Below are 69,599 nucleotides of genomic sequence, written 5' to 3'. Positions count from 1 at the left end.
CAGGACCTTGTTCATGTGGCATTTGAACATCTCCAAGCAGGGAGACCACAACCTCTCTGGGCAGCCTGTCCCAATGCTTGGTCACCCTCACAGTGAAAAAGCATCTGCTGATGTCCAAGCAGAACCTCCTGTGTTCAGCTTGTGTCCACTGCCTCTGGTCCTGTCACTGGGCACCGCTGCTAAGAGCCTGGCCCTGCTGCCTTTACACCCTCCCTTCAGGTATTTATATACAAGATCCCCTCCTGAGCCTTCTCCAGCCTGATCAGTCCCAGCTCTCAGCTTTTCCTCATGTGACAGATGCTCTAGTCCCTTAATCATCTGCAGGAACAAAGCCCAATATTAGCAAAAGCTTTTGGTAACTCTGTGAGAGCTGTTTGCAAATGAAACCATAGGTTATTCTGATTCACATCTTCCCTCTGAGTATCTAGGAGCCAGGCTGAGCACCATGCTAGGGTGTGAGAATGTCAGCAACTGAGTAATGTTGTTGCCCATTTCAAAGAGATTTTAAAATGAGCCAGTAGTATAAACCTCAGCAAAGTCTATCTAGCCATGAAATGATTTCAGCTGTTATACTTTAATAACCCCCACTGGCATTTGTGCATATAGCTCTGCTAACTTCAACACATTTGTTACACTGATGATCTGACCCTAAGGCTTTATTAATAATAGAAGCAAGATTCTCTTTAATTGTGTCATGGATATTTAAGTGAAACTCCCTCTAGATTGTAATCTGCTTGAAACACATGGCAAGCTCCAGCCTGCAGTGTTTAACCCAGCTCTGCTCAGTGTAACTTCTTTTAGCTCTATGGCGTTCCTTAATGCCATTAAAATACAGGACTGACACAGGATAGCTGCTGCTTGCTCTAAGAGCTTCCTCAGACAAGCTGAGTCTGCTGGCAGTCCTCACAGCAATATTGCTTTTAGAGCAAGTGACTGATTAGGAGTCAGCTACCTAGGAGTGAGTTCTTGCTGCACACAAGCAGCAAGAGCCATTGCGAACAGGGAGCAGCGGGGTTTGGTTTCATTGTTTTCCTCAGGTTAAACACTCCCATGCAAGGTATTGGGATGGTACACCTTGCACCTAGCACTGTTGTATTGTTTGCATCTAAAAGCATAAGCTAGGTTCTCCCAGCCTTTCAACACAGTCCTCTCCAATCTGCCAGGGCCTTCATTTGCAGCTATTTGTTTTCCATATAACCTGCTAGCTTTAGCCTTTCCAGAATGTACAAGGCAAGGAAAGGAAAGGAAGCATTTCTGACCTGCAGTGCTTTGTGGTAGTGCAGGAGAAAGACAGACCTCAGCAGCTGGATCTTGCCAAGTATTATGAAACTATAATTTCATTTAAATAAATAGTGACAGGTGGGTGATTGAAAGACCAGCACATGGGAAGCAGCAGTCTGATGGAAAGAAGTGTTTATATAGTTGATGAGACCCAATAAAGAAGGAAAAAAAACTCTGTCAGCATCTGTTATGAATCTTCAAAGCCCTTGTCTAAATCAATTCTGTTATTCCAAATTATGTAGCTGAAAATATGGCTCTGAGTCTTCCAAGAGCCTTACCCAGAAGAGATAAAGGAATATGAGGAATATGTGAGTTAGTGATTTGAGGTGAACATACAGCAGTGTGCTGATGAGAAGGAAACCTTTGAAATGCAGTTTAATGTGTATGCCCAGTTTTAACCTTTTGCCATGACCTCATGAAGTTTCCCATTGGAGCAGAGTCCCTGTGCTCTAAGGTCACTGCAGCTTTGATAGCTCCATCAGTACAAGTGTTCAGTGTCTCTGCTGCTCTGAACTTGCATTTCTATATCACAATCCCACAACTCCTTCCTTACGTAATTGACTCCAAAATTTTCTGACCAGGGCAGTCAAAGACTTTTCTTGCAGTCCCCTGTGAGAAGAGTTGGCTATTGTAGGATACTCTGCATGTGCTGAGCTGAATGCCAAGGCTGAAATACTTTGAAGAGGAAACCCAAGTGCTTTATGTGGGTCAATGTCGCATGGACACTCTAAGAAAGTTACATAAGTACCAAGGCAGGAGCACAGATTATTGTGCAGCCTTTCATGGGTGTTTAACAGCTCTCTCTCCTCTGTGATGTGTACATCTCAAATTCCATGTTTGTTGCTGGAGGTGGTGGAAGATGCTACAACAGTCCCCAGACAGTTTGGAAGCAGCATTTGCAGTCAGATCCAGCCCCTCTCAAACCACTGGCAATTTTTCTCCTTACAAACAGTTGTGGTAGACGTTGTCACAGTCCTGCAGTTCTCCGTGCCTGTCATGTCAGTCACAGTGCTGGCAAGGGGAATGATGTGAGCAGGCACAGATCTTCAAATGAAATCTGCCAGTTCAGTTGAAACAGTTGAAGACAAGAGCAGCTTGTCTTTGTTTGTAAGAGGTGTTTGTACATAGAATCCTAGAATCAATAAGGTTGGAAGAGACCTCAAAGATCATCAAGTCCAACCTGGCACCCAACACCTCATGACTTATAAGTCATGGCACCAAGTGCCACATCCAATCCCCTCTTGAACACCTCCAGGGATGGGGACTCCACCACCTCCCTGGGCAGCACATCCCAGTGGCTAACAACTCTCTCTGGGAAGAACTTTCTCCTCACCTCCAGCCTAAACCTCCCCTGGCACAGCTTGAGACTGTGCCCTCTTGTTCTGATGCTGGTTGCCTGGGAGAAGAGACCAACCCCCACCTGGCTACAACCTCTCTTCAGGGAGTTGTAGACAGCAAGAAGGTCTCCCCTGAGCCTCCTCTTCTCCAGGCTAAGTAACCCCAGCTCCCTCAGCCTCTCCTCACAGGGCTGTGCTCCAGACCCCTCCCCAGCCTCATTGCCCTTCTCTGGACACATTCAAGAGTCTCAAGGTCCTTCTTAAATTGATGGGCCCAGAACTGGACACAGTACCCAAGGTGTGGCCTAACCTTCTATTAGCAGTGCTTTTCATATTTCTCAGCCCCAATGGCACTTTCACAGCACTGAAGATGTTCAATCTGCTTTCAGCTGTGGGATTCTTACTGTTTTCCTGTCACATTTGACAATAAAACAGCCTTCAGCCTTCTTGAGCTCAGCTGTTCCATAGTGGTGCTGGGAGCTGTCACAGCTGCTGTGTCCTGCTACCCAGATAGCTGCATTTCAGCAGCCACAGATGCATTTTCTGTAGTATACAAAGTGTCTTGGTTTCCCCTCATGCTTTCTTTACATTTCTGAAGAGAAAACCTTTAAGCAGTGTTGCTTATGTCTCAGGAAGAGGCTGCACTTTTGCCTGAAATAAGTTTTGATGTAAGGGGAAATGTCTGACAAGGTTTCCCTCCCTCTATGGAGTATTTTTCCACTAAATTGCCCATAGAGCTGATCGTACTGGAAGTGGTCTCTGGTGCAAGGGAAGTCAGTGTCTTCCATTTTCTGTTCTTTTTCTGCTTGTAACATGGCCAAGTGTCAAAAGGTCCTTGTTCTCTTTACCTAGAGCTATGAATGACATTGGAGATTACATAGGTTCCAACATCGAAATCTCCTGGTTACCCAACCTGGATGATTTAATGAAGGGCTATGCACGGAACTTCAGGCCTGGGATTGGAGGTGAGACTTGCAGAACAATCTCTCTTTTCTTTAGAATCATGGAATCAGTAAGGTTGGAAAAGACCTCAGAGATCATCAAGTCCAACCTATCACCCAACACCTGATGACTAACTAAACCATGGCTTCAAGTGCCATGTCCAATCCTTTCTTGAACACCTCCTTACAATCTTCAGCCCTCTGATGTGAACCTCATCCTCTACATGGTTATAAGGTTATCATCATCTATCAGTTGGATAGTGGAAATAAGGACAGTCAACAATTTGCTTGGTTCTGAAAAAGAATGAGCAATGCAGCTCTCTTGCTGGTCCAATTCTCACATCACTGACACCTAAGGAGCAGGAGTTTTGAATTAGATTACATTAAATGGTGATCATTTCTGCAGCTGCTCCAAGTCCTGCTGCCTGATGTGGTTTCCAGAAAGGATTCCATAATTTTCAGTAGTTGTGATTAGATCTCATTATCACTCAAAGGAGGTGTTCTGTTGGGAGTTGAGGGGATGATCTGTGAAAGATGTAAATCTCTTGCTTTAAGGCAGATTTGACTTGCAAAGTGTGCTTTAGCACAGAAAACACTTAGGAGTTCCCTCTGAATGGAGCAGTCTTGGGCCATCTATCTTTTTATAGGTGCTATGATGATGCACATCATCCCATTCAAACGTTTTTTCCCCTCAGGTCCTCCTGTTAATGTTGCTCTGGCAATTGAAGTAGCCAGCATTGACCACATCTCAGAAGTGAACATGGTAAGCTATGAGTTAAATCTACCAAGCTGTGAACCTACATACTGCAATGATAGCAAGTGTAGAAAAGCAACTAGAGAGACAGCTGATCCCCCACACATTTAGAGTGGAGAAACTGCCACAAGAAGAGCCTTTAAACCCCAAAGTTGTACTTGTGAAGATACATAAACTGATTCTGCTCCTGAAATCAAATGCAATTCCTGCAGCACATTCCATGTAGCCCATCTGGGTAGCTTGGCTTTATCCATGGCAGAAGCATGTGGCAGGAATGAAACCGTCAGGGGCAGCTCTGGGACTGACTGGGTATAACAATTCCTGTTTGCACTGGAAGCACTTAGTACACTTTGAGAGTAATGCAGTGATTTTTTCACCAAGTCCCAAGGTTTGATCATTGTGTTTGCCTGGCATCACCTTTTAATTGGGATTCTGCTTGTCCCAGGAGTACACCATGACAGTGTTTTTGCACCAGAGCTGGCGAGATGATCGTCTCTCCTACAACCACACCAATGAAACCCTGGGCTTAGACAGCCGCTTTGTGGACAAGCTCTGGTTGCCAGATACTTTCATAGTGAATGCCAAGTCTGCCTGGTTCCATGATGTGACTGTGGAAAACAAACTGATCAGGCTCCAGCCAGATGGAGTCATTTTATACAGCATCAGGTGAGTGAGAAAGCGAAAGCCTGCTCCAGCATGAATGAACTTTTGGAACAGATTACTATAGAGCAATCACTCAGTTTTCCTAGGACCATGTCCTCAAATAATTATTGCTTTTAAATGGAAGGACTGGTGAGCCCTTAACCAGGATTACACTGCCAGGAAGGTGTCTTTGGCACAGCTAACACGTTTTCCGCTGCATGATCACCGGTAACTTTCACAATGCCCTTAACGGGAGAGAAGCTTCTCCTAACGCTTTGGTCACCAGGCAAGGAGATGCTAACACAGAGCAAAGATTCTGTTCTCCACTCCCTCACTATTTGCCCAGGGAACTGTGAGCCTGACTTAGAAGCAAGTTCCCCATCTTTCAGACAGTGAGAGCAGTATTTCCTCACTTGGGAGGAGTGTTCTTGCTAGCACTCAGTAACTCTATTTAAAGCTAATGGAGTGTGGACCTTTGATATTTTAAGTGACTCTTAAGGCTTTGGTCGTGGTCCGAGGGACAGTGGAAGTGAGCAGATTTGATTCAGAAAGGTCCTCGTTACCCTCAGAAGTATCTGAAGCATCCTCTGGTATCAGACAAGTCCTTTGGCCTTTCTTCTACTTCCCCTCCCTGTGGGCTTCCCCCAGTAAAGGCAGTAGCCATAAGGATTCTGAAAACAGTTTCCTGCGTTAGGATTTATTATGGTTTGAAAGTTTTCCACTTAGTCTTTTGAGTTCTGAAGAAAAGGCTCAATCTGTGCAGCTAACTGGTGTTCCCATTGCTTGGAACAGGATTACCTCAACAGTGGCCTGTGACATGGACCTTTCCAAGTACCCAATGGATGAGCAGGAGTGCATGTTGGATCTGGAGAGCTGTAAGGGCTGAGTACAGTGTTTCACAGAACCTCTGTTTTGTTTCAAGCCTGCATATATGGTACTGGTTTGCTGGGGTGACTCTGCTTCAGTCAGTGAAATGTTAAGGGATGCCCTGGGATTTAGAAGCCACAAATGTGTGTGTGGGACATCAGACTGTGGACTTTTCCAGAGCAGTTCAGCTCTGATCCCATTCAACTCTGTAGGATTTAGTTTAGTGGAGATGAACAACCTACAGTCCTGCTGACCAGTGCCTGGAACTTGGTGTGTGATGCAAAACCCAATGCAGCTGTGACAGCTGTGACAGTCACTAACATTTACTGGGCTCTACATCACATCCAGTGAGAGTAAGTAGAGAAGTCCATGGGCAAAATCTGATGTTAATGAGAAAACAGGGAAAAGAAAGATTTCCCTGCTTTTGGTGAATGCCACTGTGCCTAACCCTGACATGGCTGTTCAGCTTGCCTTGTATTCCCATACCTGTTAGACACAAACCAGCCAGAATCCTGCTTGGATTGGCTTTGATTCATCTGTACTCACATAGGAGGGTGAAGAATGAATCCATATTTTGCCCAATCTGTATTTTCTCTACAATCTGTGTGTAATTCCCACAAGCATTAATACTGCTGAATGAAATTCACCACCAACCCAAGCAGGGGCCACCCAATCAGTGCCAAGGAACTGCCTTTTGTAGGTGGTATATCAAAGAGCCTTCAGGTCCTGAGGGATCCTGAGGCTGTGAGGAGCAGCTTCTGAGCAGAGCCACTGGCCTTTTGATGCAAGTGTCTCTTTTTGCTTTTTAGCACTGACTTTGTTTTCTAGGCAATTAACCACAATACCATTTTATCCTGTCAGAAATAGCAAGCTCCAGTTCTACTTATGTAATCACCAAATGCAGAGACAGCAGACGGAACCAGCAATCAGTTCTCCCTCCCAGCAAGTTCTGCAGGGAGTTCTGGTGGTGGTTTTAATTGAATTGGAGGGGTTTGATTTCAGTGAAACAAACACGTAGGGAAAAAAATTAGCCTCTTTAAACAAATGAATGGTGCAGAGGCAAGATGTCCATTAACAGCAAAACTAGCAAAGATTTCCTATGGATCTGCTTATTACAGAAACCCCTCATGCATATCCCTCCTCTCTCATGTCCCTGGTGCCCTGAGCCTCTCCCCAGCAGTTATCTTCCAGTTGCCACCCATGGAATCAACCTGGATTATTCTCCTTGTAGGAAAGCTCCCCTGATGTGACACTGGCAGTGTTGATGTTGCCAGGACAGTGAATTATCCAGACTGAATCACAGCCTGTTTGCAATGGGGCTCCACTATGAGTCCTCTAAGTTCTTAATTTCCTCCTCAAACTTTGTGTTTATTCAGCTCTCTTTTGGCAGATGGCTACTCTTCAGAGGACATCGTCTACCACTGGTCAGAAAACCAGGATGAGATCCATGGGCTGGACAAGCTGCAGCTCGCTCAGTTCACAATTACCAATTACCAGTTCACAACAGAAATGATGAACTTCAAATCTGGTAACAGGATCTGTCTTCAGTTCAGGGGCAGTATCTGAGCTATTCCTGCACAGGGAAACTTCCTCTATCTGTAATAGAAAATCCTTCTTCTTAAGTACCTGATTTAAGAAGCTGTCAGATAAGACAGAGAGAGAACTCTCTGCTAAGTGTTCCCCAGCTTACACTGGTAACATGCCAACCTAGGTCTTCAGTAGCTGCTGTAGCTTATGATGTCCTTTAGCTCTGTATGTTGGACAAAATTCTGCATGGAGTAGCCAGCCAGCCCTTGATAAAAACTTGAGGTACAGCTCACATTTTCTTGACCTAATTTGTAACTTTGGGTAAAGAAAAATTTCCATTAGCCCTGATGTTGTGAGGCCTGTGACGTGCAGTCAGATCATTCTAATTCTACCCAGTAGAAGTCAGTGGTGTGTGTGCCTATCAGTGGGTTTATTGCAATGTTTGTGAAAGATTGGAGTCATTTCTTTCCTGCTGATTTTTCATCCTCTTTCATGTATTCATATTCTCATTTATGCTGCACATCTCCTCTAAGCTCTTTTTTGAGTTTGAAATTAACTTGGCCTTTTAAAAAATCTATATTTAGTATCTGGAGGACTTTCTACAGCAGATGATAAGACAGTACACATTTTGAAGCAATACTGTTATTCAAGAAGACTCATGGTTTTATTTTCAGATCTGGCATTGATATGACCTGAGACAAATCATTTGACCTATTCTTAGCTGACAGTGCTGAGGAGAACTGCAGCACCTCGTGCAGGGCTCCTGAAGACTAATTGAGTGACATTCAGAAAAGCTTTTTGTGATCCCTGTCTGGAAGATGAGAATGTGGATCTCTGTCATTATAGGAGCTGTTAGTTTGATTACCAGTTTAACTGTGATTCACACAGTTGGAATCTTTCTTTCTCTGCTCTTTCTTTCCAGCAGGTCAGTTTCCCAGGCTCAGTCTCCACTTCCACCTTCGGCGCAACCGAGGAGTGTACATCATTCAGTCTTACGTCCCCTCGATCTTACTGGTGGCCATGTCCTGGGTGTCCTTCTGGATCAGCCAGTCAGCTGTGCCTGCCAGGGTGTCATTAGGTAAAGCACTCTGGGGAGCTAACAGGGAAGGGCATGCTGACTCGCAGTGATCCTCTCCATGAAGCTGTGCTTATGAACCCCATGCCTCCACTGGCAGAAGAGAGGGTCTGCTGAAAGATTTTCCTCCTGTTTTAATTTCAGAGCAGCTGCTTCAGTAGAGAACAGACAATGACCATCTAAAGATGGTTAAAAGCAGCAGTGAGTGTGAGGCAGATGTGTGAAAGAACTGATTTGAAGGAACTGGGACAGTGACACAAAAATGTTCCTAGAGCTTGTGGGTCTGTTTGCCTGAGCTGCAAGTCCAGAACCGAAAGTTTCTGGGGGTGAATTCTTCTGGCGTTGTCCTGCTCTAGAGCAAACCCAAAGATAACATGTTCAAAGCTGCCTCAGTCACACAACTGCCCTGCTTTTAACAAGCCCCCCTCTTTGGAAAACCAGAAGCCACTCCCTTAAGGGGCTTCTGCATGAAAACATTCCTCAGCTTCAGCTTAGCAAATGCACCTTCTAAAGTAAATTCTCTCCCGCTGCACTGCAGGTATCACCACTGTTCTTACCATGACTACCCTGATGGTCAGTGCCCGATCGTCGCTGCCACGAGCATCTGCCATCAAGGCTCTTGATGTCTACTTCTGGATCTGCTATGTGTTTGTCTTTGCTGCACTGGTAGAATATGCATTTGCACATTTCAATGCTGACTACATGAAAAAGCAGAAGAACAAGATCAAGGCGAGAAGGCAGAGTGCAGAGGTCAGTAAGTGTAATACTGTGAATAACTTTGCAAATCACCCTGCATTAGGACCTTCTGCTGCTGTGGAAGTGTAAGATAAGGTAACCCTGAGTTGCTCCTGTAGGGTCAGAACAAAGTCATGATGACAGTATTAGATGAAATGGGGAAAAAAGGCCAACTCTCAGAGCTTCTGCTAAGACTCTTTTACCTCTGCTACAACATAAAAGAACAGTATCAGCAAAAGAAAAACTAGGCCATAGTCCTGAATGTGGTGCCCTGGAGATGCCATATTTTACACCTGAACTGAACAGGGTAAATTCAGATGAGCATGGCTATAAGTTATGTGGATATGAAACCCAGTGAAACTGAACAAAGGAGTCCATTAGGTGAAACTTCTTCCAGGAACTCCAGATGGTTTTGCTCCTTTCCTGTCCCACCTCCACATTCCATTAGATTTGACAAGAGCCTCACAACTGCTTACTGGCTTTGACCACACAGTGGGCTAGCCCTCTCCTTAAAGCCAGTCAGTTGTTTTCAGTGGGGAGGGCCTAGGCCTGCTGTCTCAGTGGTGCCTTGGTGATTCAGAGCCTCTAAAAGGATAACCACAGTTTAGAGCTGGTAGCTCAGTCTTCCAGTCATGCTTCTGCCAAGGCAAGTGATAAATACCATTGAGCACTTAGGGCTCCCAGAGGTATTTCAGCTTGTCAGTGCCATGGCTAGCCTGGATGAGTACACCCCCTTTGTCCTGTAGGTGGCTGTCACAGGTTCTCCTCTTTGCCTTGCAGATCAACGTGAAGAACGCCATTGTTCTGTTTTCCCTTTCCATAGCTGGTGTGAACCAGGGACTGGTCATTTCCAACAGGCAGCACCGAATTCCCAGGAGCCTGCCTGGATCCTATGGCACAATAGAAATAGAAACTGGAGAGAGAAAGCAGCATCACATCATGAAACTGGATAAAAAGGGTGGTCTGAAGTCCCTGTTCAAGCCTATCGATGCCGACACCATCGATATTTATGCCAGAGCTGTGTTCCCAGCAGCCTTTGCAGCAGTCAATGTTATCTACTGGGTTGCATACACAATGTGAACACCAAACCATCCAGAACGCTCCTGGAAAGAGCTGCAAACTGAGCCCTTGCTGAAACTGTGTGGATCCAGCTCTTCTCAAAGTATTTTCCAAGGAGCTTGAGACATTGCTAAAGCCAAGGAAGTCCTGCAGTCAGTTCCTCCTCAAAGCAGCCATTTCTGACCAGTCTTGATCTGAGCTCTGCCAAACGATCCTGGCTCCTTACTCCTTCTGTTACCATCAGACAGTTTTTGAAGTGTACATATTTGCAGCAGAAGTTTAAATCTCAAATTGCCATGGGTTTCCTCCACTTCAAGGGCTGATCAGTAACAAAGATTTGGCTTTTCACTCTCAGATCATTTCCTTTTTTGTAATGGAAGAGCTAATTCCTCACTTCCCCCTAGGAGTGACTTTCTGCATCTGGCCTCCTCTGGGATGGTTTAGGTTTAACAGCAGTGGCAAAGCTGGAATTTTTCATCATAAAAATCTGCTGAACAAAGTAAAAGGGAACAGAGGGGAGTGGAGGCTTTTCCTTAAGTTATTCTTTGTCTTGGCTGAAGTATTCAGAACATTTCAATGCTCCTAGTCACAGCATGAAATAAAATATACTACAGAAAATTCTACTGATTTGTTAATGATGATTGCATTACTCTCAGAACTAAGCTAATGAAAGTTTAAACACTTGAATACAGAAATATTTATTAGTTTAATAGGCCCCAGAATAGACAAAAGTGATTTAGAAACTCAGGGAAAGCTCAGGCTTTCTGTGGAGGGTAGGGAAAAAATGTCAAGGTGCTTGCTAAGGAAGAAACTCAGGCTCGGAATTCATGTCTTTGATTTTCAGTGGGAGTCTACTGTGTGCACCTCTGAAAACTTCCTTGTTTTGCCTCTGTCCCTTAACAGCTGAGTGAAGTTAAAAAGAAGAAAGTCATAAATGACTGTAAGTTTCTCACTGATTTGGACATTTCCCCCATTTTCATTCAGAGGCTGAAGGAATCTGTTAGACTCCTTCGCTTCCACTGTTTGCCAGTGACATTTCTGGGTACTCACTCACACTCCTGAATTCAGGATTAGATCCTCTTACCCAATTCATGCAAAACAATCCACTGTGTTCTGGAACTAATTCCAGTGAAGCCAGCAAATGAACAAGGTATTCACAGCAAATGCAGGTTTCACAATTAACCTCTCAAAATCTCCACAGTAAATACATTGGGATAGGGATTTAAACTACTGAACTATTGCTAGGGTAGGAAACCCAAGGAAGACACTGCTAAAGGCACAGATTAAGTTGTTGAGGATTTTGGTGAGAGGTTGTTTTAAATATAGAGAGTGAGACAAAAGATAGTATGAAATGAGAGAGAGGGACCAAAGGAAGCAAAGCAAGGGGCTGAAAGCTACGCTTGAAGGGAGCATGGGGAGGTGCAAGATTAAACAGCCAGAAGATGTAGATAAGAGGAGAGCTTTGCTGGGCTTTGAAGATGGGAATCTTGAGCAGAGTGGTTGATGATTGATAGTTGCAGTAAGGATGAAACAAGCACTTGATCAGAGCGCACACAGTCCTCCTGCCTTACTTATCTGTGACATATGGGTTGATTTCCTATGACCAGCACTGAAAGACACAGTGTTTTAACACAGATTTAGAACTTCAGATTTGTTCAGTATCACTGGATGCTTTGAAGAAAAAGTACTGATACTGAACTGAGCTCCAACAGAAACTATGCTCCCATCAGCAGTCAGGATTAGGTTCAGCTCAAGCTTTAGTTCTTGTTATAATGGAAACGTTCCCCACCAACAGTGTGCTGGAAAGAGCAAACTGACAACATGCTATAATGGTTCCACAAAGTTCTCACCAGTCCAGCCCTGGGCTGAGGCACCCTGATCCTGCTCCAAGATTTTGCATTGGCTTACTGGGGAATCTTAGTTGGGTCATTTCACTGCATCATCAGCAAAACTGGGATAATGATCCTGGTTTCTTTCCTGTATTGTTGAGGTTACAGAAGAAAAACCCTTCAGGAGAGACAGAAGCTCTTACCCTCCAGCTGGGTAAGTACATCCTACCAGTGCTCACATGGTGCTATTTTCCATAGTTTCTGAGCCTCACATAAGCTTTACACATCACCCAGAAAGCTAATGAAACTCTGCCTCTCCTTCAGTATATGCAGGTAATCAGGCTTCTCCTTTTTATTCTGCTTCTCTCTGTTTTATTGTCCTTGGTGTTTGCTCCTGCTGTTGATGAAATGCTGCACTACAGAAACACATCCTTTCTTTTTCTAAGTGTGGGTTTGGTCATAACCACTTTATCCCCAAGGAAATTCAACTCCTCCTCTTCTCTTCTGAATCATTCTTAATGTTTTATATAATGATTGAGTGCAGAGTGGAATAAAACCAACAGAAGCATGACTTCACACTGCCTTCTCCTTACTAAGGTATTCCTTTTTCCATGATCCTGGGTCAGCAATGTATCTTAAGTCTCCTTTCTTCCCCCAGTGTGCAGTGGGTGGTTGTTTAGAGCACTTAGTAAGAAGGTGGCTGAAGATATTCTAAAGGCCATGTCTAATCTAATTACTTCAGCAGCTAGAGTTTATAACTGTGCACCTGACACAACTCCTTACACTGAAGCCAGCTGAGTAATCACATGGTGGTTTGGACAAAATGAGTTGCTTCTCCATCTGGGAGGCAGCCACAGGCAGTGTGTCCTGCTGACTTCTTGAAAAGATTTAGGCAGAGAATTTTTTACATAGTTTGACTTCAAGGTGCACAGCTCAGGTGGGATTGATCCAAGTAAAAGGTGGCAGCAATCTTTTCCTCAAAGCCCCCCAAAGCCAGAATGCCAGACTATCACAATGGTGTAGACAGGAGCATAAAGGGGGGGGGGGGAATGTCTCCAAACATTGCAGGCAGTCAGGAGTGTGCACTGTGAGCACATATGGCAATTGTGTCCCTTCCAGGAACAAGGTGACTCAGAGGAGAGAACAGGCGTTTCAGCTACTGGTGCTGCACTTGCATGAGTAGAAGAAGACAAAACACCTCCAACATAAGAGTGGGATTTTCTTAAATCTGTTTCCAGAGACAGAAATAGAAAAGTCAGATGCCATTCAAACTCCTCTGAGGAGAAATTTCAGCACAGGAGTGTGGTGTAATGACTGGAGAGATGCATAAATTTGAATCTTCTGTGCTTTTGCATGTGCTTTCCCTTCTTCTCCTGTAAAATTACCATACCTACAAATCATCAGACATGAACGCTTTAGACATAACAGGATCTAAAGACAAAGCCTCATCCAACTTGAATTTCATGATGCTCTTGATAAAGAGAAATAAGCTCTTGATAAAGAGAAATAAGCTGCATTTGATATCAATTGAATGGCAACTTTGGATGAGTTGTGTCCAGAGAGGGGAAGGGAAAAAACCCCGATGGACAGAAGGCAATTTGTTTGTGCTGTACCTGAAAGCATTTGTATTCTCTGCAGCAATTTCGAGTGCTGCTCTATGGAGTGGTGTGTCTGTGAGAAAAAGAGTGGGATGTGTGTGAATGTAACCATTCTAAATGTGAAGTGTTAATAAAATGTAGATACAGAGAAATTGGAGTTTCTATAAAGGGACAGAATAGACATTGCAACGATTGAACTGAAAGAGAAAATGCATTAGAAAGAAAATCAGAACAACCTCAGAGATTTCATCCCATAATGAAAACCTGCCTATTCAGTGCCCAAGGGCTTGTAGGAGTCTACTTTGGCCTTGACAGCAGAAGAGAAAGTACCATTCTGTACTCATAAATGCTTTCTGTGGGGCACTTATGCAGACTACTGTACTTGTGTTAACAAATAGCTGTTACTGCCTCAAGAGGCTGAGGAGAATTAGAAAGCACAAGATGAAGAAGAGCAAGGTATTGAATGATTTGTTGGAGAGCAATGCTGGCAGGGCCAGCACTGTGAAGAGGTTAATGTACAGAAATGCCTGTCCTGTTTGTGGGTAAAAAGGAAAGCATTTATCCAAGTTCAAGTAAAAGCTCTCCCATCAGTTCCTAGCTGGTTTGCTAATCCAACAGATAATGTAGCGAAACCAATAGAACTCAATGAGCCTTCCACTGTTGGCACAACAAACCACTTACAGAGATTGCTCTGATTTCAAATGTTCAGTCATTAACCTAAGAAAGCTCTTCACATCAGGAGGAAAACAGCACCCCTGCACATCCGTCTGTGAGGCAGAATAGATAACAAAAAGCTTACAGAAAGTTTCTGGGAATAATTGAAATTAAAATAAATCAATACTCTGCAGCAGCTCCCTGGGGCCCACTTCATGGCAGCAGCTCCCTCAAGCCCACTTCATGGCAGCAGCTAAACACACTGGCAGTGGCTGGAAGGGAGTTTGATGTTCTAATGCTGTGTGCAATATGTTACAGGCACATAGAGCTGATTCTTCTTAATGCAAACTGAGTAACAAATTGGCCACTAACGTGTCTGTGTGGAGGGGTTTGGTAGCTGAGAGGAGGAAGGCACTGTCTCCTTCTGCCTTTCCAGCTCCTGTCTTACATGAAATGAATGGGAGGAGCTAAGCCCATCGTTACATAATGCATTAGGGATCTGTTCTCTCCTCACACCAGCTTTGTGTCACAGCTATTCCTTTAACTAAGTCCTGCAAAGTAAAGCCAAATCTGAGAAGACAGTCAAGCCCAGGCTGTCAGAAAATATAGCACCAAGAGGACTCATCAGATGTTATTGGGAGTTCACTGTTCTGCAAAGAGATTAGTCTAAGACAGGAAAGAAAAAACCAACAATGAAAACCCCCACTAAATATCCCTTCTTTCTGAGCCATCTGAAGCTTCCTTAGATCCCTCTGGATTTAGGAACAAGCAATGCATAATTCCATGGAAGGAAAGATCCCTCTATCCCAGTGTCCACCTCCACCTTTTGGGATGAAGTCTCTCATGGAGTGGCCAAACCTGTGCATCTTTAGGTGTGTGGAACTGGCATAACTGGGAGTAGCAAAGCAATATATAGGCCATTGAGCTATTCTAGTATCGTAATTACTACAGCCTTAAGATTAAATAAAGACTGAGTGATGAGATAGAGAGTAACCTGTAAAACATCTGCTGTCATAGACCATCTAGACTCTTCTTCCTCTAGTGAAACACTTCTTTCAGAGTTAGACACAGAAGATCTATTTCTGAAGACCCTAAACTTAGCATGTTTTGATGATCTATTTAAGATTACCCTCATCTCTCCAGGTTGTGTGTAGCTTTTATCTACACAGGCTCATAAGAGACAGGAGGTTGTTTGTAATTACAGTGCATCCAGTGTTTTACAACTGAACCTGTACTTTTAAAAGAAGAAACATTTAATACATCAGCTGTGACACTTCCCAGACTGCCTGCAGTGGTGTTTCTCTGTGTGCCTATTGAAGGATCCCTCAGGCACTTCCTGGAGCCAAGGACAACTGTCCTTCCATCAGGCTGAACCCTGGCAGGACTAATAATAAGAATTTAGGATGGAGCAGTTAAATCAGGACCAGGGAAAGCAAGGCAGAGGATTCTTGAGGAACCAAGGTGGAAATATGACCCTCAGGGTGAAGACTTCTTTTGTTTAAAATGGTCACCCTTCTCTTCCATCCTCTCAAATGACAGCTGCAGGTCTTTGATGGCAGGAGCAGGGAGAAGCATGCGTTTTCTTTCTTCCCTAGTTCCTTTCACTGTTACCTTTCAGAAATGGCATAAAGGATCAGGACCAGGTTATGCAGCATGGAGAAAGGAGCCCCTGTGAGTTACAGTACATTGTGTGCTGGGTCATCACCTACAGAGGGGGCAAAAATTGTGCTTTTACAGAGATGGGTTTGTTTAAATACCCAAACCAAATAAACACAGAAGCCTAGGGGGTGGAGTTTATTTGCTTTTAAACCTATGCAGCTTGGGCTACCCATAGGATTCTTTATCCTCCTGGCTAATGTGTTGTCAACAAAAGTAAGTTAGATTCTGGGTGCTTCTCTCTTACATAAGAAAGACCAGTAAGGGAGGTGTTGACTTAAAATAGTCTGGAGACATTATTCATTTTGTCTATTTTAGCATGGGCTAGAAAAACACTAATATTCAATCCAGCCAGAGACTCTGCAAAGAATTGCCATGGTGATTTCTGATGTTGTGTAGGGTATATGCTTTACTCCACTTTATGTTCAAACATATTGAGGCTTTGCCATGTAATTTTTACCCAAACTTAGTGGCATTTGGCCCACGTTAGTTCTCACTGGATTCAGTTATGTCACTGTCATAGAAGCGTAGAGTGGCTCGGGTTAGAAGAGACCTTAAAGATCACCTAGTTCCACTAGGATCAACAGCTTGGCAAAGGTAAAGTAGGCTGAAGAAGCAGCCAGCAGATGTTGCTGGTTTGATCTGTGGGGATGCACTTGCATTCTAGAGTGACCCAGAACTGGTTACTGCCCTTTCACATCTGTTTGAAGATAGCAGCCATCTCTCTCCATCTATCTGCTGTTCAGTCATAGTCCCAAGTCACTGAAGCAATGAAGGTCCTTAGCTGGGCCACTTGCTAATTAATTTCACAACTTTATGTGCTCATTGAACTATCACAATTAAACCAGAGAGCTTTTTCTTACACCAGTGGAAAGGGAAGAGCTTTTTCTTACACCAGTGGAAAGGAGAGAAGTAAACATCAATATGGCAACAACAGCTCCCAACCTCCAAGGGCAGAGCTGGTGGCTGCTGAATCCCCCCCGTGTGAAATAAAATGAACCACAACAGATCTGCACCCTTTGATCTTTCTTTCTGAAGGGATATATTTATTTGAAATTGAAGGCTGTGGTGAGCCAGAGACAGTGCTCTGGAGATGAGAGGCATCACCTGGCAGTGACAGTGAGCTGAGAAGCTCCTAGCTATGAATAATGCTCTCATTAATCCCAAATCATTCCCCCTGCTTTAAACTCATATTTAAAGAACAGTTCTCAACAGCCTGTAGCGTTAAACTACGGAATGCACTTCCAGGCCTTGTGTATACAACCGTGTCTGCCAGAGAGTTGCCTAGGAATCTCTTGCCATCTGCTGGAAACGTGCAGATATACATGCTCAGATAATGCAGGCTCCACAGCCACCGCCAGGGGAAACGGTGACTGAGAGAGGGAGTTTGGAAACCAAGGTGTGTGATGCCAGATGATCACCATGGCCATACCTGTAGGAAATGAGCAGCTCTGCTGCAGACAAGGTAATGGGATAATACCACAAATGTCAGAACCTGAGAGCCTGACACTTTTCACTGGGAGCTCTTGAGTTGAGTTGGGGTCGGAGTGGCTGGAGAGCTCCCAAACAGAGAGGGACCTGGGGGTGCTGATCGATAGCCACCTGAATATGAGCCAACAGTGTGCCCAGGTGGCCAGGAGGGCCAATAGCATCCTGGCCTGCATTAGGAATAGTGTGGCCAGCAGGAGCAGGGAGGTCATAGTGCCCCTGTACTCTGCTTTGGTTAGGCCACACCTTGAGTCCTGTGTCCAGTTCTGGGCCCCTCAGTTTAAGAAGGACATCGAAACACTTGAGCGTGTCCAGAGAAGGGCAACAAGGCTGGGGAGAGGCCTTGAGCACAGCCCTGTGAGGAGAGGCTGAGGGAGCTGGGGTTGCTTAGCCTGGAGAAGAGGAGGCTCAGGGGAGACCTTATTGCTCTCTACAACTACCTGAAAGGTGGTTGTAGCCGGGTGGGGGTTGGTCTCTTCTCCCAGGCAACCAGCACCAGAACAAGGGGACACAGTCTCAAGCTGCGCCAGGGGAGGTTTAGACTCAAGGTGAGGAGGAAGTTCTTCACCGAGCGAGTCGTTCGGCATTGGAATGGGTTGCCCAGGGAGGTGGTTGAGTCATCGACCCTGGAGGCGTTCAAGGGGAGATTGGACGTGGCACTTGGTGCCATGGTCTAGTCATGGGGTCTGTGTTGATAGGTTGGACTCAATGATCCTCGAGGTCCTTTCCAACCTAAGTGATACTGTGAGACTGTGATAGCCTGCCCTAGAGTTCGGCAGCTCCAGGTTAGCTTTAGCCTGATTGCTAATAAGCTACACAGACATTGAGAAGCCAAGAGAGAGGTAAATCCTCTCCCCAAAAATGCCATCTGCCCAGGGTGGGAATCAACTAGTAAGAAACTTCAAGCAGTCTTGTAATAGAAGAAAGCCAAGTAAAAATGAGACTTCTAAAATAAAAACAATACTACTAAGTGATCAAAATAGCTCTGCAAGATGCAAAACAATGATCAGGGCATTTTCTGCCAGCACTAAAAAGGCAGCAAATCTTTTGTCCTCAGCAAGTTGTGTGAGTGAAAAATAAGAACAATAAACCAGACAAAGCCTCGAGTCACAGCTCTGAAGAACTGTGCTACCTTTTATCTCCTGATCCAACAGCCCCAGGAGCTGAAGCTGCCACAGTGATGTGATGGGGAGATCAAAGTCTAACTTGCCCTGAAAGAATTATCTTTGTAGACATGAGCTTACATAATATTCACCCTTTCAGGTGGAGGTAATTTGGAGCACAGCAAGACTGGAAGGCAAGTTTGGAAACCATATTGACAGTTCCCACTAAGATAAAATGATCAGGAGATACTCAAAGGATTCAGATTAAAGGCTGATAAGTGAAACCATTAGGTACGTTCCCTTGGTGTCAGAGAAGACAGCTAGACTGATGGAAGTAAGTTCTGCCACTTTATTGCTACTTAAACTACTGTTTAAGTTTACTGTTTACTGTTACTTATTCATCTTTTGAAAGACGAGAAGACACTCTGGGCTACACTGATGCAGACTCACCCACACCCCCCTCTTAAGAGTTTAAGACCCTCTTAAGGGTTTAAGAGGGAACCCTCTTAAAGATCCTGTGTGCTAAATGCTGTCTAAGTAGAACTGGAGGAAGGTGTACACAGGGTAAAAGCAGGAGGCTAAGCACAGGGGCTTTTCCATTTTCAGATTATGACTCCTCAGCTCCAGGTAATCAAAATCTACCTCACAGTTGTGACCACTTGGTTTGGTTTACTTTTCAAACCTGGTGGGCTGCAGTTGCCCAGCGGTGGAGAGAAATAGAGCAACAAAATCCCCAAAGCAAACTTTATGCCCGGGTAGCTTATTGACTTGGGAAATGGATGTGAGGTACACAAGCAAAACAGCTGTTCAGCCAGCGGCATTTCCACTAGAGGACTCCCTGCCTTCACTGTCCCTCATCGAGACAGCAAAGCCCTCATTTGCAGCCGAGTCTGCTGTTCAGTCACAGTCAATTCACAGTGAGAAACTAAAGGATCAAAGTATCATTAAGAAGAAAAATATGAAACAGATCAGACTCAACTTCGTGAAGCCAAGGGCATTAACCATTTTCCACACTTGCTCAACACCCCTGATGCCACACATGCTGCTGGTTTGCTCTCTCCCCTCCTGCCTCTCCACTCAAGTCTAACATGGTTTATCGCTGTTATTTTATTTCCTTTTTATTGTCTCGGCCACAGTTTTCCTGTTTTGACAGTTTTGAATTACCCCCCTTAAGTTTGGATGCTTTATTGGCACTCCTGGGCGCTTTGATGGGGAAGTCACTGCTCCTGCGGGTGCGAGTTTTCCCTGGGAGCAGCTCTGCCAGCCGGGTGGGCGCGGCAGGCAGGCCGCAGGGTCGGTGCGTGCGCGCTGCCAGGGCTTGTTCTGGCGGTGGGCTTCGCTTTGCTTTGAGGGCAGAGGTTTTCGGTCGGCCTTGCCTGTGCACGGCCACGGGACAGCCCGCTCCCCCCCCCGCCATCCCGCCGGACGCCCCGGGCGGCAGCTGCGCTGCGCTCCGCCTCTCGCCTCAGCACCGCCCCAGCCCAGCCCAGCCCTGCCTGAGGCGGCCCCGCGCCCTCTGTCGCCCGCCCGGCGCGGGGCAGCAGGAGCCCGGAGGAGCCCCGGGGAGCCCGCCGCCGTCCCCCGAGCTGCCCTGCTCCTCCCGCCGAGGACGCGCTCGGGAAGCCTGCGGCGGCCGGGACAATTCACTACCTCTGCAAAGGGCTCCGAGGAGGGTAGCGGCGGAGCTCGCCATCCCCACAGCGCAGTAACGCTCGCAGCCGCCTCTCCTTCAGGCCTGGGGCCGCCTCCTGCCACGGCAGCTCGGAGCGCGGGCACGGCGAGGCACCGAGTCTCTCCGGCGGGGCCGAAGCGGAGCGTGGCCTCGGAGAGCGGCGGGAATAGCCCCGTGGGAACGGGGAGGAAGAAGAGGGTGGCCCGCCTGTCTCTGTCCCGATCCGCCTGTCTCTATCGCGGGGCCGGCCCCGGCCCGCCTGTCCCGGCGCTCCGCACCTGTCACCTCAGTCGCCGCCTTCGCGGGAGCGGCGCGCTTACGTCTCCGATTGGCTGCAGGTATTCCCCTACCGCGTCCTCTATCGCTTTTGATTGGCTGAGACCCTCCTGCTCCCCCAGGTAACGGTGCCAGGCCTATGATTGGTCGTGGGTGGGCGGGATCCTTTTGGGGATTGGCTTCAGGTGAGTCGCAGCTTGCTATTGGCTGACAGGTAGTGTAGGAGGTGTTCTATTGGCTGTGGGCGCTAACCTTCTTAGTCCGCCATGTTCGGAGCGGTGGCGCCGTTGCCCCTGGAGCTGGCTGCTGGGGGGTGGTGAGGGAGGGGGCAGCGGTGTGGGGGGGGCCGGGTGAGGCGGAATCGGAGGCTGCGGCCGCCGCGCTGCCGCTCCTTTTCTCCGGGAGCTCGTCGGCGGGGAAGTCAAAGCCCGACTCTGAACTTCTTCGCGGGACTTTGAACAACTTCGGGGCGTGGGGGTGTAGCCGAGCCCTGCGGGCACGCGGGCGCTAGAAGAGCGTCGCCTGCTCTGGGCGGGTTCGAGGAGCCGGAGGGAAGCGGGAGCCTGGGCTGGGAGCCTCTGTGGTCGGCGCAGGTAGGAGGAAAGGTCACTGCCGAAGACGTTGGGAGGGGGAGCTGTGGGGAGCGGCACCGTCCCGAGCGGCACCGCCGTCTCCCGGCCGTGCCCTGTGTCGTCTCCTGCCCCCAGGGCAGAGAGGGTCCAGAGGCCGAGCTGTGGAGGCTCTGCTCGGTGCCTTGGCCCCACCTCACCTGCCAGCGGGCTTGGGGAGCTGCCCGGCTGTGTGCATGGGTAGGGGAAGGCGGTGGTGGTTTGGGACAAACAGGATGTCTGTCAGATTCCAGAGCTGACTTGGATTGTCCTTTGGAGTTCCTCCTCTGCTGTTCTCGGGTGAATTCAGCACCAGCATTGGCAGCACTCTGCCATCTGTATAAAAGCTACCTTGAATCGACACACTCCACTCTTCAGAAGAAAAGGAAAGGGCCAGATGTGTTGATGAATAAGTAAAGATTTCTTGAGAGTATTTTTGGTCCAGAGGGGATTGTTGGATGTTTTATTTCCAAACATCTTTAAACGTTTGGGGTACTTCTGTAAAACTAAACTGTGCAGAGCACTTTTAACGACTCTCATTTAACTTCAGGGCAGGTTAAGGGTCTTGTGTGCATTTTCCTTTTGATTTCCTGCTGCTCTGTGTAAAGCTATTTCTGCTTGTAAACTGTGACACCAGACATTTGTTTGGTAGTGTATGTCCATCTGTGTGCTGGTTTTCTTTCCATGCAACTGGATTGAAAATCACCTGGAGGAGAAACTCATCTTTCACACGTGAAGCTGCTCACCTCAGAATTAAATGAGCTGTCTGCCTTGAATCAACTGACTTCTGAATCTTCATAACTTTGTTTAGCCTGCTAAATACAGACCATGCCTAGCAGAATGGGCTCAAAAATCGATTTGAACAAGGACTCCATCAGAGTAAAGACACACTACAGTGGGTAAGTCAGCATCTTCTCTCCTCTCTCTTGTGTCCTGTCTGATTCTGAGGTGTGTTGAGCAGGTCACAGTCTGACCTGGTGATAGAGTAAGCAGGGCTTTTGGAGAGTTGTAGTTAATGTCAGATCAGGCAGGTAAACTTCTGGGCTATTAAAATACCATCCAGCTGCCTGCAGCATGATGATTGTGGAGGAGAGTTTGCCCTTCCCTTCAAAGGGGAGAAAGGAGGCAAAACCCAATATACAGTTATGGGTTGATGGGTTATTGAGATGTGGTTTGCTGCAAGCACTCATGCTCACAGGCAAGTGTAAATCCATTTCTTGCCTCCTTAACCTGACTGTGCAGAAATGGCAGAGGTGACAGTATTCATCAGTAATCATGTTTTACAACAAACTACTGTGGGGTAGTTTCTCCTGCAACACTATGTTGAGTAGTTTACACTAGCTCTGGTCTCTGGGATATGTCAATTTACAAAACAGGGGTTCCAAACTCTTAAAACATTAAACTCCCCAACATTAACTAATAATCCAGTGTGCCATTTCAATACCCCAGCTGACAATCTCAGCACAAGGAAGTTCTGCAGCACCTGGAGTGTTGAGTCTATCTCGGTGGAGTCACTCAGTATCTTAGGTATTCATATTTTCTGGGTGTGACAGAGTTCCTAACATAGCACAGTATAAATAACTGCATAAGTAGATTGCAGAAGGAAGCAAACTTGTGTAATTCTCATATCATATCTTCAGTTACACAGCTCATTTGGCTTGTACCGGGTAACTTGAAATCACCTCTCTTAAACAGAGCCCTGATGCAGTGTCAGGTGCTGTACATTACCCTGGTTCTAAATGATGACACAGGCTGTCAGTGGAAATGATTCTGTGGTTTTAGCTGCTCACATATAACTTAATTCTTATTACTTGTAGTGTCCAGTTTCAGATACCTGACCAAAAAAAGTACAGTGGATATGAGGAAAACACTACATTTCAAAAGGCTTTTAGCTATTGAGGTTTTACTTATCTCCTGGTGGAAGAAGTGCATGGGTAGTACTTAATTCTTACATAGTTTTACACCACTTCAAATGCTGATGGTTGTAACAAGGGAAATTGACTCATCCAAGTGAAAATGCATTAAAGGTAGATCCCTAATGCAGTTAATTCCTCCATACTGAGGTTTGTTTTTGTAAGTTAAACACTGAGATGCAATCCTGTGGACTTCTGCAACTAATTTGCATTAGCAGGGGCATTTCCTGTGAGGAGTGCTGATTCTGTAAGGCTGATTTTTGAAGCTTAGAGTCCACAGGTGGAATTGTTGGGACATGCAGGCTAATGCAGGCACTTTCTGATAAAAGCTTGTGTTTTCATGCTGTGCAGGGACATCCTGATCACAAACATGGATGCCTCAATAAGCTATGATGAGCTTTGTGATGAAGTGCATGAGATGTGTAACTTACAGCAGGAGCAGCCCATTACCCTCAAGTGGATTGATGATGAAGGTACTGTACAGAAATAGACTCAGCTGTTCTTAAGTTTATTGGTCATAGTGGTACAAAGAAGGGGAGTTACTTTTTGTTCCTAAACACCCTGTCTTATAAAGCAAGGAGCTTGGAGAGATGAGCCTCAAAACATCAAGGCTGATTTCAGTAGCACTCTGAATTCACTTCAATGGAAGTAAATTCTTTATGAGACTTTAATATCTTACTATTCCATACTTACACTGAATGCAAAGTTGGTTTGAATTTCAGTCTCTCATTGGCTTAATGCTGTACTAGTGAAAATTCTCAGCTTCACATTCTTGGCAAGATGACTTCTGATGGTTTTTACCCTTGTCAGCTTCAAGAACCACACAGGCATTTGTGTCTTCTGTGTACAGACTCAGCTCTCAAATGAGTGTTTCTGAGAAGCAATTCTATTGTCAGAAGACTTGGGTTTGACCCTCCTAGGATAGCTGTGTATTGTGCAAAGTAGGTGCAGATTAATGATGATTTTTCTCTTTTTGTGGTGGTTGTCCCTGGCAACTGTGTGACTGACCCTGCTTATGCTCTTGATTGTCTTAATGGTCTAATATACCCTGTTCAAGAATTGGAGGGTAGATGTTGTCTGTAATTAAAAGAGCATTCCAAAGTTGGTTGTTAATATCCTGTTGATGTAAACTACAATAACAAAGCATGAAATAAAAGTAACTTGAATTTGGGGTCTTTTGGGGTTTGTTTTCTACCTGACTGATACTTCAGGACACCATGGTTTTTCCAAAGGCAGTAGGCATTCAATAAAAGCTTACTTCAGATAAGTTGTTTCCCCATGGTGCTGGGGAAAATGCTCAGGATATCCAAACCAAATGATCTCCAGGGAGAGAGCACGAGGTGGGATGTGGTGCCCATGTGTAGGGGAAAAGTCATGTGAAGTTTTCTGGTGGAATATGGGGTTGATAAAATCTTTAAAAATGATTTGTTATCAAACTCTGTCTCTTACACTGTTCCTGCAAGAAAGGTTGGTGTGGCCAGATGTCATTGCTCTAAGCTATCCTCACATGTAATGCAGTTGAGCATTATTCTTCCACAAACTGTTGCATGGGAGAGAAACTTACCTGTTCTTTACCCTTTCTGTAGGCTCTGAAGTACCTTCATGATGTGAGATGGGTTTGCATATTTCGGCTGTAAAATGTGGCAGTTCTCTGCAGCTTTAAGCTAGAGCCTTCTGGTTGTTGTGAGTAGTGCTGAATGAGGATACTTGACACTGAATGCATTTGCTCTGGGTTTTGCTTCCTTCTGGAATGTCAGTGTCTGCTGGTGCATTAACAGGAGTGCAGTGCATCTGTGACTCGTGATGGGCACAGCTCTTGGCCTAGTAGGTTCACAACAGCTCCCATGCCCTTCCCCAGCTGCTCAGTTATTTTCCTGTTGCACCTTGCCAAAGCCCTGGTCCGCAGCACAACTTGTGGAACTGAATGCAGGAAGATCAACAAATCCTAAATTGCTTTGGATACCTTTGGTAATTATGTGTTTTGGCTTTCTAATAATAGCCCAGGCTGCTCTTTTAGCTGAGTAGCATCATTTGGTGGGAGTTTGCAGTGTCTAAATTAAAGACTGAGGAATGAGGTAGCCTGCAGTCAAAGGATTGATCCTTTTGAGATACCAAGGAATGCTATCAACTTCTGTTTAATTTTTACCCTTACTTTTTCTGCTAGCCCAGAAAGGCAGAGGCCAGTGTACTGACTGCAGTTTCCTAACCTGCACTTCCAGGACAGGCTAATAAAAAGTAACATCAGAAGTGCCCAGAGAATAACTGCATTGCTTGTGCTTGGCTATTGGAACTGTGTGACTGCTGATAAAAGGAAGATGGTTGTAGGAAAGAGGAAAACCTCTTGGTTGTGGGATTTTAAGATGTGATTCCTGTTCATGTTTCTTGGTTTGGGATATTTGTGCCATTGGCTTTTTGAGGTTTACTTAAATTAAAACAATGCACTTTTCCTTTTAGTTGCAGTTCTAGTAAGTGTTTTCTTCTAGTCCTGATTAAATACATACCTGTACAACCCTTGTTCCTGATGCTCAGTTGTTAAGTTTCAACCCATCTGCTCTTCTGGCTGCCCTCAATCCTCACAGGTTTTGTGAGTTGCTCTGTTTCTGCATATGAGTGTTTCCATTTATTGCCACATGTAATTTGAGTTCATTTGACTGATTGCACAAACAGATGTTCCCTTTGAACTAACTTAAGACAAACAATTGCTGGTGGCTAAGTGAACAAAGGAAAGCTTCCAAAGAGCTGAAGAAAATGAGTTTTCTCTTAGGCTTTTTCAGCATCTCTCTGGTTTTTGACAAGATCCAAAATGTTTGAACTGTGAAGAAGTCACTCCTCATAAAATCCCATAAAAGTGCAAGGCATCTGGATGGTTCACTTGCAGTACAAAGCCATTCTTTCATCTCATGTTGCATTATTGCACTGTCTATAGATCACCAAGAGCAGTGGCCCTCAGAGAGGGGTTAGGTGCACCCTGGGCTGTGTATTTAAAGCAGCAAACCAAACCAGACACTTTGAAAATGAGAAATTGGACTTTGACTTTAATGTGGCTCAACACTGGTGTCATCTGTTGTCCTGTGTAGCATGTGGTGATGTGTCACACGTGGTGGGCAAGGTGTGCTGTGGAAAGAGTGGGTGCCCCACGAAGCTGCTGAGTGACACCCCTGCTTGTTTGCTTTCTTTCAGTGTGTTGTGACATGCTGCACTTTACGTGTGTCTGGCTAAGTGGATTTATGGATTAATTACCTCCTTTTAACTAAAATAGCCCTCCCAAGGTGAAGCTAAGAGTGTGAGCACAAGCAGCTGAGGAAATGGTGGAGCTGACATTTCTCCTACTCCCAAATATCAACTGACAGCCACCCTGCAGAGCAAAAACAATGACTGCCTAATGAGATCTGACTCAAAGTCAGTCCAAAAGATTGGAAATTAGCAAGAACAGTATTTGAAATATGTATTTACATCCTCTGCTGCTAATGAGGAGCCTCACCCTAAGTGGATGCTGTGTTTTGAGGTCATAATGATGGGATGAAACCACCATGATTAGCCAGGCATTTAAAAACAAAGTATCCAGAACAAGACAAACTTCTCCCTCTGTTTTGCACTGATGTTTTAAGCCTTGTGGTACTCAATTCAGTTCTCTACAGAACTTCATTAAACTTGAAGTTTTTAGAACTCACTTTTGAGTGGTTTATTTAATAGCAGAGGACAAACAGCAATTTACCATGGGGGAAACCCCTCCTCCTCCTACCATGGTAATATGGCTGGAATAAGATACAGAAAACAAGACTGGGACAGCCTGAAATGCGTTCCTTCATCAGAAGATATTGTTGGAAGGTGCATAGATGATGTTGACAAAGGTTTGAAGAAACAAATATTGAGCTTTGCAGTGTGGGAGGTTTTTGCTGCATGGTTGGATGAAAGCAGAGCCGTTTCTAATGTCTCAGCTTATGGTATTTACTAGATTCTGTTTCAATAATGAGCTATGTGAAGATGTTTGGGTTTTTTTCTGAGTCACTGAAGGCAAGAAGGATATACTGGAGAAGATAAGATCTCAGCAGTAAATGACTTTTTCAATAACACATTGTTTTTATTCAACTCTGTAAGTCTGCACTGATGGAGAGGCTGATGTGACAGGAATCAAATCAAGGATGCAGTGGTGAGGCTGCAGAGAGAACACCACATGTGAAACTCGCCCACCACATAATTCATAGGCTGGCTACTGCAGCAGAGCAGTTGGAGCCAGAAGCACACAGAGGGCTACAGAGTGTCATGAGTGTGATAATGAACCCAAGATCGTCAGATAGCATGGTTGCAGTACTTAGTAGTAAGTTGGGGAGTGACCATGAAACATTGGTACTTCATGGAGGTTAGCTGGTTGCCTTGCAGCAAAGGGCTTAAAAGAGTTGTTAAAGACTGCTTGTGCCTTTTTCTTTTATGGAAAGCTAAATGTTCCAAAGGTGTGGCTGTTAACCTCTGATGAGGAGAGGCTGTCAGTGTGCTACCCAGCAGTTACTTAAAACAATTAAAACATTCAATTCCAATGGCTGAGAGAGATTCTGCTTTGTAAAAGGGACCTGTGGAGATAGCATTTTGAAAACTGTGTGTTTGGAGATATCTTGGATGTTCCTTCAGTGCACTTAAACTTGGAAATGGAGTTCTCTAACCTGTAAAAACTCCCAAGGGTTTTGAATTCATTGGTTAAAAATGCAACACTTCACAAAGTGTTGAGTTCAGCTTAAATGTTCAGGTTACCAGGAAATGATCTTTACTTATTTATGCCATATCCTGAAAAGCTTTAAGCATGTCTGTTCCCTTCTGTGTTCTGTTGTCCTCTTGCAAACCAGCATGGGTATTTCTGTCTACTCAGCTTTGGTAAAACTAAAAGGCAAAACAATTGTGTTGATAAATATTGGCTTTGAACAAAATGCCACTTCCACAGCAAATGACTGAAACAAAAGCAGTCCTGGAGGCTGGTGCATTTCTTACTGAAATTCTCTGCTTAATTCTTCAGGGATAAGTTTCCTCATGTATTGCTTCTTTGTTAGGTGACCCCTGTACCATCTCATCTCAGATGGAGCTGGAGGAAGCCTTCCGTTTGTACTGTCAAAACCGAGACGAAGGGCTGATTATTCATGGCAAGTATTGCACAGTTCAGGAACCTAAATGCATTTGATAATCCTAACAGCAGCTTAAATGTGAGAGTGGAACCACTCCTTTGCCCACCAGATGAACATTCTTTGTGTAGCTGGTGCCTTATGGTTTGATGCTATAGAGAAGAAAGTCTTCTTTTGGATGTTGACCCCAAAGCTGAATTTCTGCAGGAGGCTTTGAGTGGACTTCACACTGTGAGCTGCACAAATCTGGTAATGCTGTGGTCAGGTATAAGATCTTGCCTGGATGGAACCAAATTTCATAATCCCATTTCTCAGGCAAAGCTCCTAGAAATTGTTTCTGTGTAAATATATTTAAAATGCAAGGGGAAAAAAAATACTACTGAGCATCTTCTGACTTCAAAATGTCATGTTTTTGGTTTTAGTGTTCCCAAGTACCCCAGAGAGACCTGGCATGCCTTGTCCAGGAGAAGACAGTGAGTACTAAAATATTCTCCAGTTTTAAGCTTGATTGTTTTCAGTCACATGTATGTCTGTGTTGTGATTTCTTAGTATGATAGAAAATGGTCAACATGTTATCAGCAGAGAGAGGAGGTAAATCAACATTGAAGTACTGTTTGGTTTTTTTTTTCTGAGGATGTTTCCAGCAGCTGATACTGGGAGGAAAACAGCTCAGGATTTCAGGTGTATATTTCAGTGTGGTCCTTGGCTTTTGTGGTTCTTCTGATGCCTTCACTTGCAGGGAAAGGAAGTGAGGTACTGAAGAAGAGGGAGAGGCAGCCTTTTTCATAAAAAGGTTATTAATCTCTAAAAATTGCTGTGGACTGTGGATAAGCCTCCAGAGGATAGCTGTGTGATTGATCATGATTGATGTGGTTTACCTGCATTTCAGTAACTTAAAGTGCACAGGGACTGAAGGATGAAATAGCTGTAGAGTCCCTTTTCATATGGGGGGAAGTCATCAGGGCTTTGCTGTGTGTCTTTGCAAATACTAAGGAAAGGAAACTGAGCAATGGGGTGACACTTACCAGGTGTTGCTTGGCCAGCCACAGTAGTAGGAGTAAAAGCTAAGTGAGGAATTGAAAGAACTTTGCTCTTCTCGTCAGAGATACAGGAGCAGATGAAATTAATTGCTGATAAAAGCAAGTAATGTGTACTAGGGGAAGACTTAATTGATCAGGCTGGCTGAAAATGTGTAGTGCTGTGGTCAATAGCTGTGCATAATAATTTTAATTAGAGAAATAATGCTAACATGCTAATAATTGCTCTACTGAGAACTTCTGCTGAAATGTAGAAGGTGGAGTGGGATGGAAGAAATAACACAATACTGCAGCTGAAACTACAACAGATGAAAGGTTAACTACAAGAAGCAGAGTTGTCATGTTGTGAGTAGGTTATTACAGTTGTCTTAGAAATCCAAGTGGAATACTTTCTCTCTGCTGTCCTCACTCAGCCAGTTAGTTTGATTAATGTTTTCTGCACTAATTAGAGATGTTAGAAAAATTCTTTTCCTGGAGGCATTCCATTTTTACTCTGTTTTTTCCAGAAGAAAGGAGGTACCTATGTAGTCTTCCCAGTTTATTTGTAGGGTGAGCCAAGCAAGCAGTGTGTAGCTTGTGTGGCACAGGCAAGTTCACTGCAGTTTAATCATCTCATTAGCAGTGCAGATATTTTAGTATGACAGTTTCTCCTGTTAATTTGCTGGATGTTTCAGTTATCTTGAGCCATGAGATGAGCTACAGAAGCACATAGATTAGTGTGGTTTAGATGACCTGATTATTGTGTCTGTAGGGTATTTCTCCCTCCATGGTTTTACAGGTCAAGTTGAAGCATAACTTTGTTTGAAAAGCCTGTTCAGTAAGACATGCTCAGTAAGTGACTTGTGGTTGAGTTTCTCCTCATTTAATGAATTAATTTGATGCATATTGCCTGCTTGCATCCATGGGGCCTGGCTGGAAACCTGGTGTTGTGGCCTACCTGTAACTAGTTGCAAATTGTTTTGCAACAGACCTGTTCAGTTGTGTTAGTGCTAATTTAGCTTGAACTGATGTACTCAGTGCTATTGCTTGGTAGCTCAGGGCATCCAAACATCTGCATGGCTTGGGCTGTGTAGCAGTGCTGTTGGTGTTGGTACAGTTTATTTAAAGGACTGCTTATTTTGACAGGACTAAAACGTTGTCCTTTGTGCAGGAAATATTTGGTGTGTTGCAAATTCTTTCACGTGGCTTTATCACTGTTGTGATGTTCACAAGAAACCCTTTAAGAAAGGAGCACATTACATATGCATTTCTCTAGAGCATCATGTTTACACTGCAAAGGAACTGAAGAGTTTGCCTCAAGTGATTTCCAGAGACAAACACTAATTGCTCTGTCCAGAACAGGATTCTGCTTAAATCAGCAGTCCCTGAAGGTGTGGACTTCTAGTTTGTTACAGAACTGCAGACTGTCTGAAATGGAACTTTTAAACAAAACTATTCAATTGCTAAATAATTTTGCAATCTATTGCTCTGATTTGTTCATATTAGGCCATGGAGTGACTAATTGTAATAGCATGGGATCCTTTGAATTGCAAATACTTTGCAGTGAATTTCTCTAGGCTTCTAGGTTTTTAATTCCCCCGGGTTCAGAGCAATGAAGGTTTGGAAGAAGAGTGCAGAAATACAGTGAATGTTTTGCATTTGTGTTGAAATACAACAATATTGTTGCTAGCTGCTCTGGAGCTCTGTGAAATTGATAGGGTTTTGAGATTGTCCCAGCCAGCAAAGCTTGAAATAAATACTGCACTTCATTGATGGAATAAACCCTGTGACTAATTTCAATCCTGTTTGCATGTCTTGAGAAAAGTTCATTTTGTGCTTGGAGAGCCTACCTCCTCTGGTGTGATGCTGTCTGCAAGACAGAATTCACAGTGTGGTGTTCTCCCTGCATTCCTTCTGCTCTGGAATTTTTGCACTTTTTCCCATTCTTTCTTTCTTTTTTTTTTAAACCAGACCCAGCTCCCACTATGAATGTGTAGCTGCTGTTGTAGAGCAGTCCCTCTTACCTTCAGCCAGTGCAGCCTTCCCCACGGGCTGGAATGGCAGTGCTGCTGTGAGGTGGCAGGATCCTGCATCTCTTCCCAGACACTGAATGTGACCTCTCCGAGGTGTTTCTCGCATCTGCTGGACTGGAGCCTGCAGGCTTTCTCACGTTGCCTTTGGAAGATGGCAGACTTTTAGGCCAGTCTTCTGCGTTTAAAAATGTTTTCATTGTAGCTGAGCTCTTCCTCTGGAATTGACAGCAAACAGGGCGTTTCTGAGAGGTTTAGGTGTGCATTTCCCTTCGTGCCCATAAGGGACAGCCTGCCTGATACCCCGGCACAGAGCATGGTGTCTGATTGGCAGATTAGAACTTAGTTATTGTAGCCTCAGCTTATTTGCAGTGACAGCTCTGGCTCTGATTTCTCACTCTGGGTGCTGCAGCACATTGTATAACAAAGCATGTGCAGCCGAACGATTTCTATCGATTTGTAGGACTTCCCCTCACGGAATTGCCGCTTTTATCAGAGAAATACTTGTTTGTGTGACATCAGCTCCTTGACATCCATGCCATGTTTTAGTTTGTGCCTCAGCTGCTAGCTACAGCCTCTCAAGGGAGCCAGTACCACCCGTGCCTGGATACATGAGGCAGAGATGTGAAAGGGAGAGACAGGGGTAACCAGTCTTCCATTAAATATTTGCTCTTAATGTTCGAGCTGATCCTGCCTATTGTCCTTGGTATCTAATGGTATTCAAACAGCTGCATCAGTGGAATAAAGGGAAAATGTTTCATTTCATGCCTGCTCCGTTGTAAAGCGTAAAGAATTCCATGCTGAAGAAGCTAAAGAATAAAACCCAGTGAGTAATGCATGCTTTTTCTGTAGCTTGTGTGTCTGATCGTTGTGGCTGCTGTTAGGGAGCGAGGCCATTGATGCAGTGTGTGTGTACGTGTGCTGCAGGAGATAATAGAACTCAGCATTTTGGTTATGATACAGTTGCTTTGCCTGCCACCCTCCTTTGCAGCCATAGATTGCTACAAATGCAGAGATTCCTGCTGCCTCTTGAGCGTAGGGATGTGTCTGAGAGACCTCTCGGAAATGCTGCGAAAATTGCATTGAAAGGACTCTTGGGGGATGTATTTTAGGAGGAAAAGCACAGAAGAGTGAGTGATGCTGCTGCTGCTGCTCGTAGTGGAGGCTGATGAAAGAAATGTATCCAAAAAACCCTGACGGTATGTGTTCAGGGCCTGGTTATTGTAAGCTTGCTGATATCCAGGCAGATGATTTAGAAGTAGCCTTTTTTCCTAAGGCCTTTCTGTTGGATTGTGTTGAGGGGGCTGTCTGGTGGGTTGGTTTGGTGTGTTTTGGGGGTTCTTTTAATTGTGAAATACTTGTTTTGAATTGAGCTTTACTTAGTTACTGATTTTGTCAGAATAAACTGTGCTAGCACACTTGTGCATTTTTACATCTGGACTGCTAGATGGCAAAATCCAGCTTGAATTTGGGGAGCTAGTGCTAACAAACCTTAGGATTGTTTTAGTGTTGCCTTCATTAAATAGAAAATGCAGACTAGGAAGCCTTTAATGTCACAAGATAGACTGAGCATGTTTTTAATATACAAGCACTTACAGCATCAGTGTGACAGTAGCATTAGCATGGCAGCAGATGCTTTTATTATCTCAGATTTGTGACTGATTTTGTTGCTGCCTTTTTTTTTTTTCCTTTTACACTGTTGTGGATGTCTGTTCTGCTCTTTATCTGCTCAGTATTTTAACATAAGGTGTTTGGACATTTTCCCCTAAGCCATGAAAATGTCATTGTGAGGTTGAGTAAAGGTATGTTACTAACCTAATTATTGTTGGGAGCTGGGGTTTTTTTAGGTGTAGGTAGTTAGATTTGCTTTGTGTTCTGCCTGCTACTACAGAATAGCTCTACAAGGCTTCTGGCTACAGTAGTGTGGCCTGTAAATATTTTTCTAGCTCATAAGGCAGGTTTCTCCCTTCGTTTGTCACTGTATTGGCAGCAGTGATTAGGTTATTCAGAGCACGTGAACCAATTTCATCCCCCAATGAAGAAAGGAACTATTGCGACCATAGAGACTCTTCTGAAGGCATAGATTGGATTGCATTGGATAATTAGGCAATTTGGAAACTGCTAGTAACCCTCTCCTGGTTTTCAGTAATTAAACTCAGAGGGGGGAATTGTACTGTTTGGAGTGTGAGATATCTTGTTGCTTACAAATTGAAAATAGCTGTGTCATAGTTTCTCAAGAATACCTGAAATCTCTTCCTCTGCCTTAACTGTGCCACAGCTCTATCATACATGGCATAGTTGAGAGATGCATGTAGAGAATGAGTCAGTGCAAGCTACTGAAAACAGAATTGTAGTTAAAAGTCTGGCTTGCTTATTTCATGTTTTCAGTTCTAAAGTGTTAACATTTTTCTTAGCTCTGAAACATGCTGAAGAACAGAGCTAGGCCTCCCTTTTGCATACTGGGCATTTTAGCAGTTTATAAACTGACAACTGAAAATACAGTGGAATGAGGAAGGCTTGGGCTTGTTCTGAAGATGTCATCATGAGCAACCTGTGTTCTTTGTTATTTATTCCACCTTCCCTTTAGCTGTAGCTCAGAATGTAATATAACTGTGCAGGGAAGAGGTCACCTGGCTTTAGGAAACTTCTCCTGCATGTCATGTCTCGCTCCATTGCCCTGGATTATCTCTCATACCTCCAGTCTATGTACTTCTCAGGAGCTGGTAAATCCACTTTTGTCATTTGGGGTCACTAAAATTAGCAAGGAGGTGATGAAGCTTTTTCTGTTATTTGGAGGAATTAATGGAGATCTGTAGCCTGTAAACCTTTGCTAGGCCTGTCCATTTCAGTAGCTTGAAAAGCTCTTTCATGTCTAACCTCTTAAACAATGCAGTGAAGATTAACTATGTATTATTATACTTGGGATCCTTACAATGAGATGCTCTATGAAAGTTAGGGGGTTTAATGTTCAACTGAGCCACAGAAATGGCAACAGAAGCCTGCAGGGATGATAAATGAGCTCTCCAACATTGACCTCTTGGATTTCTGAGTTGTGTGAGAATCCAGATTTTGTGATAGATTTCAGGTGCTGCTGTTCTGAAATGGAGAGCACTTCAGGAGTGAAGCCTTGTGAGACAATGTAGTGACAGCTGTTGACTAGCCATGAAGACTTGCTGTCAACAGAAATCCAGATGGTAAACAAATCTGAAGTAAAAAAACCCTAAAACCAGCTAAATTCAGGTATGCAGAAAAGGGGGTTGGGGGAAGAGACCTGTGAGTCTAATGATCACTGTCAGTGCAAGAGTTAAATGTTGAACAGATTGTGCAGTTCTGGCCTTAAACCACAGGGGGAAGGCAGTGACTAGGGTCGTGGGGAGAAAAGCAAATCTGAGATTCTCAGTTTGGCCAGAGCCCCTCTCATTTCTAATTCTGAAGTTCTACTACTATTTTCTCTGCATCTCTAACTTCTTGTCCTTGAACTCTTAAATGGGAAAATAGTTAAAAGGAAACCTGAAGCTATCTGGAGGCAAAAGTTCAAGATTTTGGTATGGTCCTCTTTACTTTTACAATACCATGCTCCCTCTAATAATAGCAGTGCACTTCATGGTTCTATGATTCTTTCAGTCATTTAGGTTGTCATTTACTGTGCTCTTCAGTAAAGCAGGTAGAGATGCCTCGTGACTGGCACAGATTTAGACTGTCCACTGCTAAAAACTATTCTTACCCATAGAGACTGCAAAGAGAGGAAAACCTTGGGCAGGCAGTGACAAAACTGATATTGTGGAGCCTGAAACAATAGGTCTGGGATTGGAACTGATCAATTAATTTCAAGGTGCAATCATTTCTAACAGTAGCACCACAAGCTATCTCAGTGTGGCTTTAAACTTGGTAGGAGGAATAGCTATCATAGAACATCTTTACACAGCAGATTTCATAGTATGCACAGGTAATGGAAAGCAGAGAAGAAATGAAAAGGGTTTTAGGTGGGAAGCAGTGTGTAAACTTTGCAGATCTGGTATAATTATCTTCCTTTCCTCTATGGGGTGAGCTGAAAGACAAATACCATCACTAATGTGAAACATTAAAATGTGCTTCTTTGGCATGTTAAACACTATAGCTTTCCTTTAACAGACCAGATGGAAGGGCAGGTACTTAAAACTACCATATGCAGGGCTTTTTTAACTTGCAAGGATGAGAAGCTCTTGGATGGAAGGTCATTTGCTTGGGAAACAATTCTCTGCATCATGAAAGAATTAACTCAGATGGGTGATTTACTCAGTTTGCTGTTAGAATTAGTGCATAGTCATTTGATCCAGAACATAATAGGTATGATGAATAACTCCTGAGATGAATCACATTTTATTTAGCTGCTGTGACTAAGTAATGAGAAGTTTAGTGATACTTTATATTGCTGCAAGCTCTACTTCTGTTATCCTTGGAACATGTATAAATACTGTACCTGGGTAGCATAGAGGAAACTCAGGAGGAGTAAAAGCACAAATGTGAGAACGTCTCAGGTTAATTTTATTTACTGCCTAATAAAAACTGAGCAGTGCCTAGAACTCAGACTGTGACACAGTAAGAATAGGCGTTGTGTGCACTTGATTTCAGCTTGCTTTGCTCCTGATAGGAAGCAGAATAAGGTGTGTGTCCAAACTGTGTCTGAAAAGTGATAGATGTGGAGAGTGAGTCCTGCTGCAGGGTGATGGTGTCCTCTGTCACCGAGCTATCGCCTACTTTTCTGGGTGTAATATTAGCAGACAACTGATTAAATTGGAAATCCTGCAGAGGAATATCCTCAGGAGTCTGATTTCTTAGGGAAGATAAAGTAGACCTTTATGAAGCAACAGCTAAGCTGGGTTCCTGTTGTTCTGATACTCCTGGAATAATGTAAACATTGGGCAGGGAAGTGGAACTGGTTTGGAGCGGATGGTGAGCTGGAGTAACAGAACCTTGCTGCGAGGGAATGCAGCTTGGCTGGGAAAACGTCCTGGCAGACTGTAGGAACCCAATATCGGTTTCAAGGGCATGGTGAAGGCCACCTTATGAAAGCTTCATGAATTTCAAATACATGTTAAATCCATTTTGACTTGCTGGTGGGTTTTTGGAGCAGTTTTGAATGTTTAGTGATGATGTAATCAAATAGATGCTGATGCCTATCACTGGAGGCAAATCGAGTTAATTCCATATGCACTGGAAAAGACTAAGAGAGAACATCAATTTAATAGAGACAGCAACAGTCTGAGAAAATAGGAACTTCATTGGGCTGCTCCTTGCTTTGTCTGCCTTCTTCAGTAATTCCAGACCATGTAAAGGACAGAGGCTGGCTGCTACCAGACTTGCACTGATCACAGTGCTTCATGTATGTACAAAGACACAGCAGTGTTTTAGCCTGCCCAGTGCAGAGGCACTCTAGAGAAATGTGCATGTTTCAGTAATCTGGGCTTTGTTACACTAAGTGCTTGCTAAATACAAATCAGAGGGCTTTAGTTGAAGTAGTTAAACTTGTAAACAGGAAAAATGAGCAGTGTGTGGACAAAAATATATCTCAATAAGGTGCCAGTTTATTAGTTCAGGTGAGCAGAATGCTGCTCAGGGATGTCTGTTGCACAAATGGAGTTTAGTGCTGAAGCACTTCCTTGCCTGCTGAAGTTACTTTGCTACAGATTGCTTCAATATTCAGAACTTCACAGTATCACCAAGGTTGGAAGAGACCTCAAAGATCATGGAGTCCAACCTGTTTGGGTTTGCTGAAGTACTAAGTTAGGTAAAACAATCCTTACAGTACTTGTTCAGGACTCTTTTTTAGCTTGGTAGGAAACATCTTAATGCACACCTGAGTTCATGTTAATAGAACATTAAATGTAGTTTTCATTGTACTACATCTTTTAATGGAAGTGAATTTTATTTTGGGAGAAAATAGGATGCAGCCATCAAAAGAAGCCTTTTGGACTTTATGAACAATGCAGTGCAAGCTTGGTTTTGTGGTGCATGTAACCACTGTGGTTTTATGAAGAGAGGAGCCAACTGCACAACATGAAAGAGGATGGCGTTTGAAATCGTGTGAAGGCCAAGGCAGAGAAGGGAAAATGTGAACTTTTGTTCTTTCCTAAACAAAAATCTTAATCACCTTCAGAAGTATGGATCCACCACCAGTTGTGTTCTGTCCCTTTTCATTATGTGTTCCTTTACATTAAAGCAACAAACACAGCATCTTTTTATCCTGTGTTTGGGACAGCCCTGCAAATGCATACGTGTCAGCGAGGGATGCCAAGAAGGACCTGCAACAGGCTGTGATCACTGGCAGGCATAGAGAGCCCTCATAACTGGGACACCCAAGAACTGAATTTAGTGAGTGTTTCTTGAGTTAGACTTTGTGTACTTTGCTAGGTTCTTTTCAAGTAAGTCTAAATTTCACCTGAGATCCTTAAGTTAGGATCTTCTCAAGCAGCCATGACCCTTGCGTAGAAAAATGTTTTAGTTGGGAGTTATTTCTTCAGCAAGCAGTAAGAAAAAGCCTTGTGCAGTAATGAATTGTCTTCAGAAATGGGACTTGCCACCTAGCAGTGGCATGGAGCCATTTTAACAGAAGGATATGAATATGAGCAACCAAGAGATCATGCATGAGAAAACTGTGTATGGAGGAGAGGTTTTTCCTTTAGCAGCCCTGAAGTGGGAGTCAGTTGACCCCTTACAAGTAAACAGGGCCTAGGATATTCAAACAGAATGGAGCTGTGTGGCAATAAATGCTGGATAAATATTAATGTTCAGTGAGATACAGTTTTATTTCCTTGCTGGCTCTCTGCTGATGCTGTATGCAGTACACTCCCTGTGCCATTACTGCTATCTTAACTGTACCTGATTTTCACTTGATTTTGTTTTTCACAGAGACTGATCTGGCTTTGCAGTTAATTTTAGTGTCTGCTGAAAAAGAAGAGAAGGCTGGGGCTATGGTTCCCCAACTGTTAATGAGTTTGAAATTAAATGGAATAAAAATAAAATGCTATCTTCTGACTATTTTAATAACTGCTGCAAGAGGTGAAAGCACTTAATAACCTCTATGGTAAAGATGCTCTTTCCCTTTTCTGACCTCTGCACTTGTACAGGGACTCTTACTCAAGAAAAAGAAGGACCATTAGTATCCTATGCCATGTATGTCTGTCACATGCTTCAGAAAGCAGTTTTAATGTTTCAGTTTAACCATTTGGGACATACTAAGGAACAGCTATGTGAAACAGTATGCTTCAAAACTCTTCAGAATTTACTTCCCCCTCCCCCTTTAATTTATTTATTCTTTTCTGTGTTTTGATCTAATCCAGCCTATCTGAAATATCAATTTCCTACTTGTAATTCATCAGTTGGGTTTGGAAAGAATGCTCACTTGTCTGCTCAGCAAAACATAAAAAGAACAAAACAAAAACTGGGCATTCTCACAGTGTCCAGCTGGCAGGCAGTGTAATTGGCCTGTAAACAAGTTGCATTAATCTCTGAGAAGTGATTTGCAGCAATTGCAAATTATCTCTGTGCTTAGTATGGTAGAAGATTTCATTAGAGTTTGATCACATAAAGGTCGACTTTGGAATTGCATTTGGAAATCCCAGTGCAGAGGAAATAATTTTTTTTGTGGCCATCTTCCTGCTGTTGCTTGCTGTAAACCACATTTGCCAAGCAACTGATGAATTCTCTTACATGTGCAGGGAAGTACAAACATTTCTAGATGTGCAGAAGGAAGAAGAGTGTTCTGGGCTTGGTACATGTTGGACCTGTCTTCTGAATTGTTTCTCTTCTCCAGCTCTGGGAAAATACATTGTCATTTGAACAATAAATTGTACTACCTTCTGTTCCTCCCTGCTTTACCAAGCTACATTTTCAGAGGCAAGCTTCCCATCCTCTGCTAAGCTCTGAGGAGGTCGCTACTGACTCGAGCGAGTAGCATCTGTAGATGAGGTAATTTGCAGCGAACACTGAACAATAGACAAACTCCTTTTGAGAGCCACAATTTTTCTTGTGTATTTAATTTCCTCCTTAGGTTTTTTCCTGCAGCATTTTTTAAAAGACAGAAAAAGTCAAAAGCTATATCCCTAACCCTAAGCTGGTATCCAGCATGTTTGCAAGGTTCGTTGTGCATTGCTGGTAGTGATGTAGTTGCACAGCTTGACAACAGAGGGGAGAATTGCACAACAGCAACCGTCAGTTGTTTCACACTGCTTGTTCCAGAGGCACAGCTGCTTAATTTTGTTTTAGGCATTCAGTTTGAGGATTTTTATTTCCCTTGTAATCCTAACTTGAAAAACAGTCTTTTATCCTTCAGCGTTCCAGTCTTGGAAGTAGATAAAGTTGAGTACATTGATTGTGCTTAGAATATATATTTATGCTCCCTAATAAAAAATTAGTTCCCCTTGTTAGCAGCTTAAAGTATCTGTTGAGTTTTCCTCTGAACTTGTTCATGTACAAAATGAATATTCATAAATTCTTTTTGCTTGTCTTTAATATCCATCAGGGGATATTAAAGGCTTGTCTTTAATATCCATCAGAGGAAAGATTACTTTGTTTAATTAGGGGTATTATCTCTCCTTCAGCCTCCAAGCAGCTAACTCAAAGTCCAACAAGTGAACTGATGTGTGCTGTGAAATAAATTAAAAAGTGGCCCTTTGCATTAATCACACTAATTAAGTACTCATGCTTCTGTGATGGCATTCTTTCTCCTAAATGGCTGGGATCAGTCATGCCTGTAACAACCTGCTTTAGTTCTTGGTTATCAAGAATCACAAAATCCCTCTTTTGCTTTATTCTCAAGTGTTCTAGAAGCGTGTTCCCTAACATTGGGTTGGGCTCAGAAGTATCCTTTCCCCTATGAAGAGTGGGGGTGAAATGCATGCTGAGAGTACAGCTTGGTTCACATAGCACACAGAAGACTGACAATGAACTGTTTCTTGTTTCAAGATACATACTTGCTGCCATTTCAAGACTCTGTTTGTTGTTCAAGATGGTTTCTTTGATCTAGTATGGCTCTAGGGGTTTTTGAAGTTGATAATCCTTCAAAATACTAATAGACCTCCAAACTTCTTTTAACAATCTGCCATTGTCCTTCAGTGAATTTGTAGGGAGGATGTGTTCCATGCCTGCATTGCTAGATACACTGAGTAATGCACCTGTTAGCCCAGTTCTGTAGGCTTTCCTGAGGATCTTCTCCAGATGTCTTTTGAGTATCTCTGCACCTCTCTGAGCAGCCTATCCTGGTGCTTGGTCATCCTCACTCTGAAGGGTTTCCTGATGTTTAGATGCAACCTTCTCTGTTTCAGTTTGTGCCTGTTGCCTCTTGTCCTGTCATTTAGCACCACTGAAAGCTGTCTGACTCTGAGTTATCCCTTCCCTTCAGATATTTGTGTACATTGAGATGGCTTCTCTCCTTTCTCTCACCTAACCAGACCCCAGTCTCTCAGCCTTTCCTTGTATGAGAGGTGCTTCGACCCCTTAATTGTCTTGATGGCCCTTCTCTGGAGTCTCTCCAATAGCACCATGCCTTTCTTGAGGTGGGGAGCCCAGACCTGGACACAGTGCTCCAGATGTGGCTTCACTGGTGCTCAGTAGAGGGGAAGGGTCACCTCCCTTGAGCTGCTGGCAATACTGCTTGTAACACAGCCCAGGACACCCTTAGCCTTCCTCTTTGAGATGGGGATTTGGAGTCGATTTGCCTTAGGCTTTGCACTTGAGTCGGTGGCAGTCAGAGCAGTAAATTGTCAGGATTCCTACTTGTGAAAGCTCCATTATATTAAGTTAGTTTTCTGTTAGACTGTTGCCTCAAGTACCTGATAGGAAACCTTGTCTTCAGTGTAATATTTATCATTAATTACGCAAGTGACTTGCTCCTCTATTTGCAGACTGCATCATCACAAGCTGCTCCTTAGCTTATCATGCACTTAATATTCCTCATCTCAGTGATAAGCTAATATTCAGAACACAGATGTGTTAGGTTGCTTCCATATGGTGCTTTGTCTAATGAATCAATTAGCTGTTTTGAGGGGAAAAAAGAATAATAAGCATGTGAAGTTGTGTTTTGCCTTGGTGAAAATGGTCCTGCAAATAGTGAAAAGCTTTTCACTGATTTTTGTGTGTGAGGCAAAAACTTTGCAATAGCTTTGCTGGGGTCTCCTTTAAGTTTTCTTACCAGTTAGGAAAAATGGGGAGTGAGTTTGTTTGTTTGTTTGCTTTAGAGTTTCTGTTCACCAGCTTCTGAAGAGCTTTTTGAGTCAAACACAAGTTTCACATCTCTCTTCTACTATCTCTGCCACTTCATGGCTTGCAGTCTTCCAGCTGCCAACTGTGTTAACTTGGCTGGTACAAGTAGGATAAATTTGAAGACATGGTTAAAACTTTGTGTTGGGGAAATCTTACTCCTGATGTTAGAGGAGATGGCTGTAAAATAGTGATACTGAGAGAAGAGTTCTCCTAGTCTTGCACATTTCCTTTTCCAGCAAGAGGATGTTCCTAGGCCTGTAGAAACACTGCAGAATACTTTTCCTGGAAATGTGGAAGGGGATGTGTCAGACTTGTCTCTCTCTAATCTAGACTTGTTAGCTTTAAATATTACAGTATGCTTCAAGGACTCCTAAATTTGAATCTCCCAATAGGTATAATCAGAGCTAATTATTCAGCAATGAAAACCTTGCTAAATTTAACCTTTTAAAAGTTGTTTAGCTTCTTGATAGCACGAGTACGTTGTCAGCATTAACATCACTGCTGGATCCTCTGCTTGGCCCCCCCTGCTCTGTGTCACCAGCACTGCTGGGTGCAGCTGTGGGTGGGACTGGGGTGGCACAATGCATGTTTCAGTGCTTAGTGTTCAGTACCAAATGTTGTGATTAGGCAGCCATACAGAAGTGGCACATACGTGAGAAGTGAGAGCAAAGGTGATGTGAGTGGATGCTCACAGTGGCAGCAGATGCTGGGTGCTGGTGTGTGTGGCTTCCAGGGCAGTCTGGCTTAAGCAGCTTACATGGTTTCTTCTTGTTATCTTTAGAAAACATTAGAAATGATTGCAGACCTGCACTTGAACTGTTTCCCTTGCAGAAAAAGTGTTTGCTCATGTTTAATGGCTAGATAAAAATAAGGCCAACTAATGAAGTCTCAGGATTTGCACCATCTTTAATGCTGCACAGCTAGAGCATTACTGGCACCGACCGGCCTTGGTGTTTGCAGGGGAAGGTGCCGTGGTGCGATCGGCATCGTAACTTGACCACGGGAAGCTGTGTCTTTAACAGTTATCTGTCCCTCTCACCTGAGCCTGAACAGCCAGCAGCCAGGAAACTGTAACAAGATTACGATCATGTGAGGGAAAAGAGACAGGGATAGAGAAAAGGGAGAGGCAGTGGTGAAAGCACATCCTGCAGAAGCTGTCACTTGCGGCTGCCTGGAAAAAAAACAGCCAGCACCCGGCAGGGATTTCAGCTGTGCGTTGGTCTTTAGAAGAGCAAGATTGTTTGCAGCCACAACTTGCTTAGCCCGAGTGTGCCTGCTGCTGCTGGGCTGCCATGCTGCTTCCTTACACCTTTCTAATTTCTTTCTCAGAATCAATCTACCGCCGTGGAGCCAGAAGATGGAGGAAGCTGTACCGAGTGAATGGGCATTTGTTTCAAGCCAAACGTTTTAACAGAGTGAGTACTGTTGCAGGAAACGTTGGGGTTTGGTAGTGTTCTGTGGTAATTGTTTTCTCAGCCTCTGCTTTCTCTGCATTTGAGTGTGGAAAAGAAAGGAGAAGCAAGATGCTTGCTCATGTGACTTCTCAGGCTGTGCAGTGTTATTTGGGTCATAACAATCAGGAGAAACTTGGAAATCCTTGCATCTGGGGTGGAGTTAGCAATATGTGATTGGTGGGAATGACTTATTTTTAAAGTCTCTAGGGGAAAAAAGTGGTTTAGGGACTATTTAAACTGGTGCATACTCACTGCAGCTTCTCTCCTCTCTATATGTGTTTTTTCATTGCTTGTAGCACAGCCTTTTACCTCCAGTACTTTTTGTAATTCTTAAGGATTAGAGCTCTTGAGGTTAGCTTTAAATGTTTTGAATCTGATTAAGAAGAAAAAAGAATACTGCCTCATTGAGCTAAAATACAACTGCACTGAGAATCTGACTTAATCCACACAAGCAAGTGAATGTAGCTTTAAGGCTAAGACACCTCCTTCACTTATCCCATTATGCCTAAGAAGTGAATCCCAGCCCAAACCAGTACAGTCAGGAGAGCTAATATTAAATGTGGTTCAGCAGTAGCATTCTTTTTAACTGAAATGATACTTTCTTTTTTTCCCTTTTAATGCTCCTCACCCCAAAACTGGACTGGAGGAAGCAAAAGCCCCTCAGTATCATCTCACTAGATATGTGGGGGGAAAAAACTAAGCTATCTATCTGAGTGATAGCATGCATCTCTGTCACATGGTACTCACTCCATTTTGTACCCAGTTGTGAAAAAGTTCACTTTTTGTGCTCATGACAGAGTTGAACACTTCTTTGAAGCTTGGTGAATGTGTGCCTGCCTCATGAATAATCCATGCTACAGATAAGGAGGTTTTAATGAAATCAGGCAAATAGTGAATCTAGAGAGATTTTTGAAGCCTCATTAGCATGCCCACTTGTCAGCAGCCCTAAACAAGAGGGTTTTTTTTTTTGCCTATAACTCTGTATAGAATGAAATGATATGAAGCTAGAACACAAACCACAACCAGCTGAAGGTAATGATGAAGTTGACACAAACTGGGAATGGAGATGGACATGAATCAATTATTATTAGATGTCAACTTTTAGTGCTGAGTTTTTAAGAGTGTGGAGCATCATTTTTGTAACTTCATTCCATTTTCAGAGTAATACATTCAAAACTCCTTCAGGTAGTTCATGTGAGTTAACACATGCAGCTGTGGAAACTTTCCTCTTGTTGAACAGCATAATGAGTTTTCTGAAACTGAGGAGAGCCAGCACAGAAAATGGTTTTGGTTTGAAATGATCCATTCTTTGGTCATTGTTTCTTTCTAAATTTGTTTATGACTTTGATTTTGACTTTTTTTCTAATACTACTAGTCAGGATTTCTAGCAGCAGAAGGATTTTTTTGGGCAGGACAGCATGTGTGATTCATTAGTCTGAGGATCTGAATAACCACACTCTAACTTGCAGTTAGGGAGGAACAGACTTTCACTGTTTTGTGGCTTTGGGACAGTTGCAGAGCTCTGTGGAAGCCTGGAAAAGGGGAATGAGTGCAGGACTGGCTGTGCAGCTCACAGGGTGACAGGCAATGTCTCAGTCTGTTACAGGAATTACTGGAGAATATTTGCAGATAGGGAATAAGGGGTAGGTTCTGGGCTCCGTGGAGAGGGCTAACCCAGACTAGGTGACTACTTGGCATGTAAGAATCTCACATTGCTGCTTGGCACTCTGGGTGAAGTGGATAAAATGACCACAGCACACAGACACTGGAAAAAATATTTCAAGCCTGGTCCTGTTAAAGTCAGCAGTAGAATCTGGCTCCTGTAGCTGCTCTCATTTTGGTTTCGTGTCTTCAGATGCCATTTTGTTGGCATGTATTAAAAAAGCCTGGTAGTTTGGATGTTAAATAGTGCAACCAGCAGAGGTTTTGCATCAGACTTGAGAGATCAGAGGTTTAGTTATGCAGAGTTTCTACTGATGTTCTGTTATACAGGTGTAGATAAAGAACATTCTTCACAACTGAATTTGTCTTTGGTAACATTTGCTGCCAGTGTTCTCCAAAGCAGTTTGGGTACTTGTAATGTTTAACTGTGCAGTACAAATTTCTGTCAGTTTTGGGTAACCTGTGTCAGAAGCTGACATTCAGAATATGCTCATTGTCCAAGAATGATTTGCTAGTGGCAGGCTGTAACGTGTGCCATATGCTTCAGGTAGTTGCTTTCTTCACAGTCATTAGGACTGGGTTTAGCAGAGTTCTACCTGTGAAATGTTACCTTCAGTCATTAGGGAGAGCCTGGGTACCCCCAAGAAATATTATGGAACATCTATTAGGAGGTAACTAGGATGGGTTCTTGCTCCTAGGTACCTGCTCACCTACAGAAGGGAACAGGTAATGGAATTGATAATGCACTTTGTGGCTTTCAGAGAGCGTATTGTGGCCAGTGCAGTGAAAGGATATGGGGGCTCGGAAGGCAAGGCTACAAGTGTATCAACTGCAAGCTGTTGGTCCATAAACGTTGTCATATCCTTGTTCCACTGACCTGCAAGAGGCATATGGTAAGTTTGCATTCTGTGTGAAGCTGTTTGTGGATGTGGATCCTAAGTAATGAAATGCTGTCTGAGGTCACAGATTTGCAGCACTGGGTGGTATCTGGGTTTCGGTTCCTGAAACGCCTGTGGAGGTTGTGGACTGTGAGCAGCAGAGACAGTCAGAAAACTAAACTTGTGATGAGATTTGGGTGACTTCTCCAGTAGACATACTGTATTTTACATGTAGATAGGAGCTGCCATTGACAATCTTGGTATTTGCTCCTCTTAGCCCATGGAGTCCTTTTAAGAGCCAAGGACTTGTGTGGTTTTTGCACTACTGCTTGCCAAAAGGCTTGTTGCTTTCGTGTTCTTGCCAGCCCAGTTTCCTCTCCATTTCCCTCATATTTTCCAGTGGTAATGCTCATGTCTTTCCTAGGCTTTCAGCATTCATCTGTGTCCCTGAATTTGGGCCCTTTGCCATACTTATCACAGATCATAACCAGTATCTCACTGGTGGTTGTGTTGTGGGTTTTTTAACTTCAAACCTAAGCCAGTATTTGTCTCTATTGGAATTTCATGTGACTTGCCTTGGCATTACTAGATTCTTTGCCAATTCATTTATGCATGTTGCTATACCTACTGGAATAGTCTCATCAGGAGTTGTGAATGAGACCAGGGTCCAAACATACCCTACAACTACTTGGTGCTGTGATCTCCACCAATTTATGCAAGGCCCCTGCATAATGAGGAACAATTCATGTTTTTTAAACAGGAAAGGAATACGCCAGTGCTCTAAATTGAGAGTGTAACATCATGCTCAAGTGTTTACTTTGTTCAGCTTCCATGTGAAACAGACTCCTGAGTCTTAAATAGAATTGAAGTTTGAACTTTGCAAGAAAGTATACTAATCTTACTTTTAAAAGAGAGCTGAACATCTGCTGTAGTGGCAGAGAATGGCTGACATGGCAGTAGGCTGGTTCTCTAGTGCACTGCAAAGTGTCACTATTCAGAACTACCTACAAAATCCAGTTTTCATTCTGGAAGGTACACATGGAAGGTTCTCATTGTGTGGTTGCTGTATGGCAAGGCTCACTTCACAGGGCCTGCATAAACCAATGGTTTTTACCTGTGTACCGTGTGTGTTTTGCAAGGATTCGGTCATGCCTTCCCAGGAACCTCAGTTAGATGATAAAAATGATGAAGTTGACCTCCCTTCAGAAGAAACTGATGGAAGTGAGTACTCCTTCAATTTGACCTCATGTCTTTCCCTGTTTGGAGGCTTAGTTTTCACTCTACCTCTTTGGTTTCTGTCAAGTTTACTTTGGATTTCCTTTAGTCCCATGGGCTAAATGCTCCTCAGGAGCTCACTTACAGTAAGCATATGATCTGGTTTGGTTCCATCCTACTCTCTGAAACCATTCTAGAATGAGAAGTTAAGCACAGGGCAGTTTGTAACAATAGATTTACTTCTTAAAACCCCTGCACTTGAGATCCAAGCTCTGATGCTAATGAAAGTGCACCCTCAGACTTCCAGCATTTCTTCAATTTTCTCTCTTTTGAAGAACTCCTTCTACATTATTGCTGATGGTGTAACCTGTCTGATTTGAAGGGCCCATTTATCAAACCCCTTCTCCAAAATGACTCTGGCCTTTGTCAGACACTATTATGATCTCAAAGATTCATTCATGAACTTCTCACTGTCCCAGCGTTGGTTGAGTCTGCCCTTAAGTGCCCTTAAGATCTGCTGTGGGGATTGCAGGAATAAGGAGGGAAAATTCGATCGAGTGTCCTGTGGCATTTCAAGCAAAGTGCTGACCCTAAGCTACTAAATGACCTTTCTGTTTATCCAGTGTTCACTTGTCTCTAGTGAAGGCCTTAACCACCCCTCTTGGTTGGTCTCTTTTCCAGTTTCCTACATTCCTTCAAACCGGAAGCACGACACCATTAAAGATGACTCTGAGGTATGTTTGAAAAGGATTTTTGCAGGTCCCATTTGCACACTGTTAATCACACAGCCTTTGTACAATAGCTAATGACTTGGCCTGTGATTCTATGAACAGTCCCTGATTTATTTGTTCTGCTGTGGTAAAACAAAAAAAGGAGCCTGGCTTTTCATTCTGGAAGTTGCTAATTGTTTTCTAAGCACTGTTGTTGGGCTTTTCAGATTTCTTCTGCATGCAGCTTTTGTTATCCCAATCAATATGAGAGACCTCCTTTCTTTTTCTCCTCTCCATTTGTGTTGGAACAACAGTCATGTAGCAAAGGGTTTGACTTTATTGGTCCTTGCAACAAATGGTGGCTTTGACATTGTCTTGCCCACTCTAATGGATGTGCATCCTTTCTCACCCTCAGGCTGCCTCTATAAGCTGCCATTATGGAAGTAGGTTCAGTCTGATAATACATTAACTACCCAGCTCTCTGAGCTGTTTCACATAAATAATACCTAATAATTTCTAGAGAGCTGCTGTGGAAATGAAAGCAGAATGGCATACACTTCAAGTCTTTCAGCTCCTTTGTAGATGACAGAGTCTCTGCATACCAAGAATGCTATTCCCTTAAAGCAGTTTGAAAAATTCCACTACACTTCAATTCTAAAGGGCTTCAAGATAGTTCTTTTCAAAAGGCTTCTGGCATATTTAAAATAAATAGGATGCACTCTGCAGAGCAGTAGCAGGTGGTTTGATATCCCACTTATAATAAGCCTGCACCTCTTCTCTCTCTACTTCCACTACAATGCTTGTCACTGCCATTATTTCATACTTGAGTAGTTCTTGCTCTTGGGTAAGTGGCTGCCATATTTTCAGTCACATCTTCACAGTTTATATCAAATTCAGAGAGGGAAAGGTATAAATTTAAGCTGTGTCAGAGAATGTTAATTACTATCCAGAAATGCTGCCTTCTGCTCAGGTAAATACTGTCTGTGTTTCAGTTTTGATGGGTGCTGTTTGCTCAGCTGTCCTGAATCACGCTGCTCTGATTTTTCCCACCTTGCTTTTGAGCTTTGCTGAAATAATTGAAGGTGTTCTACAGGAGAGGAAGTGTCATCTGAGGAGCTTTGTTGACTAGAATCTTTAAGCTCTTCTAATAGCAGTCAATCCTAGATCAAGATTCTTTATATAAATGCTTTCCATAGTTCAGCAGAATGCTGATCTGTCTGTGAGTACAGTAGTATGAGGTCAGATAAAAATAGGCCACACAAGTATGTCAAAGCATTGTAGGTATTGGCAAACCAGGAAATGCCAGGTTATGTGCTGCATTTGGCTAGTTCAGCTGCTTGATCCTCACTTGGTTACAGCTGATTCCAGCAAACAGTCAAGATAAAATGGGTGGGGTTTTTAAATAATGAATTTTTGAATAGCATTCTTCTTAGTGGAATATCTCATGCAAATTCTCAGGTTGGAGAAGCTGGCATCTGCTTCAGTGTGTTCCCAGACACCCATCAGAGATCTTAGCTTTCATTAAAGCTGTAGTGAGCTTAGTCCAGAGGAAAAGCCAGGACAGGTGTAGTCATTAGCAAATCGTTTCCTTATCAGTCTTCTTTTTGAGGTTGCCTTTATTAACATGTCCTACAGCATCTGTCAGAATATCAAAGCTGTTCTTACTGCAGAGGATAATTCTGCATGACCTGCAGTTGAAACATTTGACTGAACCCTCATTTCTCAAGACACTCAGATCTGTGTGCTGGTGGCACACACGCTCGGCAAGTTCTGTCCGGTGCCTAAAGACCTCTTTGCTTTAGTGGTAAGCTGCTATGAAAATGCCTTCTGCTTCTCTCTGCACAGGATATCAAACCAGTCATCGATGGGATGGATGGAATTAAGATTTCTCAGGGGCTTGGACTACAGGACTTTGATTTGATCAGAGTTATTGGACGTGGAAGTTATGCCAAAGTTCTTTTAGTTCGGTTAAAAAAGAATGACCAAATCTATGCCATGAAAGTGGTGAAGAAAGAGCTGGTCCATGATGATGAGGTAAAAGTCTGTTCATAATACTCTGTTTGTCTGAACCTTTTGAAACCTGGAGGTTCACACTGTGTTTACTGACATGAGTTGCCTCAGCCTTAGGACCATTTCTCCATGATCCTGGAATTGATTTCTAGGAGGCAGTAGAAGCAGTGTATCAAATACTGCAGATTGGTTTTTCATGGCTTAAATTTTGTGCAGACCTTATTAAATGGCTTAGAAACTTCTGAAGCTACATCACTGAATTAAAATGTTCTGGAACTTCCTCCAGATTTCAGGGGGTTAGTCTTTCTGAAGAGCAAATACACCAACCACAGCTCATGTAAGGGAGCATAGATGTTCATAATTTCTGGTGATACCCCCAGTGGTTGTCCAGCAGGAGTTGTGATTACTCAATTACTCTCTTTCAGGATATTGATTGGGTACAGACAGAGAAACACGTGTTTGAGCAAGCATCCAGTAACCCCTTCCTAGTTGGTTTACATTCGTGCTTTCAAACAACAAGTCGGTAAGAAAGAGCTGACCTTCTTTTGTTTTGAAAACCTTGATGATTGTGCTAACTGCTGCTCACAAAGCAAACATCACCGCTGCCAGCACACGGGCAGCAGCTCTTGGGAAGAGGCATTAGTGGCAGGAACTTGCTACTGCAGCAAAGCCAATTTCAGAGGGGTAGCTTAGCCCCTGTGGTGTGGAGAAGAAGGCTGAGCTGTCTGATTCCAGATCTGAATGAGCAAGAGGAGGAACCGAACTGTACCTGGGCACAGGCTGTGTGCCTTCAGGAACAGGAGGATGGTAGTGGGGTAAAACAGAGCTCTGTGAGAGAGTTTATAATGTCAGATTCTACTGAGGAGGAACAAGCTGCAGTTCTGTTCTTCAGCCTGCTTTGAGTGTGTGAGAGGGGGTTGTGTGGTTTGCTGGGGACTGTTTTCACAGGCACCTCTTTACAGTTCACTTTGGCAATGCCTGGTGCCATATGTTTCATAACCAGAAGCAAAGTCACTCTGTCTGGCTTACTTGAATAGCCTGCAGTGTAGAGTGCAAACAGTTCTAAGAGAGTTTTAGTGGATTTAGTCACTTATCCTTAGGAGTAATCACTTGCTGGTGACAATAGGTATTACCAATTCTTAACACACTTAGCCAGCCACACACTGTGCCATGTCTGCAGCCCCCACACTTTCAACCCCTTAGTGGTTATAGTCACGGGAAATAACATTTTCCTAGCAGGGCAAACACAGCTAAGATAAAGGAAGTAAAGAAGCTGTATGAGAGTGTTCTGAGATACATGGACTAGGGAATATCTTGAAGCAAGGAGAAAGAATGATCTCTGGAGGTGACTGACTGAGGATTGCACCACAAGAAATTTGTCTTGTGGCCAGGGGATGTAAAATATTTAGAGCTTCAACAAACTGTAGTGAAAGGTCATTTAAGTTAAACCAAGACTCACAAACCTTCTCACCAAAAACTGAGTAATATTTAACATCTAATATAAAAATTCAATTGGCTGGGCAGGGTGAAGTGTTGGGAATGAGGCTTCTTATTAATATTGAAACAAGCTGAAAAGCTGAGGTCAGCAACAGAGAGATCCTCTGCATGCCACTTTTTGGTAGTAATGCTGACAGAGTTGAGGAGCAGAAATAGAAAACAAACTGCTGAACATAGTCAAAACTTTCTGCATTCTGCTTGTCTCTGGGAGTTCTGTTTCTGCAGCCTGGCTTCTCCTTACAGTGAAACCAGAGGTTTTGTTTGTAACTTCAGCCATTTTTGGGGGGGGGTTGAGGAATCCACAATTTAGTTACAGCTGTGATGTTCTAAAAATCACAGTTCTGACCTCATTACAGCAAAGGGAAATGCTAAACTGATTCCAGGTGTAAATTCATCACCATCACATTGTGTTACCTGGCCCAAAAACAACCCAAGATGTAAGATGAGAATGGTTTTTGTGTGAGTGCTTGAACATGGCTTGACCCAAGGAGCTTCAAATGGCAGGCTCTGAATAAGAGGATAGGAAAATTGTCACCAAGGCAGTGCCTCCCATTAGGCAAATGCTCTTGGCTTCTGCCTTCTGCAAGTTTCCTACCAAACAGTAGCCTGTTGCATGCAGCTGCCTCTCTTCACACTTAGCCTGGCAATTAAATACAGGATGTGATCCTACATAGTATGGATTCAATAAGTACTCTCTCTTTTTTTCTTCCTCTTAAGCAGTTTCTGTGCCTGTAATAAATTCAGAAGCCTCATTCAAGACTGGGGAGTGAAAATGGCTCAAATTGAAAGGATAGGAAAAGGTTATTGTGGGTTTTTTTTTGTGTGGAGAGTTTCCTTGGAGTCTGTTAATTGTACTCTGTACTTTCAGGTTGTTTCTTGTCATAGAGTATGTCAATGGGGGAGACCTCATGTTTCATATGCAACGGCAAAGGAAACTTCCAGAAGAACATGCAAGGTATTCACTGACACCCAGAGTGGGTTTCTTGTCTTTGTAATGCTGTATGAAATGCTTTCAGACTTTATTCCTTGAAAGAATGTGAGCAGCAAAGAGAATGAAAGGTTGATTTGAAGTGCAGGCTGTGCTGCCCTGGGAAGAAGTGCTGCCAGTACCTGAAGGGATCCTACAGGAAGGCTGCAGAGAGACTTCTCATGAGGGTGTCTGGAGACAGGGCAAGGGGGAATGGTTTGAAACTGAGGGAGAGCAGGGTTAGACTGGATCTTGGGAAGAAGTCATTCAGTATGAGAGTGGTGAGATGCTGGAATAGGTTGCCCAGGGAGGTTGTGGATGTCTCCTCCCTTGGGGTGTTCAAGGCCAGGTTGGATGGGGCCTTAAGCAGCCTACTCTGGTGGAACTCTCTCTGCCCATGGCAGGGCAGTTTGACTAGATGATCTCTGAGGTCCTTTCCAGCCTAAGCCATTCTGTGTTAGTATTTTGAAGGAGATATATTGTTTTCAAAGCAAGCAAGCTTTTTGATTAGTAACAGTTATTCCTATTTATTTTTGTGTATTGCTTTGGTTTTAGGTAATGCTGCTTTGATCTGTTGATGGAAGGTGTAATTTTGCTACTTACTCTGGTCTTAGGTTGAATTAATAAAGTCTTGGTAGGAGAAGATGAAGAATCTGGTTTGCATGGCTTTGCACTAGAGTTTCATTGGAACCTTTAATAAGCTGAAAGTAAAAAGCTCCTGTGTCATACTTGGGATTTTCAGAGGAAATTGTGAGGATGAAGAATGAAGATTTTCCTAGTAGAAACCAGTGATTTCCTCTGTTTAATTTAAGGAATGGCTTTCCAATGTAAGAAATCAGTGTCCTTATGAGTACATGTCTGTTGACAGGATAAGAGCTGACTGTGAGGTGACATTCTAAGAAGGGAGGTTTTTAGTTGCCCCACCTTCTGTACAGCCTTAGTGCTAACATGAATTTTCTCCTTTCTAATTTCAGGTTTTATGCTGCTGAAATTTGTATTGCTCTAAACTTCCTTCATGAAAGAGGCATCATCTACAGAGACTTAAAACTAGACAATGTTCTTTTAGATGCAGAGGGTCACATCAAGTTGACAGATTATGGCATGTGTAAGGTAGGATTTCTTTCTCCTTTTTTTTGTCAGTTAGTAGCACATCCCTCTGGATGCAGTGTTTGGCATCACAGCCAGTCATGTTAGGAGAAAGCAGACAATGTACTCTTAGCATTGGTGTTACTGAGCCCAGGATTTGGGAGTGGAATAGGAACTTCCTTGTGGAAAATGCCTGCTGAAGACTAGAACCATGCTTGTAATGTTTCCCTTTGTGCATTGCAAGTGCTGTGGGGCATTCTGGGGACAGGGGAACTGGGATTGTGTTCATTTTAAAAGTGCAAGGAGTGAGTAAATAACTAACCTACATAAATGCTGGCATTCAGAACATGTTAAAGGCATGCTTTGGTGACATAATGAGGACAGCTTCTCTCATTCCCTCCTTAGAACAGAAATTGCACCAATTTCTAGGAATGCTGGAATGTTTCCCCACCATCAGATTCATTCCTAAAAAGAGGAGGTTTTCCCCCAATGTGCTCCAAAAGGACTTCCAAATTGGGGCTGGTCTGAAGTTTTTCAAATGCATTTGTGAGTAGTGAGGGAAATGTTACAAATGTGTTCTGACTTGGCTTTCATTAGTGAACTTGCTGTGAAGTCCTCAGCCAGCTTTCAGCACTGAGTATTTGTTTTACCTTTTCTTGAAAGGAAGGTCTTTAGACCCCCTGAGTGGCTTGGCTGTATAAGTCTAATTAAAGGAATTGCCCAGAAAAGGAGGTCAGCTTTTAATTTATGAACTGATTTATGCCTGTAGGAAGGTTTGGGCCCTGGTGACACTACAAGCACTTTCTGTGGGACGCCAAATTATATTGCACCAGAGATCCTCAGGGGGGAAGAATATGGTAAGCTGTGACTAAACAATTTGTAGTTGTAATCAATCACAAAGCAGTGTTCTTATTTGGGAACTGATCAGATGATCAGTGGATTGGCTCTGTCATTTAGCTACAAGATGCTAAAATGGTCAAGAAAATAAATCTGAGAGTTTTTCAGCTTAAATGCCTTGAGTTCTCCCTGAGACATTGCTGTCAGGCAGGCTCCTGCAAACTCTGCTGCAGGTTGTGTGTAACCCCAATGCAGAGCACCCTGACAGTGTAAGCTGTGATGGCTGTGGCTCCAGAGAATTTCAGTCTCCAATTAGCAGAGGTGACAGCTCAGCCCAAGGAGTCCTGGCTGAAATTCTGCTCTGCCAATGCTTGCAGGGTTCAGTGTGGACTGGTGGGCTCTCGGGGTGCTGATGTTTGAGATGATGGCAGGAAGGTCTCCATTTGATATTATTACTGACAATCCAGACATGAACACTGAAGATTACCTCTTCCAAGGTACAGTCATTTTGATGTCTACTTTTTTTTCTGTCATTCTTGGGGGAGAAATAATGCAAAGAAGCAGTTCTGGTGGGACAGCTGGCTTTTTGTTTTCCACTGTTAACCTACAGTACATCTATAGGCAGCTATGGGATAAGGGGCCCAAATATTTCCAGTTCTTCATCCCAAGAATTTATTTTGCTGGACTCAGATCAAATGGTTTGGAGTTAGGAAGTCTTAAGGTAATAAAATATTTCTTTAAGATGTCCACAGTTCAGAAATAACAGAGAAAGTGTGTGGAGGAGATCTGTGTTAGGAGGTCTACAGGCTGAAGTTAAAGACTGAGTGCTACATGAGAGGACAGGAGGCTCTTTTTTGGCAGAAATAGATCAGCCTCTAGTTTTGCTCCATGAAACTTCTCATTTTGTTGGGTTTTCACTTCTGATGGAATTAATGTAATTGCCTTATTATTGCTGCACTCTCCTTATCATCCCATTTGCCAGTGGTAACATACTTCCATCATACAGTGTCTGTATTGAGATCATGGCCAGTGTCATGAAACCAGAACCAATATTGCTGATTTTAAACCTGTTTCTACACCTCTGACAGTTATTCTGGAGAAGCCAATCCGGATTCCAAGGTTTCTTTCTGTCAAGGCTTCCCATGTGTTAAAAGGATTTTTAAACAAGGTAAGTAACAGTTCCTTATTTTTAGCATCTAAGATCTGGAAGTCAGAGCTTCCTGTTGAAAGCAGTACAGTTAAGAAGTTAATCTGCTTACTGTTAACAAAATCTATAAAACCTTGGTATCTTGTACATTAAAACCCCCACCCCTCAGCTCCTAATGTGCTGAGGGAATTCCATAGCACAGAGTTGGCCTAAAAGCCTGCACCTAGGTTGTAGGTTTGTTAGTAAAATCTTTTCTGTGATGCTTGTTGCTCATTTCACTAAGCTGATGGAAAGCCATGGAACCATTATCCTTTGTCATGGAGAAGAGAAGGCTGTGGCTTAGACATGCCTAAATCAATCATTATTATTTTAACTTTGAGAAGTGGTGAAATCCAATTTTAAAATGAGATCTCAAACAAATGCTGATTGAGAGCCACAGTCCCATGGGAGCCATGATGTGCTTGTCTTGGCAGCAGGGAGTGCTGGAGTCATGGAAGTGGGCTTTGAGAGAGGTGGACTGCAGGTGGCTCAGTGTGTGACAGGAGTTTGTGTTTCCTACAGGACCCCAAAGAAAGGCTTGGCTGTCAGCCACAGACAGGATTCTCTGACATCAAGTCTCACACGTTTTTCCGCAGCATAGACTGGGACCTGGTAAGAACGCTTCCTCCTCTCTCTCTGTGCTCAACAGATCCTTTAGGTTCATTAACTGTGTGCCTGTGGAGCAGCCCCATCAAACCTGGTGCAATGGGTCGGGGCAGACCCCCTGCCCACCACATGCTGAAATGATGACTCAGATTGCAAAACTGATGGAAAGCTTAAGTAGAGAACAGTGAGTCTGTACAGAGAAGCTGGAAACAGTGACAAGAGAACCCCCCAAAACAGACCCAGAAAGATCCCATCCCCACCTGAGGGTGCACCCAAGACCCCCAGGGCTCCTCCTTTCCCTCTCTCCATTGCTAGGCTAGTTTCAGCTGGCCAGATCTGAGACTGCCCATCCCCCTGTGGCCACTGGGCTGGACTTCTGGACACAGGAAACACCCCAGTAGCAGAGGGCACCCAGCCCAAACTCCAACACCTGGTGAGAAGCAGACCTGTACATGCAGAAGCATTTGTGCCTTCTCCAGGTGATGGAGGAAAGAGCTTTTACTTTCGTGAGCATAATGGAAACAAGCTTTGTTTCCTGACCCAAAGCCTGGCTTGCTTCCAGTCTCCCAAGAATGGTTACAACTTTGTGGGTATCATGTTTAAAATGAGATGCTGAGTTTTTAAACCCAAAGGGAAGCGTTGGTGGCACCCTTTAGCCCTCAGCTTCTATTCGTAGGTTCTGCCAACCCACGAGCTGGGTTCTGCTGCTGTAGAATGTACCCAGCATACATGCAGGGTGCCAGGGTGCCTGCAGTTGTAGTGTGGAGGGCTGCACAGATTGGCAGTGGCAGAATTCAGGGCCTTACTGTTCTAGGGGGGTATTTCTTATAGTCCTGTCAGTAAATGTTTCAAGCTCCACTGAAGGAGGAAGGGTGGAATAGCAGAGGCAGCCTGTTCCAGCCCTTCGTTTCTCTGGTTGATTAGAAACCTTTCTGCCTTGGCAAGGTTGGTGAGTAATCCTGAGACAGCCAGCAGAGAGGTAAGGTGTCATGAAACCATTCCAGATCTGCCTGTGGGAGAGGAGGGGCTTCAGATTAGTGAAGCATTTGTAATCCACTGGCAGTTACAAAGACTGAATCTAAAAGTTACATAATTATTTTAAGTCAGGATTACTCAGGTAGGTAACAGGGTTTAGTGTCATGAGTAGGTGTGAGTAGGATCAGGACCTTTTTAAGGATGTGGTTGGAAAGCAGTGTGGTTACTTTAAATGACTTTTCATGAGGGTGTCTAGAGACAGGAGAAGAGGGCATGGTTTGAGGTGAGGGAGAGCAGGGTTGGACTGGAGCTTAAGGAGCTCTTCAGTATGAGGGTGGTGAGGCTCTGGAATGGGTTGCTTGGGGGAGCTGTGGATGCCTCCTCCCTGGGGGTGTTCAAGTTGGATGAGGCCTTGAGCAGCTGAGTCAGGTTGAGAGGTGTCCATGCTTGTGGCAGGGAGGTTGGGGTAGATGATCTCTGAGGTTCCTTCCCACCTAAGCCATTCTGTGATTGATGGTTGTGTCAGATGGTTGTGTTGTTGGTTTGTGGTGTGATTAGGATAGTGCTGCTCAGGAGGATCTAAAATGTCTGATGCATTTTAAGCTAAGTTCCTGTTAAGGGTGTTGGGAAATGTATTCAAGAGAAAATGAACAAATCCTTTGCATGCTTTGTCAGTTATTAGGATGTCCTTTGAAATGCAGGCAATGAGTAGAAAAGATTTTCACTTAGAAGCTTTTCCAAGTCCTTTCAAGTTGAAGCACAAGGAACCAAGAGTCTAATGTTGACTAAAAACTGTGGAGTTAATTGGAGGAGGAAATAATGGTGAAGTGAACATTATAGCAGAAACATTTTTGTCCTGGTGTTAGTCATCTGAGTTGTGTGGCACAGCCAAGAACACTTTTGATTACTCACTGTATAGGGTGGCTGAGCAGCATGCAGGGAAGTACCAAGACAGCCTTTTTCTTTAATTTGACTTTATTTTTCCCCCCGAGTTCATAAAGCTTATTCTTGTCCTGGTGCCTGGTTTTATGCTATTTATTCATTATATGCAGGGAAAAAACCCTATGAAGCTGAGCACAGGAGCAGTGAGGAGCTGTACCAACATATTTTTCCACTGATTTTCTCAAGTGAAGGCTGCAGGTTCACCCTATGGTTTCTTTAGGAGTGCTTTTATGCTTTGCTGAGTGTAAGATAAAAGAGGCAGTCTGATGTTTAACAGCCAGTTGAATGCCTCGCTGTTGAAATGTTAATGCACAGCTAGGACTGACTCACAATGACAATCTCACCACCCTGCTGCCGTTTTTAACTATTCAGTTTGCTGTTTCTTTCTTGCTGCCGTTCTTGTTTGGGAGGATTTAACGTTGTCCTCCTCACAACTTTGACTTCATGGTGCCTGCTAGACCTGATAACTGAAGGGATGTTGATGGATGGGGATTCACTTCCCAGCGAGTTCCTAATTTCCTCTCATCTCCACCTGTACTGATCCCACTCTTGCCTTAACCCTGGACTGCAGCAGTTTGCTGACTGATCTCCTTTCTGCTCTTTGTGCCAAGCACAAGGAGATGATGCCCTCCCTGGCCCTAAACCCGGGTTTCCTACCCATGTTGGCCATGAAAGTAATCATTTGGGTAACTGCTCCTCATTTGCATTGTGCTCACCTCTTCCAGGTTAGATTATGGAGATTGTAGCTGGGTTTGTTTTTTCTTTCTTTAAACTGAAAATGATCTTTAAGATGGGAATGTTGGCATCTCTGCTACTACAGGTTGGGCAGAGTTTTGCCTCCAAGGTTTTGGAGCTATTGTTAATTTAATTGTGGCTCTAAAAAAAGAGAAGTCTCTGCAAGCTGTGTGTCTTGGGTAGACTTCACTGAATGTCTTTCACAACTGTTAAATCATACAAATGGGACAATCTTGCCTCTGATAGTACTGCCTTAGGTAATGATAGGAAAATGAGCTGGCTCTGTCCTCTGCAGAAAGGAATGAAATTGCTCTATCTTCTTGTCAGCAGCTTTCTTATGTCTGCAGTGAAAACTCACAGCTTTGCTGCCTCACTCTGTCCTGGAAATGCTTTCACACAAGGTCCAAATGTGTTCAGCCTGAAGCAGAAACCATTTCTTGAAAGGAAGCAGGACTACAAGCTGGATCTACAGGGGGAAAAAAGGCTAAATACGGAGGAGGGAGTACAGGGGCTCAGCTTTTCCTGACACTTCTCCAGGAAAATCCCTGTCACCTCCCTGTAGATTAAAGGGCTGGGTTCCTTGAAGAGTATTCTTTCTCCTTAGGCACATATCCTACATAACAGCATGCTGGGACAGATTAATCACTCTGGTTTGTGGCAACATAGCTAGACACTTTGAAAGGAGAAAGCATAATGGAAGCTTTATTGAAACAGTGTGGCATCTGAATTGCAAATAGGTACAGTGCCTCTCTCAGCTCAGGAGGCAGATTATCAAATGATCTGGATGGGGAACTTGTTAGCTGTCAGTGATAGCAGATGACCCTCATGTTACTGAACTCCCTGTAGTCTGAACAGACTATTCTGTGTCACTCGTGGAGCTCTGGTCTTACTGAGACCAAAGAAGGCTAAATGTGTCAATACATGAGATTTCCCACTGCAGGAATGTTGTCACTGTCCCTAAAGCAAAGTCAATACTGGAAGTTGGTGAGACATGTCCACATGGGAAGGCTTCACCCCAGGCTGTGTTGGAAACAAAAAGGAGAGGGAATGAAGGTGTGTATCCATAGGAGATGTGTTCTGTACTGGTGGGGTCCTTCAGTGTGTCAGACTTTTGGCTCAGAAGTTGCTGGTAGATTGCTGGAAGCAGTGGAGAAAGTGAATGGAAACCTAAACAGGGGTGAATTGCCTGAGCCTCAGAAGGCAAACCTAGCTGCAGCATGGCTGGTGAGCTGCTGTAGCTTTAATTGGCAGGAGAGAAAGCAGGAAGAGTGCAGTCTGTGGCTCCTGTTTGTTTAGAGGGGATCCCACCTTGCTGGCAGCTTCACAGTGGTTAACAGGTTGGTCTCTGCTTTTGCAGGAGCAGATAGTAAACAACGTGTTGAAAGATTTCTCTGATGTTTCTCTAGAGGAATGATGACCTCCAGTGGCCAGCAAGGCTCCCCCGAGCTGTATGGACCACGTAGGGCCTGGCAGATCAGAGTAATGCTCAGGCTGATGCCTGTCTCTGGCAAAGCCAATACCAGAAGCTTCACAAGGAAGTAAAAATGGTTCCAAATGCTCCTAGCCTGCAGTGTTTCTCCTGCAGATGACTGACTATCCCTGATGAGGGGGATAAATGAGTTCCCAGTTCCTGTGGCAGGAGATGGCTGATGAGCACTGCTTGCTGTTAATGCTTGCTTTACCCCTGTGGCTAGCCATTGATTGGGAGGGAAATATTGCTGAGGTTTTTGTTCTGTGCTGGAGCTGACATGAACAAATAAGCCTGGTTGTTGGGATTTGACCTAATCCAAGAGGCTGCCTTTATAGGAGGCAAGTTTAGAGCTTATAAAAGGGAGAAATGGGTTATTGGGAAAGCATCTGGGCCTGAATGGAAAGCTTCTGGAGGCTGCTCTTTGTAAGAGCTGTTGAGCCTGATGCATATAGTGACAGCATTTCTTAATATGGGAGGTAAGAGACTTGGGAAACAGCTTTTTTTGTGATCATAAAGGTCAAAGATTATCAGAAATGAATACAGTTTTAGGGATGAGTTCTGAAAATACAGCAGTAGGGTAAGCAGGATGAACAAACACTATCTAGTGTCACAATCTGCCAGGCCAAGCCCTACTGTCTGCTTGTGTTTAACCTGCTTGTATCCCCCAGCAGTACTGAACTCGCCTGGAGTGACTCCTCTGTGCAGGTACTCCAGAGCCCAGCTGTGCTGGTGTCCTGTGGGCATTTTGTAAACATTCAGTGTTTTCATTTTCCCCATTCTGTTTTGTTCTCAGCTGGAAAAGAAGCAAGCCAGCCCTCCCTTTCAGCCTCAGATCACAGACGACTATGGCTTGGATAACTTCGATACACAGTTCACCAGTGAACCTGTGCAGCTGACCCCAGATGATGAGTATGTCTTGCCTTTTTCCCCCAAGCCATTGAGCTTGGTAATTCCTTGGAAATGACCAAGAGGCTCTGTACTTGGCTTAAAGTAAACTTGAAATTCTTTGCTACGTATCCTTCATAACTTCCTGTGCTCCCTGTGGGTCAGAGGCTGCCTGGTATGCCCCTGAAGGGCCAGAAAGCAGCCCTGATGTGCTGTGGAGCACTTGCCTGGCACTGAAAGAAGAGATGGAAGTTGGACTCCTGATCAGGGCAGCTTGCAGCTCTGTGCTAAGGAGAACTAACTGAAGCACAGCTCCCTGGCCCCAAATACACTTGAGCTAGCAGGAAAACCTTACAGGAAGCTATGATTTAAATGTGCTATGGAAAAATCTTGCAGGAAGACAGAGTTTGCTTTAACAAAAGAACCTGAAGGCTGTAATTGCTGTGCACAAAGGAAGAAGTTCCTTCAGTACAAGGTAGCACAGAAGACGACAGGGTGTAGTTTTGGGTAGGTAGATGAGAGACTTGGCTTGCCCAGACTCATTAAGAATAATAGTAGAGAGTTGTGAGGGTTTATTGAAGTCTGAACATTCAGAAGTGGAAGTGAGCAGCCATTTCTGCAAGGTGTTCTGTTGTTGTGGGGAGAAAAGGCACAGCAGGCAAGGCAGCTGCAGTTGGCTGCACTAAGTCCCTGCTTTTCCTTGTTTTTCAGGGACATCATCAAGCGAATAGATCAGTCAGAGTTCGAAGGATTTGAGTACATCAATCCATTGTTGCTGTCAACAGAAGAAACGGTATGAAGGAGTGACATCTTCCTTGGGGACAGTGTGAATGACCTTTAAATTTATCCTTACCTACAGTATATGCATGCCAGGCTGGGGACTGTAAGATTTTGGATGGAGACCAATGATTAAAAAAACAAACAAATTGCTGCTGAAAATCAAAGAAGAGGCTAAGGATTGTGGTGGGTGTCTTCTGCCACTTGGTGATTCTTAACTTCTGGGCACTGACACAGCTGGCTTCATTAATGAAGGATTTTGCATTTTGTGCCTGTTTCATGAAGGATTCAAATTGCCCATTGCATCCCCTGCAAAAGGAGAGCCTGCAGACCTCTGGAGCTCCCCACTCCTTCGACAGACATTTGATGCAGTGAGCTACCCACGGGAGAGTGTTTCAGTGTAACACCCTGAGGAATAAAATGTCTTGCGGTGGTGGTGAAGCTTATTTTTGATGCCTTTTTTCACGAGTGGTACCTGTCTAAACGTCTCAGATGTATTTAAGAGGAGTTGTGTTTTATTAGCAATCAAAGCATAGATTTGGGTACAGGATTTAAGTGCCTAAATGGAGAAACTGCGTTGAAGAATTTATTGCATATTTGGAACGCTCCTAAAGCTGGTAAGTTCTGCTTGTTAATATTAAGTAACCATTTACCCATGAAACATCCAGTTCCCAGCTGCAGCCTACTGTTCATTTGCATCTTGATAGACTTTGAAATGCAGAGTGACTCAGCAATATTAATTCTGGACTGGAATTTACAGGATGGGTTTCAGAAGCTCTTAACACTCCAAATTTACCAAAATGTGTAGATTGAAGAAGAAAAACAAACCCAACCAAGCAACCTAAATTTGCACACCAAGGATTTCTGAGGATACTGAAGCAGTGCCTACACCTACAGTGATGTTGTGTTGTAATTAGTTTTTTGAGAAGTATTTTTATCAACAGTGCAAATATTCAGAACTAGAGCAAAAGCATAACCAAGCAGAGCCTTAAAGTTTAAATAGTCAGTCTAGAATAACCATCCTAGCAGCTCCACTGTCCTGATAAAGCACACCTCCTACTTCTGATAAACTGTCTGCTTACAGTTGCTCAGTCTGTACTACCAATTCTACAGAAGAGAATGGGATGTTTGGGTGACATGGTTTCCACCCAAGTAGTAAATCTTGTAGTGGAGGAAAAATGGATACCTAAGAAATTGGCTAAAGCAAAAGGTAATGACCAAATCCCTTCTCGTGGAAGCTGGGATGGGAGGGTGCTAGGGGCAGGCAAAGGGTAGAGTACAGCAAAAAGGTCAACTTTCAGCTTGGACAAGCTCACCTTGCTACATTAGAGGATTAGTAAGTGCACATTGCTCTCTGCAATGTCAGCTGCTGTCGAGATCTCCCTGCCTGGCAGAGGCAGTGTTTCTTCGTGCTAGATCTTGGGTTAACTACATCATGTAGGCTGTAGAGATACTGGGGGGAAATTACATAGCAAAGAGGGAAAAAAAGAGAAACCCTGTGCCATGCCATCTCACCTGATTTGGTGTAACTGCAGGAGAAATTGCAACACTTTGACTTTCTTTACATTAACATATGGTTTTCTCAGGGTACAGCATTGCATTAGGTGCTGAACATCTTTCGGATTCACATCCAAGTCATGAGGTGCTAGGACCAGACTGCCAAAACATTGTTTAAAACCTTCAAGTAATCACTGATTAACAATCCACATTTTGTATCCCCTCCTTAGCCACAATTAGGCAGAGCTGTGGTGGTTCAGTTGTTTTAGTCCCATGCAGGTTTATGTTGTGGGTTTCTCTGTTGGACTGTAGCTTTTCATACGGAGCAAAATGTGTTTTAATCAGCACTCAATAATTTAACCAGTGAGAAGTACTTGCCTCAAATGCCTGGACTTTAGATACTTCATTATCTGCTAAAAGAAACCTTTCTCTTTTAAATGTAATCTGCCATTGGTTTTTTAATAGCTCCTTTCCCCCCCTTCTCCCTGGCCAATGCTTTATTTACCCAGAATAATTTTTTCACCCCCCCTGGTACTAAAAGTAATCAATTAGTTATCAGAGTGAGTGCAGGCAGCTCATGAATGGAAACATGACAGATGAAGCTGTCCTTTGACAGGCCAGGGCATAGGACTTGAAAATGGACATAGAAGAAATAAGGGTTGGGGCTTTTTTTTTTTCCCCCCCTTTAACCTTTTTTTTTCTAGGTCTCAGAACCCTTGGGGAGGGGAGGGGAGGGAAGGAAGAGCAGCAAGCCACATCTGCTGAACAAACATTGTGAAGACTACTTGATTTCATTTCCAAACCTTACAGGCATTTCCAATGTTGCTGTGTTGCCAAATAGTTTGCTGGATACCAGTTGGGTTGCTCATGTGCAAGTGTTTGAATAATGTTCTGTTCATGATGAAGGGGAAATTTTTTTTATATAAAAGTACTTGTTTTATAAATAAAAGGTAAAAAAAAAATGAAGGATGTAATTAAATGTGTGGTTTGGAACAAACAACAACAAAAGCAAATCCTAATATATTCCAAATGGATCTGGTAATGATATATAGTTGTCTCATTTGAAATAGTACATGCAAATTCTAGCTAATTTAATGATTGTAAAGCAGTAAATATGTTCTTGTAGTTTTGTATAATTAATTAGTTGGGATCTTTGCTGACCAGTTTTAATTGTGCAGAAGATGGTATACTAATCCATAACAGCTGAGATCATTTATATTCTTGCACATCTATTAAAGACTTTAATGAAAAAGTTAAGAGACTGTTATTTTTTATCAGAAGCTTGAGCTCAGGCCAGCTGGCACCGTTGGAAGAGCCCCCACTGTCAATGAGATGCCCAGGATGCCTCTGGTTGGGTGCTGCTGCATTCTGTGTTTATTCTTAGCTCTGGCTCACACCTGAGCTGTGTGCTTCTGAGGTTCAGGGCAGGGGTTGTTCAAACCCATTGGTGCACTGAAGTTTTCTAACCTGAGCTTCCCTCCTCTTCCCTGTGTGTGAGGGCAGTTGTGATCAGACCAGCTGAACCAAGTCCAAGCATGCTGCTTGTCTAGCCCTGTGACAAGGAACTAATTGGAGCAGTCAGGCTCTGCCTGGTGTCCTGCAGGAGGGAGCCAGCCTGGTCAGTAAACAATTCACTGTACCTGGGGGGAAAGGAACAGTCTCTCCAGTTCATTCCAGCCCTTCCCTGTGCTGCTAATGTCATCTACTCCTGGAAAAGGCTGCTTCTCTCAGGCTTACACCACGTTTACCTGCTCCTCTGAGGAAGGTACTGCAAGAGCAGATGAGTTTCTGAAAATCTTCTAGCCAAAAGCAGCTCTCAGGTGTTCAGACTAAACAAGCCCTGCAGGGATTTACAGCAGCTTTTCTCCAGCTGTACCAAGTTCCTAGGAGTACCCTGGGGGTTGCTGGGACATCCTATAGCACCATGTTCAGACCCCAACCACAGAGGTGGCACTTGACCTTCTCTTGAGATGTTGGTTAGTGATCCTTAAGCAAGTTTGAGACAAGGATCTTCTTCCTTAACACATTCCTTCTTTTCCTTTGAGAAAGCTTCATCCTTGGCCTTGTTCCTTTGCTCCTCATTTTTCTGGACTTACCACATGACATCATCTGCACTCTCAGACAAGCACCTAGCAAGATGGCCATCGATATCCAGTTGAGACAGCCTGCAAAGACAGAGTGTTCAGTGAGAAACAGTCAGATCCTTTCATTTATACTGTGCTTCACCTTCCCTCTCACTTCCTAAGCACTCTCAGTAGTAGCTTGAGGGGCCAGTTGTTCCTGTGCCAGGTAACAAATAGAAGTTTTTCATTCCTTTGTACCTGGAGAATGCACCCAGACCCATTTTGTATGCAGTGAAGTCACTAAACAGAAAGACTCACGTTCCACTAAATTGCAGCAGGCACATGGGGCAGCTGGCAAGAGCTGAGGGTCCTCCACTCTGATTTTCCATCTCCTTGCAGCTCTCAGTTCCAGGTACGCTCACAGGAGGAGGTTTTTCTGCAGGCACACATCTGGCTTCACCTAAGGAAATTTTCCCTTGATGTGTTTGTATTTGAAGCTCTTTCCTCTCATCATCTTTCCTGATTTCCCTGTTCTGTGCAGTCCCTCTGCAGTGCTGCTGGAAGCTAAACATTTTTGCAGGGCTCTGTGCCAAGGGCAAGTGGTGCTTGGAGCCTGTGTGTGGAGGGGTTTTACATGGCTTAGGACTTGCACCCAGTTCTGAAATCTCTTTTGTGTCTTTGTCCACCATAGTTTTGGCTTGATCTGTAGCAGTTACACAGCCTGCTTTCTCAGCTGGGGAAGGGAAACTTTTCAGTTCATCTGCTTGGCCCCCTCCTTTATGTACAGGGTCAGTCTGGCTCTGGGTCAGCTGCTGGGAGTGAAGGTCCTCGGGGTTTAGACACTTCCCCTCACAAAAGGAGGGGAGTGACACCCACTGGAAGTCTTTTGCTCCAACTGTGAAGACCTCTTGTTTTTGTGGACTCTCTTCCTTGGAACTCTGTGACACACACAAACATCCCCAATGACTTCAAGCACACTTCAATGGATATCTACAACCAAGGCTGAACACACAACAAGTACTGAGAAGGCTGAACTGCACTGCAGAACAGAGTATATTATCCCTATCCAGCTCTGGACCTAGTGAAGCAATCAAGAACTTCCTGGAGTTAGGCAGTGGCATCCCTGAACACATTAGAATTGATCCAATGAGGTACTCTTCAATATGCTCCATAGCCCCTAAGGATGAAAAGAATAACCTGCTGCTGTTCAGGAAAAGAATTCTCCTGTAGGACTGGGGATTGTGTGTTCCCACACTGCCTGCCACAAGAGAATGGCTGTTACTGTGTGATTAACCTCTCTGCTGCAGTTTGCTTTTCCCATTCCCTTAGAGAGATGCTAGCACTTAGGAGCAGTAACTATTCTCACCCAGGTCATCTCTTCCCAGCAGAATGTTCTTTGCCAGGCTGAACAAGCCCCCAGTAACTGTTCTCAGCACTGTGTGGCAGGGAGGGTAAGTCACATCTCAGGACAGAGGCTCCAGAGCTGAAATACAACCTCTCTTTAAAAGCTGTTTCAGATTGTTTTCCCTGTTGCCATCACCACTCAGCCTGCCACTCCTGTAAGTAGCACATAAACCAGGGTACAGCACACTACCTTTCCCAAGAACTCTGGAAAACTGGGCACCACTTTCCAGTTTGTGCAGTGCAGATCTTGCCCCATGTCTTTCATGAGCAAAATCCATGTTTTTTCACACTCATTTAAGTCTTCTTTTTCAAACCAGGAACATCTGTCAGTCACTGACCTGTAAAGACAGAGACAGTCCAAGAGTTAGAGGGTGGGAGGGAAGGAAGAAAATACTTTGCACTGCTGTTTGCCTCTTCATTAACTTGATTTACCCCTGCTCTACAGCTGATGTTTCAAAAAGCTGTGGCTGTCCTGAACTGTGACTTGTTGAAGCAGAAGGTTTAAAACTAAATTCCAGTAGCTGATGTCCAGTAAGTGTAACTGTGTCCAGTAGCATCAACCCCCCTTAGCCCAATTCAACAGTAAGCATGGTGGCCGTTTCCCTGTCATGAACTGCCATGCACAAGGCAGGGATCTTAGAACTAAAAGTGTCACTGCTCCATTTGTACAATATCAACCTCCATTCTTACCCATTCTATCAGTGTGCTAAGCCCAGAATAACATTTGACAACTCTGCCCTGTCACACCACAGAGGCATGTGAAAAGCATTTGTCAGCAGGCACAAGTATGCAAATGCAGAGGTTTAGGTTTAAAAGAGGCAAGATGGCCTGTAGCTGTTGCTGCTCTTATTTGACAACCAAGGGAACCTCCACCTAGCCTACAGCAAGATTCTTCTGGAACAGAGACATCATTTAGCCTCTTAAACCGATTTTTACAGCTTGCCATGACTTAAGGATCACTTTTTGAGAGGGATTCTCTGCTTTCTGCTTGTGACAAATGAGAGGTAAGTATCACCACCCTCACTTCCACGTGGTCCTGCTTTTCACTCAGCTGGCAGCTGAGTCCTGGTGGTCCAGTTACAACAGAGGGCTTCACATCCCCCCTGGGTGGGCAAGGAGGAAAGGAGCCTGGAAAGCTGAAATGTCAGTAGAGAGAAGCCCAATTTACTACTTTGTTACAGGGATAGCAGATTACACATAAAGCAAACAGGAGGTTTAACTGTAAGCATGTACATGTTTTGTAGTAATAATGCTGTATACAACTTCAAGAGAAGGCTGGATGATTAATGTCAGAGTATTTCCAGCATTCCCACTTCTTCCTGGCACATTTTTTGGGTCATTTGTCCAGGAATGATGCCACACTGAGGAGAAACTAGGGACAGGGCTCACAAACCCTCAAGGAGCAGAGATGGGCCTGGTTTTGGAAGGGGCACAAGCCGACAGATGCTTGTTCACCCTAACAGGCTGAAAGGAGAACCAAACCCCCACCCTGCTTTGCTCGAGGGCTGGACAAACCCCCCAGGGATTATTTCTGGGCTCCCGTGAGCCTTGTTTTGAAGGAAGACAACTTCTTTGTCACACGTTAACGTTTCTCCCGGGCTCCGTCTCCGCCGGTGCTGTTCTGTGCCAAACGCAGTGCCCGCTGCGCTGTGTTTTGCGCTCGGCCGCTCCGTTGTTCAGGGGCGCTGCCGGGGGGGGGTTGTCAGCAGCCTGCAACAGCAGCGGCCGCGGAGCGGGGGCCCGCGCGCCGCAGGGGTGTCTGAGCGCCGGCAGCAACCGCGGCCCCGGCTGAGCGGCCCCGGCTGAGCGGCCCCGGCTGAGCGGCCCCGGCTGAGCGGCCCCGGCTGAGCGGCCCCCGGCTGAGCAGCCCGCAGCTGAGCAGCCCGCGCGCGAGGCCGGCCCCGCTTGAGCAGCCCCCGGCTGAGCAGCCCGCGCGCGGGGCCGGCCGCTGCCTTCCGCTGCCCTCCGCCGGGCGCAGGACCCCGCGGTCCTGGGTAAGCAAGGTGGATGAGGCCGCCCAGCTCCCGGCCCCTCCGAGGCAACCCTTCCCCACCCGGCCCGCACTCACTGGCGCCGCAGGGGGGGCTCCCGGCCAGGACTCGGCTCCCGGCTGCAGGCCCCCGGCGCCTTCCTGGGCTTGAGGCGCAGCCTGGCGACTCCTTCCTCAGCCATGGCTGAGGCGCGGCCTGGGCTCCTCCTCCCGCCCGGCCCTGGGCTGCCGACTGGCGGCAGCGCCTCACAGCTCCTCCTCGCCTCGGCGGCGGGCGGGGAGAGTTGCCGGCTCTTCCTCTTCCTCCTCCTCCTCTTCTTCCTCCTCCGCCCTGGCTCGCTGCCCGGGCAGGGCCTCTGGGCGAGCCGGCCCCGGCGCCGCGGGCTGCCGCTCCGCCCCCGGAGCCGCCCTGGTTGGGCAGCGCCGGGGCGGGCAGGGCCGGGGAGGGCAGCGGCTGGCCGCCAGCTGCGGCTCGGAGGGACACAGAATGTTTTTTTTTTTTTTTCTAGAAGGGAAACTTGCTCTTCTCTTGAGGGAAGCCCTGCCGCTTTCTAGAGGAAAAAACGGCCCTTTAAAAAAAAAAAAACACTCTCCTGAGGGAGAAGGCGCCTTTGTCCTGCGGCGAAGCCTGCCCTTTTCTGTCCCCTCAGCTGCGGTCACTGCCACATTGAGCTTGTCGGTGCCTCAGCGGCTCGATGCCTCCAAAGCCATCCGTTAGGTGTTGCCTTTCCCCCTGCAGCCTCGTGCGCTTGTTGAGCCCGGGGGCGGCAGGGCGCGAGGCGCGGGGCGCGGGGCAGCCAGCTGCTGGGCGCTGCCCAGGCCGGGCCAGGGCGCGAGGGCAGAATGTGCCAGGCGCTGGCGGCGGCAGCGCGCAAAATGGCGGAGAGCTGAGCGGCTCCGGGGCAGCTCCCGTGCGGGGCAGCTCCCGTGCGGGGCAGCTCCCGTGCACAGACCTGGGGTCTGGGTGGCTGGGGCGGAAAGCTGAAGCCAAAGAGCACAGCCCTGGGAGGAGAGGCTGAGGGAGCTGGGGTTGCTGAGCCTGCAGAAGAGGAGGCTCAGGGGAGACCTTCTTGCTCTCTCCAACTCCCTGAAGGGAGGTTGGAGCCAGGTGGGGGTTGGCCTCTTCTCCCAGGCAGCCAGTACCAGAACAAGAGGACACAGTCTCAAGCTGCGCCAGGGGAGGTTTAGGCTGGAGGTGAGGAGAAAGTTCTTCCCAGAGAGAGTAACTGGCCATTGGGATGTGCTGCCCAGGGAGGTGGTGGAGTCCCCATCCCTGGAGGTGTTTAGGAAGAGACTGGATGGGGTGCTTGGTGCCATGGTTGAGTTGATTAGATGGTGTTAGGT

General features: G+C 44.5%; 3 protein-coding genes across 5 annotated transcripts in view; 2 read left to right on the top strand and 1 right to left on the bottom strand.

The window, feature by feature from the left end:
• The window catches only part of GABRD (gamma-aminobutyric acid type A receptor subunit delta), an 18,155-nt gene extending 5,519 nt beyond the window's left edge, over positions 1-12,636 (top strand). The window contains exons 2-9 of one of the 2 annotated variants that reach the window (XM_068158211.1): positions 3,471-3,583; positions 4,255-4,322; positions 4,759-4,979; positions 5,748-5,830; positions 7,213-7,350; positions 8,275-8,427; positions 8,963-9,174; positions 9,940-12,636. In XM_068158211.1, the coding sequence (XP_068014312.1) occupies positions 3,471-3,583; positions 4,255-4,322; positions 4,759-4,979; positions 5,748-5,830; positions 7,213-7,350; positions 8,275-8,427; positions 8,963-9,174; positions 9,940-10,239 (1,288 nt within the window). In that variant the 3' untranslated portion in view covers positions 10,240-12,636. Of the gene's footprint in view, positions 1-3,470; positions 3,584-4,254; positions 4,323-4,758; positions 4,980-5,747; positions 5,831-7,212; positions 7,351-8,271; positions 8,428-8,962; positions 9,175-9,939 lie in introns of both variants that reach the window. The other variant, XM_068158210.1, reaches the window with a different exon arrangement.
• An 8,056-nt stretch (positions 12,637-20,692) lies between these two features.
• On the top strand, positions 20,693-64,055 carry PRKCZ (protein kinase C zeta). 2 transcript variants are annotated; one of them, XM_068158208.1, is made up of 20 exons: positions 20,693-21,087; positions 21,914-22,001; positions 23,367-23,488; positions 28,055-28,144; positions 28,546-28,596; positions 42,738-42,823; positions 45,286-45,417; positions 46,542-46,623; positions 47,299-47,351; positions 49,173-49,361; positions 49,763-49,860; positions 51,703-51,789; positions 52,776-52,911; positions 53,657-53,744; positions 54,102-54,221; positions 54,813-54,892; positions 55,433-55,522; positions 60,433-60,548; positions 61,236-61,317; positions 61,587-64,055. In XM_068158208.1, exons 2-20 carry the CDS (start codon positions 21,931-21,933, stop codon positions 61,674-61,676), a joined length of 1,863 nt encoding a protein of 620 aa, XP_068014309.1. In that variant the 5' UTR covers positions 20,693-21,087; positions 21,914-21,930; the 3' UTR covers positions 61,677-64,055. The 2 variants fall into 2 exon arrangements, with proteins under 2 accessions (XP_068014309.1, XP_068014310.1); XM_068158209.1 differs by lacking the exon at positions 20,693-21,087 and having other exon boundaries at positions 21,094-22,001; positions 61,236-61,679.
• On the bottom strand, positions 64,042-68,573 carry FAAP20 (FA core complex associated protein 20). The gene is made up of 4 exons (XM_068158219.1): positions 68,334-68,573; positions 66,456-66,603; positions 65,180-65,799; positions 64,042-64,963 (listed from the first exon to the last, which is right to left on the bottom strand). Exons 1-4 carry the CDS (start codon positions 68,435-68,437, stop codon positions 64,891-64,893), a joined length of 945 nt encoding a protein of 314 aa, XP_068014320.1. The 5' UTR covers positions 68,438-68,573; the 3' UTR covers positions 64,042-64,890.
• Between the last annotated feature and the right edge of the window lie 1,026 nt (positions 68,574-69,599).

The sequence above is a fragment of the Melanerpes formicivorus genome, unplaced genomic scaffold (genome assembly GCF_026170545.1).
Source record: "Melanerpes formicivorus ecotype bairdi unplaced genomic scaffold, bMelFor1.0.p_v2 SCAF_39, whole genome shotgun sequence".
In the NCBI taxonomy this organism is placed as follows: Eukaryota; Metazoa; Chordata; class Aves; order Piciformes; family Picidae; genus Melanerpes; species Melanerpes formicivorus.
Note: the sequence above shows the minus strand (reverse complement) of the source record. Positions and strands in the feature narration are given on the sequence as shown.

What these genes read in the sequence shown, in the direction of transcription:
- PRKCZ (XM_068158208.1), top strand. Translation starts at nt 21,931, where the DNA reads ATGCCTAGCAGAATGGGCTCAAAAATCGATTTGAACAAGGACTCCATC. An exon ending in TTCAGAAGAAACTGATGGAA is followed by an intron (nt 46,624 to 47,298) that starts GTGAGTACTCCT and finishes TCTCTTTTCCAG; the next exon opens with TTTCCTACATTCCTTCAAAC. An exon ending in CTTCCAGAAGAACATGCAAG is followed by an intron (nt 51,790 to 52,775) that starts GTATTCACTGAC and finishes TTCTAATTTCAG; the next exon opens with GTTTTATGCTGCTGAAATTT.
- FAAP20 (XM_068158219.1), bottom strand. Translation starts at nt 68,437, where the DNA reads ATGGCTGAGGAAGGAGTCGCCAGGCTGCGCCTCAAGCCCAGGAAGGCG. An exon ending in GAGCCCCCCCTGCGGCGCCA is followed by an intron (nt 66,604 to 68,333) that starts GTGAGTGCGGGC and finishes CTGTCTTTACAG; the next exon opens with GTCAGTGACTGACAGATGTT. An exon ending in TTCCAGAGTTCTTGGGAAAG is followed by an intron (nt 65,800 to 66,455) that starts GTAGTGTGCTGT and finishes TGTGTGTCACAG; the next exon opens with AGTTCCAAGGAAGAGAGTCC.